The sequence below is a fragment of the Ascaphus truei genome, chromosome 2 (assembly GCF_040206685.1).
Source record: "Ascaphus truei isolate aAscTru1 chromosome 2, aAscTru1.hap1, whole genome shotgun sequence".
NCBI lineage: Eukaryota > Metazoa > Chordata > Amphibia > Anura > Ascaphidae > Ascaphus > Ascaphus truei.
Genome location: NC_134484.1, coordinates 55,709,689 through 55,781,777, shown reverse-complemented (window position 1 = coordinate 55,781,777; position 72,089 = coordinate 55,709,689). Strand labels below are relative to the sequence as shown.

At 43.8% G+C, this 72,089-nt stretch overlaps 2 protein-coding genes across 7 annotated transcripts in view; one reads left to right on the top strand and one right to left on the bottom strand.

Moving 5' to 3' along the window:
* Window positions 1-8,532, top strand: part of EBAG9 (estrogen receptor binding site associated antigen 9) — a 22,973-nt gene extending 14,441 nt beyond the window's left edge. For both annotated transcript variants that reach the window (XM_075582421.1, XM_075582422.1), the window contains exons 4-8: window positions 385-463; window positions 1,420-1,551; window positions 3,242-3,349; window positions 4,211-4,299; window positions 8,057-8,532. In XM_075582421.1, coding sequence (XP_075438536.1) covers window positions 385-463; window positions 1,420-1,551; window positions 3,242-3,349; window positions 4,211-4,299; window positions 8,057-8,177 — 529 coding nt within the window. In that variant the 3' untranslated portion in view covers window positions 8,178-8,532. The remainder of the gene's footprint in view (window positions 1-384; window positions 464-1,419; window positions 1,552-3,241; window positions 3,350-4,210; window positions 4,300-8,056) is intronic.
* A 9,451-nt stretch (window positions 8,533-17,983) lies between these two features.
* On the bottom strand, window positions 17,984-52,108 carry SYBU (syntabulin). Of its 5 annotated transcripts, none has more exons than XM_075582416.1 (9): window positions 51,911-52,108; window positions 51,178-51,246; window positions 48,369-48,549; window positions 40,201-40,398; window positions 27,739-27,844; window positions 25,079-25,132; window positions 23,765-23,968; window positions 20,913-21,062; window positions 17,984-19,834 (listed from the first exon to the last, which is right to left on the bottom strand). In XM_075582416.1, exons 2-9 carry the CDS (start codon window positions 51,199-51,201, stop codon window positions 18,730-18,732), a joined length of 2,022 nt encoding a protein of 673 aa, XP_075438531.1. In that variant the 5' UTR covers window positions 51,202-51,246; window positions 51,911-52,108; the 3' UTR covers window positions 17,984-18,729. The 5 variants fall into 5 exon arrangements, with proteins under 5 accessions (XP_075438531.1, XP_075438533.1, XP_075438534.1 ...); XM_075582418.1 differs by having other exon boundaries at window positions 51,993-52,096; XM_075582419.1 differs by having other exon boundaries at window positions 52,007-52,090.
* Window positions 52,109-72,089: the final 19,981 nt, after the last annotated feature.

Below are 72,089 nucleotides of genomic sequence, written 5' to 3'. Positions count from 1 at the left end.
ATGTCACATGTATTCGTGCTATGTACTTGGATGGTGCTATATCAATAAAGATCTACATACAAACATACAAAAAGGCATTGAGGGTCCTTCTTGTAAGAGCTGTCAATCTAGACTGGAATGGGCAGATTCTTGTAATGTTCAGATGGCAAAACTGTAAAGTGTAGCAACAGCATGAATGTGGGGAAAGGAAATAAAAGCCCATCATTTAAACCCAAGAACATTTTTTCCAGATATTATGAATATATAGTCACCATAAGTAACTTTAGCTTGATGATATGTTCATATTGGTGACAGGTGACTACAAATGCATCTAAAATGGAAATGTGATTCTGCTTAAGTATGGAAAATTAATTGTATTGCTGTCACATGATTTTCTGGTGTTAGGTCCGGGCGAGGGAGAAAGCTAAGTGGAGACCAAATAACGTTGCCAACTGCTGTGGATTACTCCTCTGTTCCTAAACAGGTTAGTTTACATTATATGCACATATCTAATAATTCCCAGAACTCTGGATCTGTCTTCTACTTGGCTGTTGCCTGATTGAAGTATCTCATGCAGCAAAGCTCTCTGCTGTGTGGATAAGGCCTTGTCCATAGTGCAAGATACGGAGCGAGCTACATAGCTCGCGCTACAAACAAACGTGTATATTACAATTCGCATGGCCATAGTGAGCGCGAGCTTGCACGTGAGATACTAGGATACCAAAAGCAGAGGAGACAAACTTGTTTGCTATTGCAGCGAGACAGCCTGGTCATGTGAGCGGCTAACAGCCAATGAAAATTTAGTAAGCTTTTCTGCCTGGATACACTACTCACACTCTCTCACTTTTTGGAGTTGTGCCTGCTGTGAGAATATGGACAACTCAACTATTGAAAATTTGATTTCTGAGGTTTACAAACTTGAACCTTTAATTCATATCATGATAGAAATATCAATGATAATTTATGGAAAGAAATTTCTGATGTATTGTCCATTGTATATAATTGTTTAAAAAAAATATAAATTTTTTTGTAGTGTACAATGCTTATTTCACTGCATCACATTTTATCATTTTTAACAAGGCATGTTTTCATGCATGATATAGTGTGTGTGTTTGTGTTTTGTGTTTGCAGAATACTTCTGTAAATTGCATGGCATTATGTATTTTATTATTTGCTAAAGGCGTGTTCTCATGCATGACACGCCCCCCCATGTCATGACCGCTCCCACCCCCACGCTCGCTTTCCAAAAACCTACAGTCCACACATTGCCGGAAAGGAAAGCTCGCGCGAGGCATGCTGTACAGAGAGTTAAAAAGTGTTTAATATACGATGTTGTTTTTTTCAGTTGATCCATTTCTTTTCTTAGTGTCCTAGTCAAACTTTGCACAAGATTAAGTAATTGAAAGTGAGTTAAATGATGTTCCCTCCACTTCCACCAAGGTGGAGGATTGGAGCTCGTGGGATGAAGACGGCCCAACCAGTGTGAAGATTGAAGGTGGTAATGGTACTGCGGAGCACGATGAGCCAGACTACTTCAAGGATATGACACCAACTATCAGGAAAACGCAAAAAGTGAGTTTCTAAAGTCTTAACTTTTATACTCATTGTATGTTGATTATCTTTCTTTCAATGTGCTGTCAAGCGTCACTGTTCACTAGACCTGCGAGAGTTTGAAACTCTTATTTCCACAAAGAATCTCTGTGATATAACACCTGAGTCTCCCCAAGAGGAGGCTCAGTAATAGGCCTTCACTGGCGCTGTGTCCCAAGCCAACGTGGAAGGGGTTAACACTATAAGAGCCACTTCAGACCCCCACCCCTGGAGTCCATCAGCCCCTTCTCCTGGCATGTCAGACTGTGTTGCCATGCTGCTTTTTTCATTTCTACAAGGAATCTCTGGTACATAACACCTGAGTCGCCCCAAAGGCGTCAACCTTTGGCAGCTACTGAAGAAGAGCCAAAGGGTGTCACCATTTGGTAATGTTACAGCTGCTCTATTGCCTCTTAAATTCACCAACCCTCTCATCCCCTGCACCCAATGTCAACTTCCCCAGCCTGTAGATTGTAAGCTCCTTGAGGCAGGGCGTCTTCTAACACATTTGAAATTCTATCCTACCTCTTCTAACACAATTTTAATCCTGTCTAAATATTACTTATGCACATAATCATATTTGACTGTCCATGAATTATCTGTAAACTGAATGTGTATAACCTTTGTTCATTTAATGCAACCATTTATTATAAATGTGACTCGTTTGTCTCTTATGTAACAAAAATAACTGTATTTAATTGTAGTTCTCAAACTGACACTAAAGTATTGCGATGCCCCCTTATGTGGAGGCCTATATTTACTTAAAAAACAAATGATGATGAACCAGATGAGATCTGCTGGTTCCCTGAAAGGTAGATATCTTGGGAAAATCTTTAGAAAGGTATACAGGAATATGCCGAATAAGTTAAACCTACTGTAGGAAGAATATTGATTCAGAAATCTGCCATTACTGGAATAAGGAAGGAATTCTTTCACGCATGAAACATAATTGGCAAATGTTTTACGGGTGTTTTTGTTTGCCTTACTCTGGATCAATATATCTACATTTTAAGATGAGTATTTGTGCCATCTGGTATCTAACAAAGGAATGTGATGGATATATGTGGGGTATATTTTCAACTTTATCTGCTATGAAAAACCACCCACAATACATCTACACTTCAGGACTAAAGCGACTACTAGAACATTTAACTCTGACCATGTAATAACCGAAAAACACAATGTTTAAATGCTCTAGGTCTAGGATACACAATAACAAAATTAAAAGTGGGCAAAATGACCCACGGTGGTTTTGTCTTTGACACTTGGCAGTCACTCACTATCTTAATGGCTTCCATCATAAGGACATTTTCATTATTGTGTTGTAGAATAAAATGAGTACAAGATATACATTGTGGTAAGGTTACATACCACCTCAAGTCACTGAGCTCAGTGATTCTACTGAGTAAAGTCAGAAAGTCGAAATCTACTGCATATGTGAACCATCCCTGAGTAACATCACTCAACCTCCTCCTGCTTTCTAATTTCCTCACAAAGAAATTGTGTTTACAGAGCTCCTTTCAACTCCAATTCTTCTCTGTTATTCCTGAGAGAACCTGAGTTAGCCTTACTGTTATCTCCAACTACCTTCCATAATCTTAACCTGCAGCAGATGACAGGACTTTAACCTTTACATTTTTTATATGTTAAATTTGCATGCACACTTTTGCAGATCATTATAAAAAAGAGAGAGCCGATCATTTTCAGTGTCCCAGATGGCAACACCGGATATTCCAGTAGGCTGGCAGCTACACAAGATATTCCTTTTGTCCATCAGTCTGTAAGTACATTTGTCTTATCCTTTATTGATTTGTTTAATTGGGAACAGCTGTTGTTCTTGATTTTGTAATCAAGAATATCAGCCCATGGCTTTTACTTTCTTCCAAAGGTGTAGATCCTTCTACCACAGGCCTGCACAACTCCAGTGCTCGAGGGCCGCAAACAGGCCAGGTTTTCAGGATATCCCTACTGCAGCACATCTGGCTCAATTAGGGGCTGTCATACTGATATCCTGATATCATGGGGATATCCTGAAAAACTGGCCTTTTTGCAGCCCTCGAGGACTGGACTTGTGCAGGCCTGTTCTAGCACCTAAATTAAAAATATACTTTCAACAGGGTGTAAGATGTGGGGTGTCTACTGCCTACAGCTGCAAAAAGTTGAGCCTTATCTCCTGAAATTTACATGTAACAAGCATTTTATTTCTGCCCTCGGTATATCAAAATAAGACTAAGATCTACCGTGCAGGAACTTACGTCTGCAAAATGATGTAAACACCGTCAGTTCTATAGATCTCAGTGAGTCTGGGAACGAAGATTGTACCTATTCTTTTACTGTGTAACCAACATAAAAAAATCAAATAGATTTATTACTACAAACCAGGCTTTTGAACCGTGCTGACATTTTCTTGTTGGCTAGCTTCAGTAATGGGGCTGATTCTGTAACATCCAAAGCATTCGTCAAAAGTTTGATCAACTTCAAATTGAATTGGGCCCTAAATCTGCAGCCCAGTTTCCTATTTTAATTGCCTTTCGCGCAACAACAAAAAACAGTGGAAATGCTGTAGAAATGTAGGAGGGTAAATCGTTTTTTCCCCCATGTTCACGATCTTCTGTAAGGAATATATGCTCTATTAATTTAGCCAGAATTGGGGGACTTGGAAACTTGGCAAGAAAACACCAATGCCTGGGAGGAGGAAGATGCTGCTTGGCAGACTGAGGAAGTTCTAAGGTAATATTAAAACAAGTAGCTTTTTGTGGGTCGCACATTTAGGACACCATGCCCTTAATCCTGTAGGAAAATCTCTTCATTTCATTCAAGTTCCTCCCTGTCGCACATCGGGTCACCCAGCTGTTGGCTGCTCACGTTTCCCTTTCCATCTCCGGCATGGTTTCACAAATGACACCCCGCTGTAGAAAATTAAGTACATTGTGTGTTCTAGATTTTGGTCACCTGTACTATTTTAACCCTTTTGCTGCCAGATGGGCAGGCAACACCTTTCACTGTTAGAGGCCTCTCTGGCTGCAAAAAAAATATTGCCTTTAATTATGATTTGCTGGTGGTAATTTCTGTGGTTTTTTTGCAAGTTTTTTTCGTGTGTGTGTGTGTGTGTGTGTGTGTGTGTGTGTGTGTGTGTGTGTGTGTGTGTGTGTCTCTCATTGACCCAATAGAACAAGAAGTTAACAGTTTTTCAGTTTCGCTAAGCACAGTCAAGGCAAAGTTGTATAAACAATAGAAACTCTGTCCTAACCATGTTCAAGAGATTTTTGGCAGCATTCATACAGTACGTACTGAATGCCGACACACAAAATGTTTTTTAGTTGGTGACATTTTTTCCAGGTTTGTTCAGGAACAAATTCCATTAACACCCACCAGAGGGAGCTCTGAATGCATTTAATTTATTTAGAAAATGTTTTAGCAGGAAGTAATATATTGAGAGTTAGGCGGAGTCCATGGTGTGGGAGACCGCGCGATCAGATTGCCTTAAGGTATTGATCGTACCCATAGACCGCGGAGGCAGGAGGGGGCGCGCGTTGCACAAGTAATCAGTTGAACCAGCTCCGTGGCGCCCCTAGGAACGCCCCCACTGCCCATTCACCATGGACAGGGAAAGCACCCGCTTTATGCGGGTGACTTCACAGCCTCCGCAGGGGCGAAGGCACCATGGCTCGGGCCTTAGGCTGTGCTTATAGTGCCGGCGACATCAACGTCGCGTCAAAACAAATGCATTGCCGCCGTCGTGTGGGCTTATAGTAAGCGCGATGCGACGGCTTGCTCGCGATCGCTGGAAGTCATCTCAATTTGATTTTTCCAGCAACCGTAGCCTGACGTCGCCGTCACTATAAGCGTAGCCTTACCTCTCGTTTTTAAGTATGTCCTGGGCACAGAATTATGATGACAAATACAGGGTTACATTAAGTGAACAGGGTTGTGAAACCGTTACAGACCAGATTAAAATGTGAGACAGCTTTAGTTTTGAAAAAACTTAGACTGGTGGTGGATTTGAGAGTCTCTGGTAGATTGTTCCAGGTGTGAGGTGCTCGGCAAGAGAAGGTGCAGCTGGATATTTTGTTGAGCCTTGGGACCGCGAACAATCGTTTGGAGTCAGATCTCAGATAAGTGCTGCATGTGGTAGGGGTTAGGAGCTTGTTCAAATAGGCGGGTAGCTTGCCCAGAAAGTATTTGAAGGCAAGACAGGAAAGATTAACTTTGCGCCTAGACTCCAGTGATGACCAATCTGGTTCTTTGTGTGTTGTAGTTATATTGAAGGACAACGCGGCATATTGAATTGTAGAGGGTGTCTAGTTTGCGAAGTTGAGTTTGTTTGCTGTACCATATACTATGTCCCCATTGTCTATAATTGGCATTAGCATCTATTATGCAATGTGCTTTCTGACCAGCAGACTTAGGGAGGATTTGTTCCTGTAAACCTAAATTGGCATAGGTTTTTGATGTCAGGGAATTGATGTGCACTGAAGTTTGTTTAGCAAGATAACATGAGCAACAGTATCAAAAGCCTTTGCAAAATCTAGGAATATTGCACCATTAAGTTGTCCCAGCTCCATTCCACACTGGATCTCATTGCAAACTTTTTAGCAGGGTAGTTACCGTGGCGTGTTTGGGGCGAAATCCAGATTGGAATTGGCTAGGGAAGTTTGGCTTGGTATCCCAATCGCTTAATTGGGAGTGAACACATTTTCCATGACTTTGGGAGAAGAGAGATTGGCCTCTAGTTTGTGACAGTGTTTTTTTTCCCCCACTTTTGAAGATTGGGACAACTCTGGCAGTTTTCCAGGTCTTAGCGATATGGCCTGCAGACATAATAGAGTTGATTATGGAGGCAAGCGGTTTTGTAATGGCTGGGGCACCAAGTTGTAGGAACTTAGATTGCAGTAGGTCAGGTCCACATTGGCTGCTTATTTTTAATCAAAGAGCGCTTGTGTGATCTGTTAAGATACTGGGACAAATGGAAAATTGTAGGCAGTGTTGGAAGAGGGTGCGGCTGTAGGAGTACTCCCAGATTGAACTTCACATTTGTAGATCAGGTTGTGTTTTGCTAATAAATTAGTAACACACCCCACAAAGTATTAATTGAGTGCATTTAAAATATCAGTGGGATTTGTCAGAGTAATATCATCCTTGGTGATATTACATGGTTTTTGATGGCTAGCAGGCTGGAATATATTGTTGATGACCTTCCAGAAATTTGTAATATTGGTCTTTTGCGTGTGTTTGCCTTGTGCATGTATTCCGCAGGCATCTGTGATTAAGATCCTTGGTAGTGCCAGTTACTTTGTAGCTTTGCCACAAGGCGTCCCTAAAAGGTAGAGTGCTATAAGGTCGGTTGTAACCCACAGAAGGTGCCTGTTCCCCCGTACTCTTATTCTGCGTAGTGGAGCATGGGTATCACAGAGTTTTAAGAACTCCGATTGGAAATAATAGAGCATAGAATCGGGGTCGGGTATTAAGTTGATTCTGTACCAAGGGCAGTTGGTAAGGTCAGCCAGAAACTGTTGTAATGTTTGTAAATGTTCTAATGAGGAGAACTTTAGGGCTTAATTGGGATGGTCTGATTTTCCTTGCAGTACACTATTGCATAGTCACTGATATCAGGTAGGATAGTGATGTATTAGAGGAGAATTTAAGAATACAATGTTAAAATGTAGTTACACACCCGTAGTATCAGAGTGGGTAAAGGACTTCATTCGGCACACTAGATTATTGGTTGAAATTTATGAGTGGTTTGGGCTTTCTGGTAAAAAAATACAAACTATTTGTGGTAAGATGGGAAAAAAATGTTGACCCTTAGAGAGCCCTAATGTACCAGTTATATCACGGGCCACTTGCTTGTTTTTTAGGGGTAGATGGGGCTGTGCACCCCGATAAAGCAGCCAGCCCAATCGAAATGGAGGTGGATCTACCTCCACTTCCGTTTACGGTATCTGGGCCCTGCTTACATTGTGTGACCGCTCCTGGATCACATAATGCACAGATCCGGTGGCATTGGTGCCGCTAGATCCTCGACACTGGAAAGATAGAGTATAACAAGGCCAAAAAAAGAGCTCTTGGACAAGATGTTTATTTGAAATGTCATGTTTCAACCTTTTTGTATTTAAAAACATTATTTTTTTGCTTTTTAAAACTTTCTATTATACATTTTGGGATACACCCACTATATAGCTGCGTTTTATAGCACACATTCAGTTGAGTGGGCTTACCTTGCTTTATCAGTATTTTCGTTTCGCTTTCAATATTCCGGTTTCTTGTCTTATGCACACGTATGGAATTTAGTTTTTACTCTTACAGTGCTGTTTAAACAATATAGTTACTGATATTGCAGTGACATAGCTGCCTGTTTCTTACTAAACCCAAAATAAGAGTTTATACATGATGACAGAAATTGCTTTTACACACACAGTGACCTCTATTTTAGCCGGTGTTGTACTCTGTTAAATTACTTGTTCTTAAATATTTTTCTTCTCAACAGGCAGCAGAAGATGGCTGATAGAGAAAAAAGAACCGCAGAACAACAGAGGAAGAAAATGGAGAAGGAAGTACAACGGAATATGAAAAAAGATCACAACAAAATTGGTGTTAAATTATCCTAATAACTGACCGGCATGCTAGCCAGCAGCGGAAAATGTGATTTCATACCAACCTTCCTACAGGTTTCAGAACATTTTGAGAACTTTGAAGCAATGCTCAACCTTGTGCACCCTTCAGGCAAACCTAGAAGATTCAATCTTTTCAGCAGGTGGTGGCTGAGATTTTTGGGAATTGTTATCCCAATACCTTTTTAAGACACAGAGATCTTACGCCGTTTCTAAGTTGCCTCCTCCGGCTAGCGCATGGGACTTTAAAACGAAAAAATAAAAGGGTGTAAATAATTCCATGATGGAAAATCTACTTCTCCATTATGCTTTCTGAAAATGTGTAATTACTGAATAAAGAATTTTAAAATAATGTTTTCTGTCGTAATTTAACTTAAAAAAAAATATATAATGGGAAGAAAGAGGAAGTATTATGTTACAAACAAAAATCTTAAGTATCATTAGGGTATTATGTTTCATTTAAAGGATCTAATGTGTTAATGTGAAGCAGTACATTGAACATCGGCCTCATAAGTCCCTAAAGGATGCAACAAAAAAATCTTGTTTAAGTAATTTTAAGCACCACAATCTAGGATTCTGTTAAGATTAAGCTTGTCTTATAATATCTATTGTTAGTCCACATTTAAAAGGTATCACCCAATACTGAAGTGCTCGTTAATATTAAGGAACTTTAGATGCTGGTCCAAGAATATTACTTTGCTTAAGATGTGGTATTATTTTCAAATTATTATAAAGTGGAAATCAACACTGCTCTGAGATGAGACTGAACAAAAAGCATTCTTCATTCTCAACATATGGCTGATTAGAACTGGCACTGCACGTGCCTCTAATTAAACCTTAAGGCCTAGGTCCCTCTGCTTCCGATGGCGCGCGCGCGCGGCCGCGTGCGTGTCATTCACCGGACATGAGTTTCTCCCCACTCCCCAGTCCCTCCTCCCTGCAGGGCTCGCTACACGCTGTGATGCGTCAGCCGCTAGGGGATGCAAGAGAATTGTAATCCTGAGCCGCGACGCGTCACGTGGTGTGGCTGTGAGCCAATGAGGGGAGAAGATGGGGAGCGGGGAGGAGAGCAGCAATTTGTCTTCTGCAGCACCAAGGGAGCCCCCCTGCTCCCTCCCACAGACTCCTGTGTGACACACTCCTGACTCTCTACTGAGACACACTCCGGCACAGTGTGATGATCCCCCTCCCCCCCACAGACTCTCTCCTCATAGTCTGTGTCTGCAGATGCACGGGGGGTGGGGAGGGCAGGTGTCGGAGGAAACCCCTGGCATTGAGGAGGGGAGGCTTCGGGGAGCGGGGAAAGCAGCCGCAGCACCAAGGGAGCCCCCCTGGTCCCTCCCACAGACTCCTGTGTGACACACTCTCCTGCTTCCGACGGCACGCGCGGCCGTGTGCGTGTCATTCACCGGACATGAGTTTCTCCCGAGCTAGCCCCAGTCCCTCCTCCCTGCAGGGCTCGCTATAAGAGAATTGTAATCCCGAGCGGCGACGCGTCACGTGGTGTGGCTGTGAGCCAATGAGGGGAGAAGATGGGGAGCGGGGAGGAGAGCAGCAATTTGTCTTCTGCAGCACCAAGGGAGCCCCCCTGCTCCCTCCCACAGACTCCTGTGTGACACAGTCTCCTGACTCTCTACTGAGACACACTCCGGCACAGTGTGATGATCCCCCTCCCCCCACAGACTCTCTCCTCATAGTCTGTGTCTGCAGATGCACGGGGGGTGGGGAGGGCAGGTGTCGGAGGGAACCCCTGGCATTGAGGAGGGGAGGCTTCGGGGAGCGGGGAAAGCAGCTGCAGCACCAAGGGAGGCCCCCTGCTCCCTCCCACAGACTCTCCTCAGGGAGGCGGGGGAGGGAACCCCCTGACACAGTGTGATGGCCCCGCCCCCTGACATCATTGCCACGCCCCTGACCTGTTTTGGCCACGCCCCCCCCCCCGCTCCAGCTCCTGCTCCCTACTGACCGCAGATAGCGGTCAAGTGTCTCTCCACGCGCCGCCTGTCTGCAGTGTGGGTGCGTGGTCTGAGGCAGCGTGGCCTTAGCCTAAAAGGGGTTAATGTGGCCATTCCCACCACGTAGGGTTGCCAGGTGTCCAGTATTAAACAAGACTTTCCTGTATTTGGACATACTGTCCAGTAAAAAATGAGGTAATACTGGACCTGTATGTGTATTACCTCGCTGGACTAGTGACCTGACTGGCTTGTGGGGGCCACGGGATCTCACCGAGCAGGGCTGCTTGCTAGAGGGCTGGGCAGCTTCCTCCATCCTGATTTTGCTTCAGTTGAGTAATACAGCCAATCAGGAGGAGGTGTCAGGAGTCATGGGGTGGGGCCAAGGAAAGGAGGAAACGGCATGGAGCATGCGTGTGTAGCACAGCGCCTCACACCTTTCACTATTGTGTCCAGTATTTTTGGGAAAGCCACCTAGCAACTCTAGTCATTTAAATGTATGGTCGGTAACATGGTGAGTAGTTCTTCCTGTGACTGAAACCATCTACATCCTTGGATTCAGACTTTGAAAATTGCTGACCAATTAACGGCAAGCTGTGTCTGCCATTGTCTTTAGTGCCTCATGAATGGAGCTGGGTTGCCTGCTGTACTGCACCATGCAATTTAGAGGTCTTGTTTTATATAGCAAGTACAGTGGGCAAGTTTCATTTTGAAATATAGCACTGTACCCCTGTAAATACCCTTCATGGAAGGGTATAATTATACGGTGTGTGATCATTTCCTAGGATCCCCGTTTTTAAATAAATGAAATGCTCGTGTCCACAACCCACGTTATCAGATTAAAATAAGTAAAAGTGCAGACTGGAACAATGTCCCGGGCTAATATATTGTTAGTAAAAAAAAACATTGTGAATTAATTTATTATTCCTGCTGATATCAATAAATATTAATGTATTATTCCTGCTGAAACAAAGTACGGGCTACATTGCTTTTAAAATCACTAGCATTGAATCTGGACAACACAGAATGGAAAAAAATCAATGTTCTCCTAAATCAGTATAAATGAATGGGGATTAAGTCCTGCCCAATTGGTGGTAGTATACAACTTTCCAGTTACAGGGGCTAGTGTTGGACTGGGTCCTACAGTTTTTTAAAACCGGATAACGGGTACCCGGAGGATTTGGCGCCTTGTACCCGGTGGGGTACCCGGCTACACGGTTTTTCACTTACTTGGGGGTGGAGGAAACTGACCTGGTTTGGAGGAAGCCCGCGGCGACATCTGAACAGGTAAGCAGAGGTGCGGGTGCGGTGGGGCAGCATCAGCGGTCAGTGTGGAGCCCGCGCGGGAGCTGCAGGACTCCATACTGCACTGTGAGTGGGGACCATGTGACCGGAGCAGCTTTCCTAATGGACAGCCGGCTGTCCAATAGGAAAGCTTCTCCTGCTCCGGTCACATGGTCCCAGCTCCCATGCGGGCTCCACATGACTGTGATGCTGCCCCACCGCCCCCGCACCTCTGCTTACCTGTTCAGATGTCCGCGCGGGCTTCCAGCAGGTAAGTAACAGATACTTTTCAACTACCCTGACATTACCCGGATACCCGGCACCGGGTCCACTTTCCAGCTGCCAGGTCCGGGTAATATCCGGGTAGCTGAAAACTAACAGGGGCACATCTTGGCAGAAGGCACCATCACTATTTTTAAGAAAGGGAGATTTGTCTGAAGTCCCCTAATGCGTACCTGAAGAGGATTTAGCTGTTCTTTAATGCTACACCAGTCTGGAGTGTGAGGATCATGGGTATGTGAAATAACTGGATACAAAATACTTGATGAGATGGTCTAATAAAGCCTCGGAATATATCCTGCAGTGTGTGCGCTCACACCAGCCCTCTTGCATGCGTGTGTACCTACTCGGACTGAAAGTTATTGTACTTTTCCTGACACCCCACACCTAAAGAACAGTCCCAGCCAATCAGGTCAATGTTTTCTTAAGCGACGTAAGCAGGCAAATAAACACCTGTAGACGTCGCTGTTGACCATGAAAATGTAATGTTGCATAAATCTTTTCTTCTGATGACATGCCTTATACAGATCAGCAGGGAGCAGTCTGGTTTCCCTGATCATGAATTTCAATATCCTGTGATATCAGTAAGAGACATATCACGTAGTAGACGTTCCTTCATTCTGTAACATGACTTTGCCATTTCCCTGGACAGACCATGCCAACAGGAAGAGTTCTTAAGCACATTTACTCTGTCTCAACAGGAATTGCAGATGTGTATGTGTATATGTATACGCACCACACACTTCAGTATGGAAATAGGCAGCGCTGGTGCCTCTTGGTATTCCATAGGCCTATAATTTTTTTTTCTCTATTATGGCACAGACAGTATACGCAGTGCTGTACATAGAATATTTGCAGGCATAAGTCCCTGCTCCGTAGAGCTACAATCTATTTTTGGTGTCTGAGGCACAGGAAGATAAAGTAACTTGCCCAAGAAAACTGCCATTGTTTCCAGCGTCAGTGCCGTTACTCACTCAGCCCCCTATGCAGCATTAAGAAAGCTTAGTTCCCACAAACAAACAATACCACAAAGTAAAACCCACTGGGATATTTAATTTATCATCCCATACACTAACATAGGAAAAATTATTGATCAGTATTAGGAAAAGGGTAAACCTACATTATCTCACAATAATATGTCCATTTATTTTGTTTTTTTCATTGTTCTATGCAAAACAGTTTGTAATTTTTCATTTCTACCTTTGGACAAAATGCAATATAAATCAAAATACGCGTGGACCTGCATATTTATTTACTCTTTTCTCTCCTCATATCTTGTAAGTGACGTTTGGCCCAGTTGAAAATGGGAAGAGATTGTTCAAGAAGAACAATCGACTTGTTCCACCTTGCTTTTTTATATAGACCTACTGTATGTATGTGGCTGCTGTTCAATTGTCTGACCGAATCAGCAGACTTGTCACCTTTTTAGATCTTGAGCGAAGAACTAATTACCTGCATTATGGCTTTTATCTCCAAGTTGTTGGCTGGAGCACTATGACACGGTTTGCCATTTTCCTTGAGTTATTTTTATGCCCTGCAGGGCTCCACAACCTGTACCACTTGTGTCGATCGTGATCGTGACCTACTCTTGATTTTGTAACGAACATTCTTGTTTCAGATTGTTGTCTTGTTCCCACCATTGTAGGGAAACCTTTATTTTTTCTGGGATCCATATTAGTTGAAGAGGATCTCTTTGCTGACTTTTACATTGATTGATAAAATCGACTTGGAACATCCTTATGTGCCATCTTGCCCATTTTACGACCTGGATGGCTGAATTTTACTGTAAGCGTCATGCATTGTAGACATTCATTATTTCTGATTGCTCTGATCCTTTCTCTTAGATCTTTTCGCTTGATCTTTGGAGAGAAACAAGGCCTTGCAAATGTTAATATTTGTGACGGTATTAACAGACTTTTGTAAGCATTTACTGCAATGCACCATGCTGTCTGACATACTTCCTGGTGGATACCGTGATGTCATAATCACAAACTTCAAACGTTTTGTTTTCAAGCGTTTTGGAATTTTAAGCACATGCCGAGCGCTTCCCCTCCCATGTAGGTGAGCTTGAGCGGCCAGCTGCAGATCAAATTCATGGTGAGGGGAGACACTGCATGTTATACCTCGTGCGGGACTGGTTTCTTCCTCATTTCACTGCTGCCTGTTTTGGGTTTTGCAGTATAACCTGTTCCAGATTTCCCCCGACTGACACCACCAGCAGATTGCGAAATCAGGTCCTCAGCAGAGCAGAGAGAGACTGAGACCTCCTGTGGGATCGACTGCCAAGGCAGTCAGGTAAGCTCCAAAAACTTTAGGAGAAAGGAAATATACTCTACCTCAGCTAGTAGGACAGAGGAAGAAAAGACTACCTGGAAAGGAGGGTTGTGACCATTTATAGGTCCTCCAACAGGTACTGTAGAAGTCTTTCTGTCCTACAGTATTTCAGCTGAAGGGTGGGACTTCAACCATTGGTGGCCATTGCCATGGGATGACTAGGAAAAAGTCATTTGCCCAAGGGCACAGAGAACAGACAGATGCATCACGTGGTGCGGCAGTCAGCCTATGAGGAGGGGAGGGAGGTAGCTACGGGAGGGAGGTGGCTACGGGAGGGAGGCGGCTACCCTTTCCCTGTGTTTGCTGAGGGGGTGACAGGGCACAGATCCGCTCACTGTCTCTCCCCGGCTATGGTTTATGGGGAGCTGCAGAGACGGAGGGGGGGAGGGGGCTGTGACATCCGCGGGACCGCACAGCCTGGAGAGGGACATTACCCCGTTATGGCTGCGCCCCCCGCGCTGAAAAAGTCAGATGCAGACCGCAGATCGCGGTGCAGTGACTTGCACGCGCCGCCGGCAAGCAAGGCGGCCGTGTGCAGCGGGGCCTCAGCCTTACTCTCAATCTGGACCTGACAGATGAAAAACCTCTCGGATTTCTTGCTGAACCTGTGTTGCTTCTGCAGGGGCTTTGCAGTTCGAAAATAAAATAAAAATATGCATGGTTCTATTCAGTCTTCGAGCAAAGCTCTTGCCTTTTCATCCGACAGCTTATACCCTAATTATTCGTGTTCTGCATCAAATAACTTGCCTGCGAAAGGCATGAAGCAACACTGATTTTTGGAGACATCTGCAAACCAGGTCTCCAAATACAATGCCCGGTGGGCATAAATACCTAGGCGAAACAATGAGTATCTGTTCCCTGAAGATCTTTGTTATGTTATGGATTATACTCTATGTCCCTGAACCTGGATCCATTATGGTATATGCAATTATCAGTATAATAATGAGCTATCTATGGTGATGCACCATAAACACCACTTACCTACCCTGAAGATCTTTGCCATCAAACCTCCCTGGACCTGAGCTAATCAGGCTCTTAAGAATCTAGTAACGCATGCCGATACAATATTGGGCTTAAATAGAGCACCTGCTGTTATAAAAAGACTCCTTAAAGCAGACTCCACTCTTGTCTTTTGGATCCCGAATACTTGAACCATCGTGTAGTAGGATGGTGGAACCTCTGAAGAATCTTGCTACTGATATCCACTTTCGGCAGGCTATCCCAAGCCTCTGACTCCTGGGTCAAAGATATTTTAAATTGAAACGTCTGGACAAAGATACTTTGTCTGGGTGTGGTCATTCCGCATGAATCACCTTTTTGTCTGTGACATGAGCACGTAGGGCCCTTGGTTTTCTGTGGGACTCGATAAAACATACGGTCTTGCTTTCCCAGGGACGCCTTAATATTTTTGATCTCCTTAACAGCTTTCCCCAGATTAGCTATATCTCCTGCTGCAAAGCTCATATCTTTCTTCCCTTAGTTCATCAGAAGAGTTGGGCAATTATGTTCCTACTGAAACATCCCAATCAGACTTTTGTGATTGTAATCAGTGCTTTATTGAGCGAGGAGGAGGGGGGGGGGGCAAGAAACATATACAGGGAATTGTAATACAATAAGTGAAAAAATGTCAGACAATAGGAAAGGAAATTCCTTCCCCAGAGAGCTTACAATCTAAATAGAATGTTGGGAGACTTACAGAGAAAGCAGGTGAGGGAATAAGTGCAGTAGATGAATGACAGTGCTTGGCCACAATGGTTGATGGAGCAATTGTGGGTGTGGGATAGTAGCCAAGAGTCCAGGCCATTGAAATGCCTAATTTAAGAGGTGAGTTCTAATGTTTGTCTTTAAGATAGGGGGGGGAGGGGGAGGCATGTATTAGAGTTTTAGCAGTGTATTGACAGAAAAGGGCGGATCTTGGCTAAAAGTTGTCGCTTCTTCCTCTGTAATATTGCCATATCATGAATAGGAATGGAGAAGGAAAGGACAGAGTCAAATATTACTCCTAGGCAACGTGTTTGTGACAGGATAATGGTAGTACAGTTTACTGTGATGGAGAATGGGATATTAGGGAAATATGAGGACCTCAGGTTTTACTCATTAAGTTTCTGTGCATCATCTGCATAGCGATAATACCAAAGGTCAAAAGAGTTGATGAGGTCACCAAGGGATGGTGTGTAGAGAGAAAAGAAGAGATCCCAGAATAGAGCCCGTAGGTACACCAGACAGATCAACAGAACATGAAGATATGTTGGCAACAAAGAGGAAAAGCGATGGGCACAGTATGACGAGAACCAGGACAGAAGTTTGTTGCAGATACCAAGAGAGTTTAGAATACAAAGTGATTGACAGTATCAAAAGCAGCAGCCATGAAGGCTAGGATTAGTAGGGTACAGGGACCTTGGGATTTTGCTTCATGTAGATCATTGGCTACTTTAGTAAGCACAGTACAAAAGCCAGATTGTAAGGGGTCCAGACAGCCATGGGAATCAAGAAAGTTGATCATACGGGGGAACACGAGATGTTCTAGCAATTAGGTGGGAAACCGAAGGAGGGTTAGTAAGGCACATATGGTCTAGGTTGTTTGAGAATAGGTGTGACCACTGCATGCGTAAAGGAAGAGGGGAAAGTGACAGAAGATAGGGACAGTTTAAGATGTGGGTCAGTGGGGACTAAAACAGGAGTAATAATTCTGATTAGGTGTGAGGGGATAGGATTGAGAGGGCATGTGGTACAGGGAGGCGAGAAGATCAGCATAGAAACTGCCAACTCTAACCAGAGAAAATGAGTCGAGCGAAAGGAGTATTAGCTAGAAGTAGACAGGGACAGCCGGAATCTCCTTGTGGATAGCATCCACCTCGCTTTTGAAAGTTGTTGGCAAAGGCTTGAGACGAAGGAAGGATGGGAAGTGCAAGGTCTGTGGAGGGAGTCAAATACAGACAAAAGACGGCGTGCATTGGATTTGAGAGTGTTGAGTGAGTAGTGTTGTTTTGCCTTAGAGAGAGCAGAGTTAACTGGAATGTATAGCAAAGGGAGAGGGAAAAAAAAAAAAAAAGCCAGCGTGTGAGATTTCTTCCATAGCTGCGAGTACAAGTGCGAAGGGAGCGTGTTTGGGACTCTAGCCAAGGCTGTCGGTTAGAGGGATGTGTGTGCTAGAGCCTAGAATGGGCATATAGATCAAGAGAATAGAATGGTAAGATAACAAGATTGTCAGTTTCACAGAAAGGCAAGAGAGCTTAGTTTAGGGTAGATGTCAGAGCAGAGGTCAATGGAGCAAAGGTACTGAGAGTAGTGAGTACAACAGCTAGGAGGAGGATGGGAGGAATGAGTGGTGGTGGTGGTGAATAATAGGTGGTCAGAGAGCAGAATGGGGGGGAGGTGAGGTAGAGAAATCAGATAGACCATGTCTTTACTAAAAACTGTTCCCTAAGTAATCCCTCTCCTTGTGGTAGTTGGAATTGGTCTATTGGTGGAGGCCAAAGGAGTTTACAGCGAGAAGGCAAGATGCCTAGGAGACTGAGGGATCATCAATGAGACAGTTGAAGTAAATGTTACACTTCTTTTGATAATTTTATTCCATGTGTAAGACTGCTTCAATGCCAGAGCAAAACAAACCCTTTCGTGTTTAGAAATAATAAATATAATAAAACAAGGGTATTGTTGGAATGAAAATAAATAAAATCTGACACACAGTACAGGTCAATGACAGAGCACAGAAGAGTGCAGAATAGCCGCTTTTAGGTTGGCTTTAGCCCAAGTTGCAATGCAAGTTTAAGGGACACTTCTATTTTAAATGAATGCAGATTTCAATGCCCAGAACTGAAAGTTGGCATCCTAACCACTGTGTGATATTTGATTGAAAGATTTGATTCAGGTGCACGGGAACCGGTGTTAAACTTTTTGATTAAATCTGTGGGGGTTTTTTTTTTTAAAAATAAAAATTGAAATCCATACAGTAAATTAACCGCTTAGACTTTTATTTGTTATACGCTTTAAACATTTAGTTTTATAGATACATTTCACCATGCTATTTTATGTTGTAAACAAATTGCAATAACTTATATAAATACAATCGCAATACAAACATGCTCTATCATACAATTGCCAATAAAACATACTTTTAACATATGCAACAACAAACACTTCACATGTAGCCAAGCATACCTGCAGCAGAAACGACCTATTGAAATAGTGAATTGCACAAACATTGTCAGGAGTAGTTTAAGTGTAATACCATGGACATTAAATAATTAATGCACAAGACAAATATAGGCTTCATCTAGCAAGAGCATTTAGGTGTCAATAAATATCCCCAGTGCTATCGAACAAGTGCAAAGACAATCACACGTTAAGCATGGCTAAGCAAAACTAGGCCATCAAGAGCAGGCGTGCTGCATTAGAAACAATTAGTAATGTAGAAGTGCAAGAATTAGAACCTCAATATACACATTAGGATGATAGCATTTGAGATATTATTTTGTAAACTTTAGTGCAATCTTTAGGGGGGGGGTGTGAAACAAGCTATCAATTTGTTTTTATTCTTTTTAAACCTAGAGAGGTTAAAAGTGAGCTGGGTGGAAAAAAAGTGCAAATAAAATATTTAGGTGCAGTAGTGACAAACTTAAATTTACACAAGCCGATAAGTGCTATAAGTAGCTACTTGTGTTAAACATTTGGAAGGGAACTTTGTGCCAGCTATCTTTGGTCTAAATGTTTGGAATGGAGGATGTGCTCCTGAGAGAATGTAAAGCCATCATGCAGCAACCACGCATCATACTGCTAATGGTATAGACCGGGGTAACGTCTCCTCTCTGGGTACTGAACGCCCACATGACTGTAGGAATAACTGGTAAAGCTACAGCCAAAAGATCAGTCAGAAAACTGTTGCTCCAGTGGTTCTTTGTCACACATGCCTGTGAAATCTCTTTACATAACAGTTCCGATGTAGGTTCTCCGAAGTCCAGTTCTTTCATGGCACGATTTGAATTGGCACTGGGAAGAATTTTATTATACAGAGAATCAGGGGATAAAAGAATGGCCGAGTTAGGATCATTTGGTGTTAAATCTATTAATGTTGAACCAGTAAAACATTTAACATGGAGACCACATAGCACAGATGACCCACCAACTGAACTCTCGTAATGGGACTTAAAAATCTTGAGTATGATATTTTCAAAATCAGGACTGTAAGGAACAACATCTGTTTGAATTGCTTGCTCCATCAATACTGAATTTTGAACCTGTTTAGACTTTGCTTTGTTCTCATGAACCTTCTCAAACGTAGTTGTGTCAATACTGGAATGTAATGCCATAGAATGCAGAATAGCTAAACTATTAGGCTCACTTGTGGTTTCCATCATTACGTCATCATACAAGTCATCTCTGTTTGCAAGGTCACCGTGAATGAGATCACAGTCTGCCATTTCCTCTGCTGCTTGGTCCTCCATTAGAAGCCCTTCTGACAATTTCTCATAAATTCCACTTTCAGTTAGTGAAGCACCAGGTGAGCTACAAATATAATCGAGACATGGTTCATCCCCCCCAAAAGACCCATCCTGGGCCAACTCCATGGTGCGTAGCAGTGTCTCCAGTTTCCTGTTTTGCGTATTTATATCTACAAAATATTTCTGAATCCCTTTATCTTTCTCAGCCAAGCTAATTTTCATGGTATCGATAAACTGCTTCAGCTGCTTTATTTCCTTCCTAGCCTCTTTCAGAGCCAGTTGTGCTTCAACGCGGTGACACTCTTCTTCAATCCAGTCTTCCCTCATTCGAGCCAGCTGAGATTTAAGGTCTTGTATTTCCACTTCCCTGCAATCAAAAAACACAGGTACTTTGTTACACCCAAAAATCAACTAGCTTCAATACAAAGTTTTTGATATTAGGGCAGTTGTGAGAGATAAGGAAAGCATAGTCCCATCATTGGTCCCTATTCAGTATATTTTTCCTAATGCTTGAACAGAGTTCTGCTCTGGTCAATTGAACCAAAATATTAGTTAGCCTGGGAACCTGCTTCACAGAATATTGAATAGAGGAAATGGAGTGAAATTATTCAGTCAATGTGCACCACTCATATGGTATTTATTGGTTTGAAGTAGAAGTCTAATTTTTGCCAATGACCACAACTTCCTTAACTCCGAGGGTCCAATAAAAGCTACCACGTCATGAAGTCTGGCACTCCAGGGGACCCCCCTGATGTAGTAGCTACATAAAGGGATTTTTGAAACTTTCCTGTGGAGCGCCAAATGCGATCTGAACAGATGAGGCACAGAAGAGGAAACACCTATTTGCATCAGTGGCAAGGAGAGATTACATGACTGCCATGTGCTGGAGCTGTTGTGGTACTCGTGTCATGGCCCTCAAAGGGCTAAACATATGGAATCAAATATAAACAAGTGGCTTCCTAGAAAATGCGTAACTATTTGATTTCACCCTGTCAGACAATTAAGGCCGCGCTCATAGTCCAGGTGACGTCATGCTGCGGGCGCTGAAAATAATCAAATTGACTTCCAGCGACCGCCGCTCCTACTATAAGCGCACGCGACGGCGTCAATACATTTGTTTTGATGCGACGTCGCCGAAACTATAAGCACGGCCTACAAGGGTTGGAGTAAATATGTCAAGGCGTCACCTTGCCCGTTAAAAAGGAAACATATCGGGCTGCTCAAAAGTACATGAGTACTACAGAAAAGTCTATGTACAATCTCCCAACCTTCTACCGAAAGGCACAAAATGTGCTCCAATGCAAGAGGTTGAAAGCCCCAATCGGTGTTAAAAAAAAAAAAGTAGAGTAATTATGGACATAATTGTCTGTAGCAGTTGTTGATTAAGATTTAGGATATTTTAAAGTGAAGTAAAAATATATATGGACATATTAAAATAAACATACCTATCTTCAAGAGTGTGCTGGGATTCCTTCAATTTTGACTTCAAGTGCCGTATAGAGACTTCCTTCTGCTGCAGTGGAGTCAAATACTGTTCAGGGGATGGTGGCTTTATACCATGGTTATCACCACAAGATGTGTATCGCAGGGTGCGTCTATGGAAAAGGAATGCAAACCGTTCAGAACGAATATACAGATTTGGCAGACTATATTGAACGCACGCGCTAGTGTGTGAAATAAAGAGTTGTCCCATCCCTTTTTCACACGCGGCTAATGGAGACACAATGGTGTCTGCTCCCGCTAGCACGTTGTGGAACATGATACAACGCACCAGTGGGACCAATAACATCTGCTACATCTGTAGTAAGTAGCTCTCTAACAAGATAAACGTTCTACAAATATTACAAGATGGTGGCTCTTTTGGAGGCCCAAACCTATAACAGTTTTTACTTTTAATTACGGCGTATTTTAGAATCTGATTGCAGCACTGCTGGGAGCAACAAACCAACAACTCTGGGGTCCCACATTTAAATATATTGTGAAGCAGTGTTCTCAAACTAAGTACTGAACTCCAGTATATTAAATAGGGCCAACTTAATGGGCCCATTTCTTGAGGACTGGTGTAATATTTTAAAGAAAAACAGCTACTCCTGTCGCACTTCAGATGAAATCCTCCATACACAGCTTGGCTCAATCATACATAGATTTATTTGATGCAGAGTGATGGTTATAGGGACAATGCTTTGGGAAACCCCTGTCGGCAACTTTGCACAGGACTTTCTGCTTTGAGTATTTTGATGTGGCCACGAATCCTCAGCTCGCCTGTGCCTGCACCAGAGCCTTTATCTTTGAATCACAAAGTTGAGTGCCAGTTGCAGCCATTTTGTACTGCCGTAATATGTTGAAGCACAATTCAACAGCTTCCACCAAGTAATACAAGTTTAGTTCGTTTTTAAACGTGTGTACAGTATTTAAACATTTTTTAACAGGATAAACAATTGAAACAAAACATTTTCTGAACATTTACATTAAAAGCCAGTTATAGACATATACAGCACATGGATGTGCCGGGTTTAATTGTTCCCTTTTGGTGATACTCTGCACCAAAACGAACATGTAATCCTATGGAAGCACTGCTATTCTGCGTTATCGTGGAGTATGTTTTGTTTTCAGGGCGAACAATGAAGTCTGCTACATCCAAGTATGACTGTCAAAATCGAAAAAACGAAAAAAAGTCTGGACATTGGTACGTGGAGACAAGCACTTAATATGAAGTCATCATATTATTAGAGGCCACTAAGCCATTGATTAAAGTTTACTACTGATTAGAAACAGATCTCCCATAATGGCTATGAATGGGACCCCTGTTTTGTTGGGGCTGGGAGAGTTTAATGATTAATTTTCAATGCACTCAAAGTAATATCTAAATGCACCCTCAACCCATAACATCTAGGTGTTATACAGATGGATAGTACCGTGTTCACCTACAGAATAGACAAAACAAAAGTATGGGAGAAGTTAAAGCTTTTTTTTTTTTAATCTAACTAGTGGTTAAGAAAAAAATGCAAGTTTTCAGGACTACTAAATTCTTTTTCAGGCTTACAGTATTATCGTGAGGGACTGAATTTGAGGACTGAAGGAGAGCAGAGTCACAGATGACCCACCTAGACAGCGGGCTTGAGGAGATTGTGGTGTTGACAGTGAGAGAGCGTGTTGGTGTAGCAGTGGAAGGGGGGGGGGGGGGAAGAATATTAATTCTGTTTTGGACAGGTTTAGCTTCAGGTAGTGGGGAGGCATCCAGGAAGAGGTTGCAGAGACACAGTTGGGTACAGGAGAGCGGTGGAGAGATCGATTTGGGTGTCATCAGCATAACACAGAAAGCCAAAAGATTGTATTTTTTCACCAAGAAAAGAAGGTGTAGAGTGAGAAGAGGGCCAAGAACAGAAACTTGTGGGACGCAAACAGAAAGAGGGTGTTAAGAGGAGGAAACAAGAGAAGAAAACACTGAGAGCAGTTGGAAAGGAAGGAAGTGAGCTAGGAGAAGGCTTACAGTGGTCCTGAAAGCTTGAAATCTTTTTAAACCAAGAGTTCACCATTATCACTTATACCTTACTTTTATGGTATGTGTTTCAGTAAATGTAGACAGGCACTCCAATACAATTACCCATTTTTTTTATTGTCACAAAAAGGTTTCATTCTCACTACCTTCAATTATAGAAAACATGTTTGCCCCTTTCTGGTATCTTTATCAAATGTGGATGTTAATGGAAGGTTCGTCTTTAAAATAATATTACAGATAAAGATTTGATGAGCAAACAACTTTAAATTGAAGCCGGTAAAATAATTAATGCAAATTCAAGCTTCTTGCGCCAAAGCTTTAGTCGCCACATGTGCTGAAGGAAAAGCATCAAGGTAAAAAACACAGCCTTTAAAGTAGGTGAATGTGATTAAAATCAGAGTCCACTTTCCAAGTCACCTACAGATATAGCACGACTTCCTGTCCTCTGCACCGCAGACAAAAAAAGTCTGTGGCACCGGGGGCAGCGCTGCAGTGATGGAGCTCAGAGTCCATGCGTCCGAATGGGACTCCACCACAGCGTTAATCCTGCGATACTGCGGCACGGAAGACTAATGGATGTGGCAAGTCTCTCAATGTGCCTCGGTAACAAAAAAAAACACAACATTTGATTACATAGTGTACATTCTCAGTGCTACATTAAACATTCAACAGTGTTTGTTCCCCATGCTTCCCAATCACCCCCTCCCAAAACCACAGGTTAAATAATGGTTACAAGATCTAGCAAAAATGTAGGCTGGGGTAAGTGTTAACTGCAAAATAAAACAGTGAATCATTTACCTTAATGTTGGACTTGTATCACTTCCCTTGTAGGAGCTGGAGTTACTACTACTGGCAGAAGAAACTCCATAGGCATCATGGACATCAATAGGGCTTAGCTGATTTCTACACATCACGGAAAAAATTTCCTTTTCACGTGAAACCGGAGGACTGTTTCCAGGCTTGCTGGATGAACAAGCATTACTCCTTCCGTGAGAGGCACGACTGTCAGGAAAGCGCCAAACAAAAACAAAGAAAGGCAAATTTCTTACTAATGCAATTGGATTCCAGGCAAACCTACATTTATTTCAAAATAAGCGATTGGCTTTAAGTACATCAGGAATCCATGGACCAATCGTGTTAAACTGCTGTGATATCAATTTTAATGCCTACTGTCACATACAGTATGAATGAAAACCAATAAAGATGCCACAGTGGAAGACAGACAATCCCAAACAAAGCTGGTAGTCACAGTAGAGTGGGAGGGGAAAAAAAAAAGTTAATGTTGCATGCATATAAACAGACACGCTTTCCTAAGTGGTACTCAGATAGTCGCCGTAAGGTGTCTTCAAGTGAAGGTGCACTACGGGTCTTAAAGTGTCTTATGACTTGGCGCCACTAGGTAAATATAGCCCTGAATGCCAGACAAGTGCCTCTTATATCTCCTCAGGATACCAAGATGCTTGATCCAATTTTTATTGTCCGGATTTTTTTTTTTTTAAACGTAAACAGCATTACATCTATTTGTGATGTTCACTTCCAAGTAATGTGAATACAGGAAGAATAATGAAGGGTCTTCATGATCAGTGAGAAAATCCTTATTAGAAATCCCAACAACCGCGTTACTCATGGTAAAATATACTACTGTGCCAAAGAGCTTGAAAATGATGATTAATATAACATTTTCAAGCTACATATATAGGTTATGACTTGCAGGTTAAAAATTGGCTTGGCTCACCTAAAAGTAAGTTTACAAAATGTGCAGTGAACATACAAATGTTCACATTGTATTCCTTTCTGGAGTAATGCCATTATACAAACGAGCTAGGGGACAAATATATCAGCTCATTCTACAGCGCCAGACAGAATAAAATCACTGGCTTAACATCCAATCTTCAATTAAGTGTTAAATGTATATAAAAAGATGATTTGAACCTGAACAGGTACAGCTGTGAATGAATACAAATGCAAAATGTTGACTTATCCAGGAGCTCTTGAACCACTTTATTCATTCACCTGAATGTGAATATACACTAAGAACTTCACAACACCTTAAAAAATAAAATAAAAAGGGATTCACAATGAATTACACTCCAGAGGTATACATGCATTCACCTCTCAGATGAAATCCTGGCTGCCCGTTTCTGAGGCTCTGGTCTGTAGAGAAGCCTTCCAAAACAGGAGGAGAGAAATAAATACTTATTATACCTCTGAAGAGTGGGCCTCTGGTGCTCTTGGGATCTCATGTAACAACTTAGAAATGTATTATTGTCCAATAAAAGTTAATAGGCCTAAAAAGAATCAAATAATATTTCCAAGCAGCAATTTGAATGATGAGCCTGTATTTATACTAGTAGTGCAAAGGCAAATCTGCTTTTGGATCGATGAGAAAGAAGGCTTGTTAACCCTTTCAATGCTGCAGAGTAAAAGCACTGCCTGCTTCTCCATCAGTACAGAATTTCAGTCTGGGCGCAGTGCGGCTTGTATTCCTTCCACGCAGCCTTGAATATGGCTACATGTGTTTTATGTAAACCTGCTGAAAGATGCAGGTTGATACATTAGAAAATGCAGCACTTGCACAGTCTTGTCAGAAGTTGACATTTTTATTTTATAGGATCAACATGTCTGTCATCTACAAGATCCATGTAGGCAGGGCCGGCTTCATGACGGAGCCATCGGTGCCACTGCACCGGGCCCTGCGCTCTTCCCCAGGACTACACCTGTGGAGCAGGTGCAGTGGCAATGATGGGATGCCCACCCAGGCGGCGATCACACAGACTGTGCCCAACGTACGGTGGGGCCCAGTTTTCATATCAGTACACCCTTAGGTAGGCTCCCTCCAGCGCTGCAACTGCTGGTCCTGGAAGCGCAAGAGGCCCCGCACTCAGTTTGCACTAGGCCCCGTGGTTTTCCAATCCGGTCCTGCATGTTGATCAAAATGTTGATCCTATAAAATAAAAAAAGGTCTACTTCTAACAAGACCATGGGAGTGCAGTATTTCTTCATGCATCAAGCAACCTCTGGTGAGCACCCAACACGTTTTATTCTGCCTTTATCGCGAGTGCCCTTTTTGCTGCTTAAGAACCTGCCGATAGAGCAGGTTCTTAATTCATTAAAAAAGTGCAATTTGTGATGATTAATATTGATCTTAAACAGATGACGAGTGTATCTAGAGAGGTACACAAAAAGAATCCCTTTGTAGGCGCCTACAAAGGGATTCTTTTTGTGTACCTCTCTAGATACACTCGTCATCTGTTCATGATCCACTCCCTAGGCAGCACGCCCTAACCAACAAGGGGTTTTGAGCGAGGTTCCTATCTATAGCTATTAATATTGATCTTATCAAGACTATTTGTATTTTGTTTTACCAGTGCAAAGATACCTGCTGATAGTTTATTTTTATATAATGCTGCCATTTCCTCTCTGGGAAGTCATGATTTTGGCCTCTTGATCAAATACCACAGAGATTTAAAAAAAAAAATATATATATATATTGTTTACCTTTTTTGGGGGTTTGCACTGTTAAGGAACAGGAAAATGGTTGTGCATGAGTTTTACAGGCCTCAGAAGTCCCTATTTCAGATGTGAAAGCAATGTTTGAGGAAGCAAGCATATGTATACCCGAAATGCACACTACAGGGGAAATCATAGGTGCTATTGTGAAAGAGTAGGATTAGCGTCTACATTTTAAACATTTGGGATGTGACGCCTAGTGAAGAGAAGTGGGAAAACAACAATGTTAAAATAGAATCCAATATCTGAACTATATAGGGTCTTGATCCACCTGCAAACAAAGGTTATGTCCTATAAAGCATTTATTTAGTAGGATTAGAGACTTTCATCCACCACAAATAATATATATTTAGAAAATAAAGGAACACTATTGAGACCCTCTAAAAATAGCCGCCGATTCCACTGACCCTAAATGAAAGTATTACTCAATGTTAAGCGTCATTTTGAGAGCCCCATGTCAATAACCATTTTTATTCTTTAATGTAAATTTTAGAAGCCGTCTTTAATCCTCATCACTGCTAGTGCAAATATTGCGGACCGCGAAATCTCAGAACTTGTGTAAGGATTTGCTCCATGAAGTATTCATTCTTGGCTTGCCCCTTTCTAAAACAATGACCAAGTGAAGAGACCGAGTGCGGTCTACATTATTCACAAGGAAACCTTGTACGATTGATTTGTTGGTCCATTAAAACAATGTTCCACAACCTACAAAGTATCCTACTCTTTATGGGACCAATATGTCCAAATGTTCCATTACAAGAGTCATTAACATGAATGAATCAGTGTACCTTTAGTGAAAGATGATATGCAGTTTGTGTGACCACCATATCGAAATAATTACTAAGGAAATAAACCAGGTCTGGATTTGCAGATCTTAAATATAAACATAAAGGGAAAATAGAAGCAGAGCCCTTTTCTCCTCTGAGGAAGGGTCGGTTTGCAACACGTCAGGGGTAGCTAGTATAAGGCATCAAGATACCTAGATTTTACTAGGTTATAATAAAAGATTAAAGTGTTATGTATATGTCAAACCTATTGCATGAGCCCTACTTCTTTTTTTAATGTTTTTGTTGGGTAGCCATCTATAAGCTTGACCTGTGTGCGAACTTCTCTTTGGTTGATGTGGACTCAGATAGAAGTTTGCTAACTTTTCTTCCAAGATAATCCATTTCAACGGCAGGTACATTGCATTAGGCCAGTACTGGCTGCACTTGTCCCTGGCAACCAGTACCACATATTCACAGGATCACCAATGTACATACTTGCGTGAAAATGAAGCCTTTTTGCCTCCAGATGCAGCAGACATATGGACTTCTGGAGCGGAAATACTGCCCGTACTGCTTGATGAACTGAAATCAGCTTCACTTCCTAAAACACGCAAAGAGAAAAATGGATTGCCAGGTTCGGTTTAACACCACCCCTAAAACCAGAATTGTTATTAATAGAGACCCAATTGCTTGTCTTCGAACCTAAAGACTATTATAGTGCCAACATGCGGTTCCAAGTTCTTAAAATACATACAAAATATGCTCCTCAAATGTTTAACACTTTATAACCTGTGTATAGAGTAGTGACACTGGAGTGAAACGGGGGCCCCTATTTCAATTCCTGGTGTCGGCTCCTTGTGACCTTGGGCAAGTCACTTTATCTCCCTGTGCCTCAGGCACCAAAAACAGATGGTAAACTCCACAGGGCAGGGACCTGTGCCTGCAAAAGGTCTCTGTAAAGCACTACGTAAAACTAGCAGCGCTATATAAGAACATGCTATTATATGGCTGCAGATGTCTAGATCAAATGTCTGGCCCAATCCAGCATGGGGAGGATGACTATATAATTCTTCGCCTTTTAACTTTGTAAAAACACAATTCTGTATATTGTATTGCTGATCCAATTTTTAAAACCAAAAACACTCAATGGCACAGGCCATATCAAATTACACAAACACAACTGTGCTACCTGAGGGACTACAATATATAGCAGAGATTTATCCATGAAACAGCGATTACTAGTCAGGTTAACCAAGAGTCAGATATAAGGACTTTAAAAGTAAGAGCACATTGTTCGGATTATACAGTAGTCACTTACTCATGTTCAGATTATCCCGTTTGCAGATAACAATCCTGTGATAAACACTGCAATTATATGCAACTCAATAGCCACCAGCCAAAAGCAGATGTACCTCTATGTTACTTTAAACAGCGAGTCAGAAGGTAGCAGGTTCAGTATCGGAAAAGGAGAAAGTGAGAACGTCAACAGCCGAGACTATAAGAAGCGCTTTGCAGTGTGAAAATTTATACAAAAAAAAAAATGCAAAAAAATGCAGGTATGCAATCTTAAAATTCGTGCAATTATTAAGATGGGTTTTGCTGATATTTTGTTGCAGTTAGCATTTTATTCCCATGTAAAAGACTGAAAAGGTAATAGCTGCCAACAGACGTTTGGGAGATAATTTTTCCTACAGCCACATACATTATAGACTGGTGTTCAAAAACAGACTTTGGCACATTAAAAAACACACAACCAATTCAGATATACAAACCTAATATAACTGCAATACTACTCATTTTTACATTCTTGATTTACCCAACATACAGAATGTTCTCATACTAGTATGGGTGCTCCTAAGGCTGAGTCAATGCTGGCGCTGAGTGCGCTTACCTATTAAAATCTTTACCCTTCCGTCCACGCTCACTGTGCGCCCATGTACGCTCTCCCAAGCTTGGTGCGACAAGTGGATTTGTCTTTGGAGCAGGGTCACATGACCCTGCTCTGACCAATGGGGGAGAGAGAGTGTGTGTGTTAATATGTGCTGTCACTTTCGGCTCCGTGGACTTGTCTGGGAGGAGCAAACAGAACATGGAACTCAGAATAAACACTGAGCTAATTACAGCGAGAGACAATCATGGGGGCGCCCCCCAGATCGCCACCACATTTAGCGGAGAGGTGGAAGGGGGGGGAGGGGAGAAGAGAAGCAGAGAGAGGTGGCGAGGGGACACACACACACACACGATCCAACCAATGACACGTCCCCTCTCAATAGTCAGGCAGCTGGTTTGCCCTCATTGGGCAAACCGCTCACGTGACTGTCCTGTCGCGCCAAGAAATCAGTTTGAACTGATTTCTTGTGCAACCCGCGCCCCCTCCCGCACGCCGCATGGATGCGAACACTGCCTATAGGCAGTCGGTTCACTGAGCGTGCGGACGCACGGTCTCCGGCACCATGTCCGAGGCCTTACTCTGACCAGAACGTTCAATAGTAACAGCACAATAACAGTACACAGCCTGCATTTTCCGGCTCTTCATTCACCATAAGGGGTGGTTGCTAAATACTGCATATCGCTTGCTTAATAAGATTAAAAACAACCCACGATGCACAATATAACGCAGCAATGCAGTTACTCGCTTGTATGTCTATCTTGTGTGCCGTTTCCTTATATACATTTTTTTTGCAGACATGATTAAAAGGTGTTATGGTTTATAAATGACTGTTTAAAATAAAAAAAATGTTTTAGATTTAAGAGATACGCCCTCTCGACCTCGGCTCTTTTTCCAGGATTTACGCAGTTTAAACGAAGTATGCTGCAGGCAGCAAGACCTTGATTGCAGAGATGCTCTGAATATCTATTGTTCCCTCTACGGAGTGATGCGTTTTTTATGCTGGTGTAGCCATGGAGACAGGGACTTTAATAACTCCTTGTGCTCGCAGGTCAAGTAAGCAAATCTACACAGCTCCATGACAACAGAAAGGAAAGAAAAGCTGAGCCTATCAGCAAAGTATGCAGCAGCAGCTGCTCTGCAGAAAGGTAATGGTTTATCTTAGGCACAGCATTCAGAGGCTGGAAGACTAGTTGCGTTTCCAACTCCGTGTCTAATCCAGTGTTTAACCTTTTTTGGATAAGGAACCCTACAATTATATTGTGAAATTCTGAAGAACCCCAACCGTCTCCAATAGCGCATCTGAGATCACATGCATTGTAAGGAACCCCAACCCTCTCTAATAGCGCGTCCGAGATCACATGCATTGTAAGGAACCCCAACCCTCTCTAATAGCGCTTCTGAGATCAGATGCATTGCAAGGAACCCCAGCCCTCTCTAATAGTGTCTGAGATCAGATGCATTTTGAATTCTTCTATATTTGGTACAATTTAAGGGACCTGAAAATTGCAGGAAACCTTTTAAAGGATGCTTGGGTAACCCAAGGGTTCCTAGGAACCCCTGTTGAAAAACACTGGTCTAGTCAAAGTGCTGTTAAGGCCCAAAGTGCATGTCAACAAGAAAAAGCTAAACAAATACACCAAGTTCATTATACTACACATTTATCCTATTCACTTGCAATTGTATGACAATACATCTAAACATTTACCTCAAGACATCAAAAGGCCTATGGTTTCTTAACACCCTAGCAGCTCCCCCCCCCCAATTGAGCATTTAACCCCCTCCCCAAAATGTGTGTTTTAAAGGCATCCGCCTCGTATCTGCACCTGAATCAAAATATCAGACTTTAATTCAGGCATTGAAAAACAAGGCATTTGCAAACCGAAGCAAACAAAATATTACACATGCTAGTGGTGAATGGAGGGTGTTTGTTACAGCAAGCATCTTTCATTGTGCGACTAGCTTAAAACAAGATTCTGTAACATCGTCAAGTGTCTGAAATAGGCTATATAAACTGATCCTTATCTAAATCTTGATTTATCGCAATCCTAATTAACAAAGCATGTCACAAAGTAAGGGTGTGTTGTAAGGGTTAAAGATACTTGGGCAAAAAGGTCTTTCTATTCCATTACCAGTGCCTGAAGCAAAGAGAGAAGCATATAAATGAATGCAGGACATGATAGCAGCATACAGACATTATAGGGGGACAGCAGGCATTAACTAGGAGAGGAACACATCTCATCCTTTGTTTAGAACAGTTTTTTTTTTCTGGGCTGACACCTCATTAGGGGACACAGATCAATAAGGATAGCCTGGTTAGTAAAACAGAGAACAGGATAATCCTGTAAATGAATTATACAGCCAATAAGAACTATTGATTTTCCAGCCCTTGCCATACCTGAAGCCAGAAGAATCTGGGAAATTGTTCATGAACAAGGTATGATGAGAAAAAGGTTAACACTTCCAACCACACATGGATTTCATTTTCCTTTTTTAAAAGTGCTACAATATCTGCAACAGGGCAGGATTTATAATCACATGAGTCAGACTTCCTCCAGGTGTATCCACTACTCTGATTATGTAAAGACCAGCAGGTCTATTCAAGACCCCACCCGAACAAAGACTCAGTTCTTTTGGAGGTCTGTAATGTGAACAAGTTGTTTTTTCCTGCTCTGCTGGTGCTTGTTGCTATGGCTGCCTCTTTGATACTGAAAATATATGGATGAGGTGTAGTGGTTAGGTTGTTGGTCTTGGATAACCAATTCATTGCTAAAATGTTCCCTGGGCCTCCAATTAGGTGTGTAAATAGCAAGTAGTAGGCTCAACCAGCTGCCATGCTGATCTAAGAACAGGGCACAAGGGCAGCGTATGCTGCTGCTGGTCATTCCTATGTTATAAGGGCACTGAACACTGCCAACAAGCCTGCCCTTGCACCTAAGCATCTACTTTTGTGGGAAACACCAGAATATACATGGAACACAGAGTACTGTATATCTTAAAATATCCCTGTAAAATTAAGTCCAGTTTCTGCTGTTCAGAATGTCTTGGCCTACCTTCAGAAGATACAAAGCTCTTTGTAAAGCCCCACATATTACACCACTGTGTTCTATTTCCTGGCATTACCAAAGGCAGCCTCTGAATTGTTTGAACATTCCCAGTGAAAGAACGATGCCATTATTAGTGAGTGGGGTTAAGGTTGTTTTTAATGTGCGATAGATACAGTAACTGTTTCTGTTAGGAGGGTTGTTTTGAAGATGTATTGTGTGCCACTAGTCAGGGCATACATAGCTGTCTTACATGGGTTTCTCTAGTTCATCCATGCAAGCACCATCAGTAGTTGAAGAATAATAATAATAATAAAAAAAGCCCTAATGCATAAAGTAAACACTCTGACTCACACACTGTATAATAAAAATGTAACATCGAGTCCAAAAAGCATTGTAGCACCTCGTGCAAATAAGGTAAAAGTTCAGACTTAATCCATACAGTTTATTCAAAATGACTATTTTGGAACGTAATGTTTGGTTATCAAAGTAAGTGAGTTAATTTTCATTGCGCTGTACTGACAGTGACACAATTGTTTAGAGAATGTTTTTGTATGTAATGTACATAGGTATTCTGACATGAGCACTGACCGTGAATGGAAATAGATTTGTTGCCAGGCCTGACTGACCTTGTAACCCCTCTCAACTAATGACTAAAAAAACTAACCGAAAAAAGCTGAAAGGAAAAAATATTATGCTGTTTTACTAGTCATTCATGTACTCTTAATCTTCAATATTCAGTATATGCAATAGGCGTTAGATTAATCTAAGCAACAAGTCTACATTTGACTTGGTCACTGTATGTGCACATTTTCTATTGCAGCTTATACAGTACAACGGTTACAATCTGTATACAATTCAAGAAGAAGGGGAAAAAAACTATTGATTTAATATAGAACAAGAAATGGGGGGGGGCGCACTCAAATTCAAAAAATCAAGTAAATGACAAATGTTATAGCCCCTTCTTCTGGCATGTTTCCCAAGATCACAGTGATCAAGGGTAGTTCCCTTAAGTCCTATATGGACGGTAACGCCCAACACACTGAACTGCAGGTGACCTGCAGCGTATTGAGTGCTGCGTCCCGAGACGTTTCTCCTACTGGGTGCACGAACGCCCTTTTGAGCCTCTCAGTGCTGGTTATACCTTATGCCTATCTGACTCAAGGCTGCGGCCCCACTGGCGCTGACCGCGCTCATGCTTGAGAGCGGTGACGTCACCAGCTCTCCAAGCATGAGCGCCGGGTGTCCTGGCTATTTTGCAAGCGCACGAAGGAGCTTGTTGAGCGCGCTTCAAACTCACTTTTTTTTGGTCTCCCCAACCGCCAAGCTTGGGAGAGCGTGCGTGCCCGCGTGAGCAGGGACGGGACAATTTAAATTGCACAAACTAAACTCTGCAAGCGCCGCACACTCAGCGCTAGCGTGGCTGCAGCATAATTCTACGATATTGCCTGTAGCAGTTTTGTTATTAACCCCTGCATTACTTATATAGCATTGGTGCTTGAGATTGTCTCTGCTAATTATCGGTTATCCTTGAGATATACACTACAGTTGGTTGGTCTAATTGCCGCTAGCCTCGTTTGGGCATACATTTACTAGTGACCACTCTTGGATCACTAGATTATCTTATAGGTTGCCATAGTGTGTATTTTTCTTTTTAGTTCAGTGTGTTGGGCGTTACCGTCCATATAAGACTTAAGGGAAGTACCCTTGATCACTGTGATCTTGGGGAACGGGCCAAAAGAAGGGACATCCCGCCCCGAAATGTTGCCCCCCTTATTTGTCTTGATCCCTCCCTCTTTTCTTTTCCTAATTCCCTTCCCTCACCCGGTGTTCTCCCACTCCATTTGCTGTTACTCACAGTTGTACGTATATTTCTGACCTTTGCGATTATCTATACATATTGTGGCAATATCACAGTAACATTTCTTTATAACATTTGTACTTTATTTTTTTCATTTGAGTGCTGGGTAAAATCACTTCAAATCGTTTCAATTCGCATTTTTTTACTGACAGCATATTACATTTACAAAAGAAAAATGCTTTCTTTTTGTTGTTTCTACATGGCCATTTGTGGCCTCAACGGTCTAATCTATTTATTGGTTTCCTATCAAAATGCTTTATATACTACTGTATGTCAAAACCTTGCTAATTTGTTAGAAATAAAAGCAAAAGCTGAAAAAAAAGCATATAATTCATTATGTTCTCTTTTTTTGTTTTCTTAAATTACATTGCTATTACAGCCATAAAATACTTAATAGAAATGTATATATTCTGTGTGTAATAGGAAGGTGACATTTCCTTTTCTTTATGTAGGTACTGTACATAGTTCTACCTCACTAAAGAGGTCATAGTGCAAAATGTTAGTTCCTGCAACACTGTCAATCTGTCTTGTGTAACTGAGCAGGAGTCCTACAAAGGCATATGCTTTTCAGCTATTATTTTACATAAATGGGGACATTTGTATAAAGGCTGTATATAGAAGTATTTTGCCAGAAAAACAATTAGACAATAACCTTATTGTAAATCTCTTGGTATACACACGCAACGAAAATATTATTCAATCTAAAATATAAGCGTGAAGCTAGGTGTGGGAAATAAATATCTGCAGATTAATTTTTAGGAGCTTACTTGAACCATAATATACCATTAACGCAGTGTCCAAATTCTAACCCTACCCCAGGACCCCTCATAATGCCTCCCCTGGCCTTCCCCTATGTGACACTTGGTTATATGCCTGAGGACACCCCAGTTACATAGCCAGGGATAAGCAGGTCAACCCGGGCACAGTGTGCTATCTATGATCTCCCCTAAACCAGAAGGTTCCCTGGATCTGATCCTTTTTGTCCTCCCAGCGTATACTTGCAGTGGACACAAAATAGTTGCAGGGTCAGGGCTCGATCACACTCGATCCGTATGTTGAAAAAAAAAAAAAACGACATACACTTGCTGCTCTGGAAGAGATGGTCAGCTAATAGGGACCGAGAGAGTCAGGTAAGATAGAAAAAAATGCTGCTTTAAGGTTATGCATTTGTTTTTTCAGTGATTTAAAGGAAAGCTGCTCCCAGGACCAAAGTAAAATAAAAACAATCATTAGTCTTACTGTACAACTATACATACAGTATTTAAAACTATATTTCTATGGCAACCAAATTAATTGGAAGGTTTTTACAATCTACCTCTAATCTCTTGATTAGAGAAGTTTTCGAATCTACAGGTAAATGTTCGACATGCCAGGTACATCATGCTATAAATGCTCGTTTTCTAGGGGGAGAGCGGGTTCATCTTGCCACAGAAGCGGTGAACGTGGTTGTAGCATGTATGTGGATCCCCCTCCACTTCTGTTCAGGTCACTGAGATAGGTTGTCCACGTGTTTGCTACTCCCAAGCAATCACAATCCTGGAAGACCCCAAACGGTTAAAAACACCGATTCCTGTGGGTAGTGTGATAGCTTTAACCCATGTTGATCAGACAGATGTGGATTCAGGGGATAGTCCGTGATGGTTTTGCAAATCTACATCTTCCTATATCACTAAGCAATGCCATTTCGGATAGGAGATGGAGAAATAAGAACAGATCAGATTCTGCCTCATAATGTGCACGTGTAAAGTCCTTGTTTAAACTACAGTGGCATGGAAAATGGCTTCCATTTCTATGTTTTAAAATGGAAGGTGGCAAAACATGAAATGTGTACAGCACTTCACCAAGCCATTGGTTGAAGGGATGTTAAAAAGTAATAGACATACTGCATGCATCGAGAAGTGATCAGTATTGTTAAGGAAGAGGAATAGTTAATATATTTGGAACCAATTTTCTGAAGAAATGTAGAAATTGTCAGCAGAGAACCACTGTTCTCACTTAGTCTGCCTTCTTTCCTACCTCTTGTGGCACCTCACATTTAAAAAGGCCTGACCTCTTTCATATTTATATTGGCCTTCTGTCTATCCCAAACACGGCTTTGAATTCCTTTACAATTGTGAGGATTGGACCTCGGTCCTGCCCCAGTGACTCGTTGGGTGACACCCCTCGTGCGTGCGCGGTGCACAAGCGCCACAGTACTCCTACCAGGACTGGATCTAGGCTCCGCGTGACGCAACTGTGTACGTCACTGTTCCCCTTCACGTCGGTGCCACAATACCAGGGTCACTCGAGGGGTTAATGCTGCCAATTATTCCACAGCTGTGATACACTCAGCCCCTGCCTATCCGTACACAGCCTACCTATAATTATGCATGACTCGCAGCTTGGAGGAGCCTTCCCATTGGCTCCCTGCTCCTTATATGCACAGCCAGCCCTAAGCCAAATTGGCTGAGCATCAACTTGTGTTTATGTACTAGTGCTTGCCTCAAGCATCCTGCTGCCCTGCTGTTGCTCTGTGCATTCTGCTTTGATCTCTTGTACCTTTTTTGACCTCAGCTCGTACCCGGACCTCTACCTTCTCTGACCCCTGGACCTCGGCTACGCACAACAACCATTCTGACCTCTCTACTCCTGGACAACCCCAACTACGCACTACGACCATCCAACATCTCGAATCCCAGACCACGGCGAGTATTATGACTATTCTGACGTCTCCTACCCTGACCCAGCTACACTACTACAACTCTGCAATCCGGACGCGCTTGCGCGGTTGTTGGTCGGAATATTGTAACATCCCCACCTCAGCCCTGCGGTCCGGTCCTGTTTGTGGTGAGCACTCGTTACAACAATATTGGACTCCACAACGTCTGCTAGGTGGCTATTCCATGAATTTACCCCACTTTCAAGAAGTAATTACAGCATATTTACCCCGAGCCTCCAGCTTCAGACCATGACCTCTTGTTCTAGCACTAATCTTTCTTTGAACAATGTTTCACTTTTGTACTTTGATAATACCCTTGATGTATTATCATTGATTCCTTCCTATCATATGCCCCTTCTCTCTCTAGCGCCATACATGCAAAGGTCATTTTCTGATTAGATTCTTTTTAACAAGGGCGCACCTGTAGGATTTAAATTTCAAGCACCCCTGCTCTTCAGAGCTCACTCACTCACCCCCCCCCCCTCTTCATTTACACGCATACACACTTGCCTTCCTTTTCACAAGCACACTCTTCCTACACACACCACCTTCACCCTCGCACATAACTTAGCCTTTTACTCAACACAGAAGAGAGAAGAGCAGGGGAAAACCAGTGACAAAAAAAAAAAAGGTTTGAGAGGTGACTGCAATAAAAAAAACTAATTTATTGACTGTACGGAAAAACAGGTAAGTAAAAACACCTGTTTTTCCATTCATTCAATACATTTGTTTTTTATTGGAGTCACCTCTCGGTCAACGTTTTTGAAGTGAAACTTCTTTGCAGGCACCAAATCCGTTTTCCAGGAGACGGAAGTAGGTTATGGAAGTGATATCAGTGCTGGCAGATGAGGACAACACTTACCTCCATGCCCACAGTCGTCTGCAGCCATCAGTAGAAGCGCTGAGACATCCAGCTGTGACCGAGGCCAATAGTAGAAGCGCTGAGGCGTCTATCTCTGCTCATACATCATCAGCACCGTCTGCCATCACATACACATTCACTCCGGCAGCCGTCCACCTCAACACATGCACAGAGGCTCGGACCACAGCCACTGATAGTTGTCCCCCTCCACACATGCACAGAGGCTCTGATTTGCGCATGCACAGAAGAATACTAAGACCGGTCTCCGGCGCCTATGCACAGAGGCCTCTGGAGCTCGGCAGCAGTCAGTGCCACACAGACACACACACTGGCCTCACACAAAGTCACACTCACACACACTGTCACACTCACAAGGAATTCACACTTAGTGCAAATAGCTAATCCTGTATGCAACACACCTATGAGCCCCCAAGATTACTTCAAGGACGGACAACAGGAATTTTTGGAGCATGCGAGTCGCCTACTTTTGTGGATTTATTCCATTTGGACGGTTCTAAGTTTATGGATTTTTATATATAGTGTGGAACAGTTTATTGCGCTCTTTTTTTGTTTGGTTACCAATTTGGTCTACATAAGCCAGTATTCTTCACCCAGAAGCTTTATGACCGTTTATTGTAATTCTATAATAAGGGAGCTCCGACATTTGCTCAATAAGCTTACCGTGACTTTCCCATGCCCCCACACATACTCTGAGCACCATACCCTTCTGGACATTGCATTATTTTACTCAACACACTCCACTTATCAGGCATTTCTCCCACAACACTCTCCCTTTCTTTCTTTTAAACTTGTATTTTATTGTTTTTTTTTACACAAGTTATTTTGGGGTGGGAGGACACTCCCTTTCTTAATCAAACACCTCATTCATCTCCCTCCCCTTCTCTTCCATACACCACACCTTCCCCAACACAAACAAGCACTAGCCTTCCTCACACAAAGCCATCACACTTTTCTCCCCAACACAAAGTCCTCAATCCTTCCCTCTTTCCTCCCACACACCTCAAACATGCCAGTTGCTTAGCAGGCGTGTTCTGCACTGTCTGTAAATGGAGGGGGTCCTCTGCCGCCTATGTGCAGGGCAGTGAGTGGAGAGGCAGATCGCAGCCTATACATCTCCAGGGAGTGCGGGAGGCGCCCACTAATCAACCAGCTTCAACCCTGGGGCCGCAGCACCCTTGGCAGAGGGTCGCTATACACCAGGGTGCTCCAGCACCCTGGCTGAGAAACACTGGTGTAGACCATGTGCAGTTTTAGTAGCTCTTCTTTTGCACAACCCCTCATTTTGTACTTCTGGATAAAATATAAATCTCTGTAAAGATTCTCCTGCATGTGACCTTGATCTACTCTGGGAAAGAGATTTTATGAGATGAGATCTACTCTGGGAAAAAGATTTTATGAGATGAGATCTACTCTGGAAAGAGATTTTGTGAGATGAGATCTACTCTGGGAAATAGATTTTATGAGATGAGATCTACTCTGGGAAAGAGATTTTATGAGATGAGATCTACTCTGGGAAAGAGATTTTATGAGATGAGATCTACTCTGGGAAAGAGATTTTATGAGATGAGATCTACTCTGGGAAAGAGATTTTATGAGATGAATACAGACACAATAATAAGTTAAATAGAACATGCCAAATATTTTAAACTCTCTTCTTTGGTGGGCAGGACAGAGCGCAGTAGGTCAACACTAATGGTATTTATTGGACTACGATACTGCCGATCACGGTGTTATCACACGGAAACTCACATTGACTGTAATGGGAGTTTCTGTGTGATGGTTAAATCGATTGGTACTATGGCAGTTTAATGAATAACCCCCATAGTGACTACCTTGTAATACACATTATATTAAATTGCATCCACCATAAACCAGGGTGCTTGGCAATATTTAAAATGATGGACAGTGATGACCAAACTAATCATGGTTTAGATGTGGCTCAAATCTTGTATTTTTCTAGCAGAATGTTATTCAAAACGCTGCACGTGCAAGCAATGTGTATTCATTGCCATAGAGCAGGGTTGGATGATAACACTATTTATTTTTAATGGTTTTGTTATCGCAACAAATGATCCCAAATACCCAACAGAAAACACACAAAAAAATTGACTTTACAATCTCTCTAAAACCCCTTCTTCCCCAAGATGTTGAGACAGAGATGGGGGAATGAAAGGATTGACTGGTGGGGGGGGGGGGGGAAGGGAGGAAGGAGTTGAGAAAGTAGCAAGGGGGGGACGGGAGGAAGGAAGAGGTTGAAAGGGAGGGAGAATATCAGCAGAATTCCTCTGATAGCATTTACATGCTGCTTTACGTCACTGAGCTGACGGCTCCACCCACACTCCGTGCCAGCTCCGCCTCCTCTACAGAAGCTGCCGGAAGGGAGGGGCGAGGAAGTGTGACTGCTAGCTCTGCAACACGCTGCAATCTCACACACCAACCCAAGCAGCCAATAATACTGCAGGAATTAACAATGGTAAGTACCAAGTTACCAATCATTTTTATTTCCGCGGTATTGCCTTCATACTGGTATATTGCCCAACCGTACCACAGAGTGTTACACAACTCAACATTCAATGCAAGTACCTGTCTTAAGAAGACCCATCTTCAGTTCTTTTTTGTATCTTGCTGGCTGGAGAGTACCATCTGCAAAAGTTCCAACACTGACTCTCTTCCGGCTACAATCATCTTCACTTCCTGTGCAGAATCCCATTGGGCTGATGCCAGCATCTGATGGAGTCTTAACTGGAGAGACAGACTGACTGCTGGGACACCCTGTATCATCTAGAACAGGAGAAATGCATAAACTCAGTAATGTAAACCAACGAGCACCCTACTCAACGTAAATAACCAAGATAAAAGGTCCCAGATGCAGGACCAAAACACTAGATTTTATTAGTAACAATGTTGCTTTTTGCGAGAAATTCCCTTAAATGCAGACCTACTTTGAGGTTATGTTACCCTCCTGTTTCTGAGCCCCGGGTTTATCGCCACAGTTATCGGAGTGGCTACCAGGTTGGATTTACATATAAATACATAACGGAGATGAGCGAGTTCAAATATCCGAAAATCTATCCCAACCCGAGCATCCCCAGTTTGAATCTCCATGTCTAGGCCCGAACCAAATACGAGATAAAACCTTGTATTTTATTCGTGATCTGAACAAAACCATTACTAAAGGGAAGTGTGTATGTGTGTATATATATATATCTATATATCTATATATATATATATATATATATATATCTCTATATATATATATATATATATATATATAGCTATATACAGGTAAACCCCATTATAACGCGCCTCGTTATACCGCGATTCGGTTATATCGCGGTTTTCCCGTGGCTCCCGTTTAAAAAAAAAAAAAAAATTTAAATTAAAAAAAAAAAATTCTGCACACTGCACACACTGCAGACACTGCAGACACTATACACACACTGCTCACTGCACACACACTGCTCATTGCTCACACTGCTCACACTGCACACACTGACACACTGCTCATTGCTCACACTGCACACACTGACACACTGCTCATTGCTCACAATGCACACTGCACACACACTGCTCACACTGCCACACACTGCCACACACACTGCTCATTGCTCACACTGCACACACTGACACACTGCTCATTGCTCACACTGCACACACTTACACTCACACACACTCTCACACACACTTACACACACCAGCACCAACACCCGCTCCCGCCCCCATCTCCTGCGGGGACAACAGTGGGGAGAAGGTGAAGCGGGGACCGGCGGGGCATCCCCCCTCCCATCTCCTGTCACGCGGTGACAGGGTGAAGCCGGGACCGGAGGGGCATCCCCGCTCCCATCTCCAGTCCCGCGGGGTGAATATGCGCTAATGCGGCGGCCATTTTTTTCCCCGCGACCCCGTTACTAACGCGGTGGTCTCGGGGTGGACCCCGAGGACCGTGTTATAACGGGGTTTACCTGTGTATATATATATATACACACACTTCCTTTTAGTAATGGTTTTGTTCAGATCGCAAATAAAATTCAAGGTTTTATCTCGTATTTGGTTCGGGCCTAGACATGGAGATTCAAACTGGGGATGCTCGGGTTGGGATAGATTTTCGAATATTTGAACTCGAATATGTGTGTGTATATATATATGTGTATATGTGTCTGTATATGTGTATATGTGTATATGTATAAACTTTCAGTACTGCTTACGTGGCTCCGAGACCGGCCCTACCTCCATGGTGATGTCACAAAACCCGCTGTGGCGGTATGGTAATATGCGGGGCTTATTGGTATCAGCACAGAAGCGTGGCCAGTATCGGAGCCGTGAAAGACTGTAGTGAGCATCTTTCTCCCGGCAAACTGAGAGGGTCTTTAGTTTTGTTCCCCGCCACAGACCGTTTCTTGTGCAACCGTAGGAGCTAATCTTGTTCAGCAAGTGCATTATTTTGGTGCTTCCATTCAAAGAAGTGAAACCTTACTACTACACTTATATTGGGCTTTTTGTACGTTTCCATCATGCATAGCAGCATTTCTAAGACTTAATCTGGATTAAACACCCAGGGACCCTTATACTGTATTCAGTGGTCCTTGAGAAATATCATATGAATTATGATGAATATTAATGAAGAGTATATCCATTCCGTGGCTTTTTTTGTTTATATTATCATATTCAGCGATTTTGTTTGTTTTCTTAAACGACCCTGTATTTTTTATTCAAAGATAGGGAATTGATATAAAACACATCAATACTTTTGATTTGATGGATATACAGCTCACCCCTTTATAGCGCGATCCGCTAATAACGCGGTTTGAGCGTGGACCCCGAATATAATTTTTTTTTTTTTTGCACACTGCACCAGCACACTCAGACCAGCACACACACAGCAGGCACACAGCCCCCCCCCCACCTTACCTCTGGTGTCATGCCAGCTGGGGGCATCGTGGGGCTGCTGGGTGGGATCGGTGTGGAGCTTTGGGGGGGGGGGATCGGTGTGGGGTTGCAGGCGGGGCTGGGAATCGGTGCAGAGCTGCTAGGGGGGGATTGGTGCGTAGCTGCTGGGGGATCGTGCAGGGCTGCCAGCGGCTCCCTCCCCCTCCTCCCTCCCCCGAGCTGTACATACATATATACATTTCCTAACCTGTTTTAGCCATAGATTCCTTTGTAAATCAGTATGGCCGACCTGAGGTAGAGAGGCGAACTCATGAAAGCTTGTCCTATGACATAAATTGTTGGTCCAAATAAAAAAGGTATCGCCTAATACTGAAGTACTCATTTACTCTGCACTATCGCAACTGGACTAACATGGCTATTTCCGTTTGCGTGTGTGTGTGTGTGTGTGTGTGTGTGTGTGTATATCTACTACATCTCTACTACATCTTTTTCTTGCACACATTTTTCCAAACCTAAGTTACTCAGTGTTTGTTTTTATATAATACAATTTGCTAATAGTTTATTTTTGATAAGCCACCACATTCTTATTATTTTTGCTAAATAGATTATAAATTACATGCTTAAATAGGAAGCACATTTCCCCTGTAATCCAAATCCATAGGACTTCTGGCAAAACTCAGGATCAAAGTACCCATCAGTAACACTTAAATGTGATTATTTTGTACATCTGCAAATATACTGCACAGCTATCTTTAACACACACATTACACATGATTTAATTGAATAAATTGGGTTACCATAAGACAGGCAATATGATTGAGATGCTACAGTATATTTTTTTTTTGCGCCAGAGCGTTTTGTAACATGCCAATTCCTTTGTGATAATGTACTGTATTTACATTTCTATGTAATTTCCCTAGTTAAATCATTTAAATAAAAACAAAACTCTTCACAATAAAATGTGATTTTATGGATTTTTGTTTAGAAAGAAAGTTAAAATATCAATTTTTGATCAACGATATAGAAGAGCTTTTTGTAGGAGCACTAAAACTGTAGCGAACCTTTTCAAAACGGTCATTATGAAGAAAATGTATCTTGGGAGTTTCCATGAGAGAGACATCTATTTAGCTGACTGCGCAGCCAGCTGCGGCTCCCAGAATGTTTCCACAGCTTGACATCTGAGCCTAGTGGCTGCCATCCAAAGTGAGTGATGAAGGGAAGGAGGAGGACATAGTGTCAAATGGTCAATAGTATCCTGTGCTACCAGCAGCATGTTGTTGGGCTTGCAAAATACACACTGAAATGTAGCGGCCTTGTTCAAATGGGTCTTATTATTATTATAAAACAAGAAGATATCCAGGCACTCCTTTGGTCTTCCTGAAATGCGTGAATTAAATAAGGACCAACCTTTCTGAAGATTCGGGTGGGATTGAAATGTCGATCGTTAGTTAAATGTAAAATGTGTTTTATTACATAAGATCACTGGCGTGCCTGGATATCTTTGCAATTACTGTACAGGAGTTATCTCTGGGTCGCTGGATTCATGCGCAGCACCCATAGCAGATCAGCAATACGCCAGTGCTCCTTTTCTAGTACAAATGATCATTATTTACATTTCGCAGCGAGTCCTGCTGAGCACTTGTGCCATCCTGTCTTGTTTCACCATCATGACCCATTTTATGCTAAAAATATCCAGTTGCTTTGTACTATGGTAAAATATATATATTTTTATAGAAATCATGAGGGGAGGCTCAAAGCTACAGTACTATACTGAAATATATATAATTTAAGAGCTAAGTCCAATAGTCTGTCTGTGTGTTTATATATATATCCCCTTTGAATGAGCGGCACCAGCAATGTATTTTGTTTTATAAGCTGGCACTGATTTGATATCCATATTTAATTCTCACTGTGTGTTTGATATATTTATATATATTTTTTTTCCCATTAATTGAAGTGTTTATTTGAGCTAAAATCCACTTTTCCCCATATATTTGGGCTTTACTTAAATTAGTCCTTTTTTCCCCCAAGATGTCCCAAACATAGTTTTATTCCTAGGTATTTGTTAGTGTTTTTTCTTCTTTACATTAAAGCTTCTGGGATTACATCTGTAAATTTACAAAACATCTTAAGCTATTCAATGACCACTTAAAATGATAGATAAGGTGTGCGCCCTCTTTAGTTCAACTTCAAATAACTGATAAGTGCAACTTTTAACAAAATATTCACTTTGTAATAATAAAAACAATTCTGTATGAACTTTGAGGAGAGGATGAAGGGAGGAGGAGGATGAGAGAGCATAAATGGAGGAGGGGGATGAGAGAGGATGGAGGTGGAGGGGGATGAGAGAGGATGAAGGGAGGAGGGGGATGAGAGAGCATGAAGGGAGGAGGGGGGTGAGAGAGGATGAAGGGAGGAGGGGGATGAGAGAGGATGAAGGGAGGAGGGGGATGAGAGAGGATGAAGGGGATGAGAGAGGATGAAGGGAGGAGGGGGATGAGAGAGGATGAAGGGAGGAGGGGGATGAGAGAGGATGAAGGGAGGAGGGGGATGAGAGAGGATGAAGGGAGGAGGGGGATGAGAGAGCATGAAGGGAGGAGGGGGAGGAGAGAGCATGAAGGGAGGAGGGGGAGGAGAGAGGATCAAGGGAGGAGGGGGGTGAGAGGATGAAGGGAGGGGGGGTGAGAGGATGAAGGGAGGAGGGGGGATGAGAGAGGATGAAGGGAGGAGGGGGGATGAGAGAGGATGAAGGGAGGAGGGGGATGAACGGAGGAGGGGGATGAGAGAGGATGAAGGGAGGAGGGGGATGAGAGAGGATGAAGGGAGGAGGGGGATGAGAGAGGAAGGGAGGAGGGGGATGAGAGAGGATGAAGGGAGGGGGATGAGAGAGCATGAAGGGAGGAGGGGGATGAGAGAGGATGAAGGGAGGAGGGGGATGAGAGCATGAAGGGAGGAGGGGGATGAGAGAGGATGAAGGGAGGAGGGGGATGAGAGCATGAAGGGAGGAGGGGGGTGAGAGGATGAAGGGAGGGGGGATGAGAGAGGATGAAGGGAGGGGGGATGAGAGAGGATGAAGGGAGGGGGGATGAGAGAGGATTAAAGGAGGAGGGGGGATGAGAGAGGATGAAGGGAGGAGGGGGATGAGAGAAGATGAAGGGAGGAGGGGGATGAAGGGAGGAGGGGGATGAGAGAGGATGAAGGGAGGAGGGGGATGAGAGAGGATGAGGATGAGAGAGGATGAAGGGAGGGGGGATGAGAGAGGATGAAGGGAGGAGGGGGATGAGAGAGGATGAAGGGAGGAGGGGGATGAAGGGAGGAGGGGGATGAGAGAGGATGAAGGGAGGAGGGGGATGAGAGAGGATGAAGGGAGGAGGGGGATGAGAGAGGATGAAGGGTGGGGGGGGTGAGAGTGGATGAAGGCAGGAGGGGGGTGAGAGAGGATTAAGGGAGGAGGGAGATGAAGGGAGGAGGGGGATGAGAGAGGATGAAGGGAGGGGGGATGAGAGAGGATGAAGGGAGGAGGGGGATGAGAGAGGATGAAGGGAGGATGGGGATGAGAGAGGATGAAGGGAGGGGGGGTGAGAGAGGATGAAGGGAGGGGGGGTGAGAGAGGATGAAGGGAGAGGGGGATGAGAGAGGATGAAGGGAGGGGGTGAGAGAGGATGAAGGGAGGAGGGGTTGAGAGAGGATGAAGGGAGGAGGGGGATGAGAGAGGATGAGGATGAGGATGAAGGGAGGAGTGGGATGAGAGAGGATGAAGGGTGGAGGGGGATGAGAGAGGATGAAGGGAGGAGGGGGATGAGAGTGGATGAAGGGAGGAGGGGGGTGAGAGAGGATGAAGGGAGGAGGGGGATGAGAGAGGATGAGGATGAGAGAGGATGAAGGGAGGAGTGGGATGAGAGGATGAAGGGTGGAGGGGGATGAGAGAGGATGAAGGGAGGAGGGGGATGAGAGTGGATGAAGGGAGGAGGGGGGTGAGAGAGGATGAAGGGAGGAGGGGGGTGAGAGAGGATGAAGGAGGAGGGGGTGAGAGGATGAAGGGAGGAGGGGGATGAGAGAGGATGAAGGGAGGGGGGGTGAGAGAGGATGAAGGGAGAGGGGGATGAGAGTGGATGAAGGGAGGAGGGGGGTGAGAGAGGATGAAGGGAGGAGGGGGTGAGAGAGGATGAAGGGAGGAGGGGGTCAGAGAGGATGAAGGGAGGAGGGGGTGAGAGAGGATGAAGGGAGGAGGGGGATGAGAGAGGATGAAGGGTGGAGGGGGATGAGAGAGGATGAAGGGAGGAGGGGGGTGAGAGAGGATGAAGGGAGGAGGGGGACGAGAGAGGATGAAGGGAGGAGGGGGACGAGAGAGGATGAAGGGAGGAGGGGGATGAGAGAGGATGAAGGGAGGAGGGGGATGAGAGGATGAAGGGAGGAGGGGGATGAGAGGATGAAGGGAGGAGAGGGATGAGAGAGGATGAAGGGAGGAGGGGGATGAGAGAGGATGAAGGGAGGAGGGGGATGAGAGAGGATGAAGGGGGGGATGAGAGAGGATAAGGGGGGGATGAGAGGAAGAAGGGAGGGGGGATGAGAGGAAGAAGGGAGAGGGGGATGAGAGGAAGAAGGGAGAGGGGGATGAGAGGAAGAAGGGAGAGGGGGATGAGAGGAAGAAGGGAGGGGGGATGAGAGGAAGAAGGGAGGGGGGATGAGAGGATGAAGGGAGGGGGTGGGGGAGGATGTAGAGAGGGGGGTGGGGGAGGATGAAGGGAGGGGGGATGAGAGGATGAAGGGAGGGGGGTGGGGGAGGATGAAGGGAGGGGGGTGGGGGAGGATGAAGGGAGGGGGGATGAGAGGATGAAGGGAGGGGGGTGGGGGAGGATGAAGGGAGGGGGGTGGGGGAGGATGAAGGGAGGGGGGTGGGGGAGGATGAAGGGAGGGGGGTGGGGGAGGATGAAGGGAGGGGGGTGGGGGAGGATGAAGGGAGGGGGGTGGGGGAGGATGAAGGTAGGGGGTGGGGGAGGATGAAGGTAGGGGGTGGGGGAGGATGAAGGTAGGGGGTGGGGGAGGATGAAGGGAGGGGGTGAGAGAATGAGGGGGTTGAGAGGATAAGGGGAGACAGAGAGAGGATGAGGAGGGGGCAACAATCTTGAAATTTGTGGGAGGAGCAGTAGGATCAGTATTGCTCGCCATGTACAATATGACTGCAGGTAAGTTATTTATAAATGATCTGACCCTTACGTCATTTGTTCTTAATTTCACTCCAAGCATGCACCAATTTGCACTATTTCATATTCTATTTCCTAAAAAAAATCCTCGAAAGGGCGCTCCCTCCCAAGAATCCCCCCCAGATTTTTTACGAAACAGAATATAAATTGGTGAGTACTTGGGAGTGAAATTTAGATCAAATTACGTAACAGTCAGGTCATTTATAAATAACATTCTTCCTCACCAACGATTCTCGCGCGCGTCGCTCCTTTGCCTCAACGTAACGGAACACACTTGCGTTATGAATCCGCAAAGTCCGATAGCACTAACCGTTTTTGCTCAGCGGCAAAACTAAGAAGCTCAAATAACACGCCTCAAACATACGGTGCAGGAGCAAACTGACGCAGATGTAATTTTTTTGCTCCATCAAGATAAAGCAAATTGCTCCACTTCATCCATTATCTCTGCATCTTTCTTCTATCCCGGCCTATCACATGTATTAGGGGCCTGAACTAAATTTAGCATAGGTTGAACGTATCTCTTTTTTCAACCTCATCTACTATGTAACTAAAAACTCCAGATCCTACCTGACCAGTTTGGAATTTAAGTAGCACACCAAAATTGGCGAGTTGTCTGCCTTTTGAGTAGCCGAGCAATAGAGCTCGCTGAGAGATCTGTACCTGAGCAAAAGCTGTTGCTACTTATAGTCCTGGCAGATCGACTTGAAGTCAAATTGAAGTCTTTGCTTTCCTCTTCTGAAAATGGAGACTCGGAAGATGGAGACACTTTCTGTTTAGGCAGATAAGGGCGCAGAACCAAGCGCGGGATGCGGCTGCGAGCAAGCTCCTTCTCTTGCATTTTCTAATTATACAACAAACAAAAAAACATGTTTTATTATCTTCAGTGCTAGTGATGAGTACAAGCATTTGTTTACAAAAATAAAGGCAATAATAAAAATATTAAAGTGAATACACTTTGTGACATTATTATTGTTGTTTATATCAAGACATTTTGGTAAAAGGTTTTGAGAATATGCAAAATAATTCCCCAGCTTAGTCAATTTTGCAGAAAAGTTATGTCTGCATCAAATTAGTTTAATAATCAAAATAAACCAAATGAACCCTGGAATTATTTTTTGCATTCAGCTATGAGAGCTGACACATAAAATATGCTTTCTGACCTCCTTTCCCTCTATGCCTCGGAAAAGTCAATAAGCCGTCATTGACTAAACAGCTTTTTAAAAGATGCCTCTGATTAGTTTCTCTCGGTACAGATGAATTACCATTGGTCAAAATCCCCGTACCTGGCCTGTTGTGGCTCACAATTATAACCAGGGTTGCCACCACTCCGGGTCTGACCCGGAGACTATGGGTTTTGGCAGCGTATCTCCGGTATTACCTGAAAAATCTCCGGGTGGTGGCGGGATCTCTCCCTGCAAATCCCGTCAACATGGCTGAGCGCCGTCAAATGGCGCCGCGTTGCCATGAGAACGTGACGCCCGTTGCCGTGACAGAATGCTACCTGTTGCCATGACAACGGGGCATCATGTGACGCCTTGGTGCCATACGGCATCTCGTCATGGCAACGGGCGCCATTTATCATGGCGCTGACTGCAATTTGCAGGGGGAGATGGAGATGCCGCCGAAGGTAAGAGAAGTAAATATATAAATAAGATAAATGTAAGAAAAATCTTATTGCAAAAAGTCTCTGGGTACGCCTTTAATAGAAGCTGGCAGCTCTGATTATAACCAATGCTGGACACATATGGTCTTAGACTCTGTCGTACAAAAGCCTGTTCATTTATCTGCACTCTGGTCCCCACAATGAATATTCTCACAAATGTGATCTACAAATACAGTACCTACTATACTGGCTATAGAGTATGTGCGATGCAGAGTGTTGATTAGTGTTAAAATTCACAGGGATTGTTTGTCTCTTTGCAGTTCTAAAAAGAGACAAGGATTTGAAATCATTAAATTCAATTATTTTAAACTATTCAATGCTTATAGTTTTGGGCAGCTTGTGATATATATATATATATATATATAAAAAAAAAATATATATATATATATATATATATATATATATATATATATATATATTTCCTTCTCACAGATAACATTTAAAATATTTATCACATTATGAGGATTGTCTGCACACGGTTAAGAGACACTGGCCAATAATTATTCAGATAAACAGCTATACATATTGATTAACCATGAAATCAAAAGATGTAATTCTGTGGGCATCTTACCAGAAATGAATGGGTTAAATTGAAGCCTGGCACACTATACTACATAAAGAAGATGCCAGGAAATGGTGAGGCACCACCATTACAAACCTGTTTCAGGGAGAGCATGACTGATGTACTAAATATATGTGCAGTAATCACCAACCACAACCCAATGAAGACATAGAATAAAAAATAGGCACAGGTTATACAACAAATTTACACATACTGTATATAAGAGATCAAAACATATAGTTACACAAATGAATAAGGTGTGTGTGTGTGTGTGTGTGTGTGTGTGTGTGTGTGTGTGTGTGTGTGTGTGTGTGTGTGTGTGTGTGTGTATGTATATATATATATATATATATATATATATAATATATAAAAATATAAATATATATACTGTATGTATATACACACACACACCTTATTCATTTATGTGTGTGTATACACACACACACACACTGTAAGTGTTTGCTCATAATTATATATTCTACACACAAACAAGAAAAATACAGGTATGGACTTGGAATAAAATGAAAATGTGGGAACATTTAGACCCAAGAAAATACTACTCCACTCTTATTTTCCCATTCTGGATTGCCACAAATCTCAGTCTGTTTCCATAATTAAATTGCCCCTTTGCTTTTTCCAAAGAACACTGTGTATGTTGTCACACAGATGGTTGCTTCTCGGAAACAGATGATGAAATTATAAGCAGTAACATAACAAACCATTATGCAGATAGACTTATTTCAGATGTTTTTCCGAGTAGGACATTTTGAATACATATATTTTTTTAACAAATACAGTCTGCACCATAATCACAGCACCCCTCCCCCCCCCCCCCCCCCGTATCCCCAAATCCAGGTGAGTAAAGTGGAGATAAAAGGCGTCTGCACTAAAACACTCCTATAACAGCAGCTTCGGAAAGCACGAATATAGCTTCATTATTAGATCGGTGAATACAATGCAATTTACAATAGATCCTAACCATTTTTGCAAAGGAGAAAAACAAAACTGACAATTAACCCTTCCACCGCTTGGTGTGATTTGAATGTAACCCATTGGCAGCCAGTGAGGACAATTTGCTCTGCATAGAAAAGGATTCAATATCAAATGACAATCTTGCCTGTTTCTAAAGGATCATGCAACAACACACACCAAAATATCCTATAAAAATAAGGATGCACAGAAACACCCGCGTGCAGACAGATGGACACCCTCCCACACCCTCCATGTGCCCCAGCCAGCCTCACCTTGCTGTCCTGCAACGGTCCCATGGTCCCCTCCTCAGATCAGGGTGTGTGCCCCTCACAGGAGCCTACCTACAGTATACAAAGGGAAGAGGGCAGTGAAACCCGCAGGGACAGGCAGCTGCAGATACCATATAATCACATGTATTACCGAGAAGCACTGCCTGTCCCCCCGCTCCCCTCCCGAGCTTTCACTCTGCACTGTCCCCCTGAGCCGCCTGACAACCCCTGGCCCTGCCCCCTTGTTTATTTGGGCTGTCACCCTTTCCCATACCCCCCCTCCTTTTCTTCCCTTTCTCCCGTGCTGCTGACACGTGGCTACATTACATTTGCTGGCTCCTACATGTCCCAGCCCCATTTTATGTACCTACTGTATGCGGATTTATTTATTTCATGCACCCCTTCCTTTTTTTAATGAGCAATTAATCTCCATGTTATCTTTTTACTCCCTGTCTGTTCCATCCCTCCAACATATTATTCTATCTGGTTTCTCTATTCCTTATTTTCCTCCCCCCTATAACCTAATATTCTCTCTCAGTGATGCAGGCACTATGTTTTGGGTGGGGATGCTGTACATACAAAATCAGTAACATGCATACATTACCATCATGTAAAAATGTATCCCAGGGAGGGGGACCCATCCCCATCTTCCCTCTCCATCCCCATCTTCCCTCTCCATCCCTTCACCCCTCTGGCATCTAACATTGGTTTTATTCCCCCCTGTCTCCTGCCTTACCTCCCCTCAGATGCTGGCTTCACTCCAGTAGACACTGCACTGCAGCTACACCTCCTTATAGCCCCTTTCCTCCCACACACACCCTGGCCGCAGGACCTGTGTGTTGCTATCTCCTCTCTGCCCAGATACAAGGCTCTGTCGGTTTGAGGTGTTGTGCGCTGTCACTGTGCTGTACTGTAGCTCTGCCTCCCCTCAGCCTGCAGACAGATCACGTTGCCTGCACTGTGCACATGATGTTCCCTGTCACAGGAGGGTGACAGAGCAATGCTGGAGTGTTGCACAAAGCAATCGCAAGCAGGTGCAAAAATCTACATTGTTCCAGAACAAGGTAGCAATCCCCGCTAGCCAGGAGCCTATACGAGTTTCTCATGTACTGTTGTTATCTTGTCCTGCTCTTAAAAAAAGTCCACACCCTAAGGCCGAGTCCATGGTACCTCAGCCCGTGCGGAGGCGCGCTGAGGCTGAGGGAAAGCAGGTGCTTTCCCTGGCCTTAGTTAGCGCTCTGTAGGGGGGCGGGCCAGTGACGTCACGGAGCTTGCCGAGTTTAGTTTCGGCATTTCAAATTGTCCCGGCCCCGCGCGCGCTCAACTTGCCCGCAACGCCCCCTCCCCCCCGCGTGCGCTTGCGAAATAGTCAGGACACCAGGCGCTCTTGCTTGGAGAGCTGGTGACGTCACCACTCTCAAGCATGAGTGCGGTCAGCGCCAGCGGGGCCGCGGCCTTCACTAGCTCCAATGGCTACAATTGTAACCTTTAGATTGCACTGGTCTGTGGCGAGAGCTCCATTTTAATCTGCCAGAAAAGTCGTTTTTAAATACGTATATTTCCTGAATGGAAAATGAAATTATTATTTTTTTTAAACCCAGCTTTGGAAAGCGCAAGAAGAGATCTCTTAAGGCAGACTTCTTTAATGCTCTTGTGTTATCCTCTATTGCAGTGGTTCCCAACCCGAACTGTGGTACTAGTAACAATAAAGGACTTACTCTGTAGCTGCCTTTTTTAGGCCGAAATTCCCCTTTGAAGCCGTATCAGCCACATCTGCGAATATAGAATAAGTATTATGACTATGGAACCTCTGCCACAACTCATCCTTTGTAGGTAAAAATACTATTGCTGTGGTGGGGCTTACAATTTCTAAATAAACATATAGATTTCTATCATTGTAATAATTTATAATACAGTAATTACATTTATCTTTTTAAATTAATTAATTTAAAAAATCTGGGGGGAAAAAAATCATTGGTTCTTGAAGGATAAAGGGTCAGATATGATCAAATTTGACATGGGCTCCTAGGGCTGCAACGTGCCATATTCAGTTATAGGGACACCCTGGATCCTGAGATACTTTCCGCTGAAGGTAGCACCATACCATCCCCTCCAGTGGAAACAAAATGGAGGTTTACATTTCCCACGTCACATGCGCCAATAGGATGCCGAAACGTCATCATCAGTAGCAGCTTCATATTGTCTATAAAGTAAGGGGAGTAAACCCCATAGTGTTCGGTGCTCTTAGGGGTGTGTATAACTGGATATGGGTCAATTGGTACACTTGGATGCTGTCATGAAAAGGAATGAAAAAGCGATCCCACTGCAATTGAAGTATAAAGCGTTCATTAGTATATAAATGAGGGAACGATAAGGCAGACTTCAAATATCTAGGGGGGGGGGGCCCGTTGTGCAGGGGCTGGTATAAATCCTTACAGGCATCATATAGCGTTTTACAAGCGCTATATTGATGACCTGCTTTTGATCTGGAGTGGCGGGGAAGACGACCTATTGGGGTTTTTTGAGTACATGGCAAAAAACACTCTTAATATCAGATTTACTCATGTGTATAATGCACATTCAATTTTTGGATCTCAGCCTATACATTGATATTGATAATCAAATTCAATCTGATATTTATAGGAAAGAAAATGCCAGGAATTCTTTACTCCATGCCAGAAGCTGCCACTCCCGCCCTCTGGTTAGGGGCATCCCGAGGGGGCAGTTCCTTCGGTTACGTCGGAACTGCTCCTCTCCTGAGGCCTTTTTCCACAGAGCGGGTGAAATGAGGGAGAGATTTGTGGCGAGAGGGTACACCGAGAAGGACCTCGATTCAGCCTTTGATTCAGTCCTTGGTACAGACAGAGACACCCTTATCAAAGTTGATTTGGAACAGTCTGACCAGGGTACACCAATTGAGGACCCAGAGGTGCCCTACTTTATCACCAACTACAGCGAGCAAGCCAATGCCATAAAATCAATTATTAAAAAACACTGGGTCACATTATCTTTGGACCCTTTGTTGAAAAAATTGGTATGCAATGGCCCTCGTGTGGTTTTTCGTAAAGCGGCTACACTGGGTAATCTCTTGGCACCAAGCATGCTACCTTCCAAAGTCTATCAAACGAATAGATTATCTCTGTTTCCAAAGCTGCAGGGTTCATTTAAATGTGGTCATTGTAAAATCTGCCCAAATATGAACAAAGTAACACACTTCTCCAACCAGGACGAATCACGCAGATTCAAGATCAGATCCTTTATTAATTGTCGGACGACATATGTAGTGTATGTACTGAAATGTCAATGTAAGAAACAATATGTGGGTCTGACTACCAGAATGCTCAAGATTCGTATCCTGGAGCACCTTAGGTTAATTCGCAACAAAGATATGTTGCACCCCGTTTCTGCTCACTTCAACACCTGTCCATTGGGTTCAATTAGTTCCTTGCAATGCACAGCCATTGAGCATATTCCTTTACCCCCTCGTGGGGGAGATAGGAAGAAGATCTTGCACCAGCGAGAAGCTCATTGGATCTTTGCACTGAACACTTTGCAACCCAATGGGCTCAACATTGAGTGGGATCTGCGTTGCTTCTTGTAAAATATCCTGTATAATAATTTTGTAAATATACGCAAGCTTTACACATTATTGATTATTTTTTCATTGTTCCTAGATATCCTCTGCAATAACTTTCCCTTCTCTGTATCCATCCTCCCCTTCCCCTTCCCCCCCTTCCCTCTTCCTTCCCTTGCCCCTCCCTCCCCTTTTTTTCCCCCCCTCCTCCTCCCCTCTTCCTTCCCCCCCCCTTTCTTCACTTGCCCACTTTCTTCAGTCATGTTCTTTGTCACTTAGTTATCTCTTATTATCAAGTCCTATACTGAGATATAGAGATACGAATCAACAGTGAATTTGTAGGATTTAGACATAATGTCTTAACACAGTTTTACATAGAGAACAGAAACAAAACATGCAATCTTAATGGTGTTGCAGACAGTCTTTTTAATGTGTTTATTTACCCTTCATGTTATGAGTTCACCATATGGCTGTCATGTGGTATATAGATAAGGTAGTAACCTGGCTTTGATTTGGCCACTATCCATGTGTATCAGGTAATATATAATTACAGGTGGCATAATACATGAAGGGGTTAACATTTTTTAGCGATTTTCGTGGGCTTTTAGCTTTAAATCTGCAGGCTCACACCACATCTCCCCACTCCGAGACGAAGCCCTAGCAAGAGGGTGAAACGCGTAGAGGGGGAGATCGTGGTGTAGCCCCAGTGTGATGCTGTCGTGCAAATAAAGTTTTTTCTATCCATCCGGGATCCTGTGAAATCTGTCATGCGCAGTTGCGCCACTACTCTTCTACACAGCTGGTAAGGAGACTGGATGAGAAGCCCTTTGGGAACTCCCCTCCTGTACTCATGGATAAACCAACCGGTGTCTGCTGCCCTTGCCCGACTGGTGTCTTCACTGCTCCCTCGGTGAACTCCCGGTGTTTGCTCCACATGTGCTGCGCTTCAGAATGATGTCATCGCCATCGCCATCGCCATCGCCGACCTGGTTGCTCCGGGAGGGTTTCCCACGACGCGTCACGTATCCCGGCAAGCCCCGCGACTGCAGAGGGAGGAGGTATCGTGACGTACGTCCTGTAGAGCAGGGGATCCTTGGCGTGCCCCAGCCATAGACGTAGAGTAGCAAAGTAAATGGAATGTTGGCGGTCACTGCGCAAATAGGAACTCAGCCGTAGATGAAGATAAAATCAACTTTTATTCAAACGTGGTGCTGGACATCACAAAGATTCACATCCTCTGATGCGTTTCGTTCCGTTAGGAACTTTATCAAAGAGTACATTGAATCTGTTCACAAGGACCTTAAGTAGGCAGGTCCCCCTCCATCATTGGCTGAATACTAAATTGACTCAGTTGAGAACAATTAATGAATCACTGATTATAATTAAAGCCTTATGTGGAGAAGAACCCTGTTTGCAAAAGGTATATTGTGAATGCACAAAGACACACAAACAAAAAAACGAGTGATAACAGAAGACAATTAACAAATACTTAATAACATATTAAAAACAAATTCAAGTAATGTGCAGCATCCAAGATATAAAAAAAAATTCATAATCAATTGCACCTAGAATGCATGGTAAGAGTTAATGAGGGAAAAATATATATTACATATTGAGACATAATAAATGTTAGTTATACATTAAGAAAATATAAACAAATGTAATATCAAAATTATTATAAAGAATCAATAAAATGATATACACAACATTAATGATTATTGAAATATGCATCATATTGAAATATGAATCACATTGAGACAATATCAAGGCCATTTGTATTTATAGCAACTATGCACTGAATATAGTGATCTTACAGAAACTGAAATTAATAAATGAAAAAGTATATTGAGATGCATAGAGACACACTCTCAAGACTCCCCTGGCATTCAACCATGCAAGAAGTGTTTAAGCTCCCACTCATGGTTAATGCCATGTGGATGGAGAGTGTTGAGAGTGTATATCCAATACATCTCTTGTTTGTTTAAAGTATTTTCCCTATTACCACCTCTAGGATGGCAGGGTATATGTTCTATTGCGGAAAAAGAAAAGTTTTGGATGCCCCCATGAGAACATTGTGTAAAGGGTCTGGGAACTGGGTGGTTTTAAGTTTTAAGTCCCTTTTCTTGATTAAACGTACATGTTCTGATATTCTTATTCTGAGTGGTCTTATAGTGCGGCCTACATACTTGTGTCCGCAGCCACAGAAGAGAATATAGATGACAAATGAGATGTTACAATTGAGAAAGGTCTTTATGTAGTATTTCTTAAGGTTGGTATTATAGGAAATGTATTTACTTTAGGAAGCATACTGGCACATGGAGCAACTCCCGCATTTATAAAAGCCTTTAGGAATGCTTGTAATCTGAGTTAAGTTGGGCTTAGAATTGAACATGCTAGGTGACAGGTGTGATGCCAAAGTCTTGGCTTTCCTGTATGAAAATCTTGGTCCTTGTTCCAGTATTGGGCGGATGTCTTTGTCTAATAATAATGTATGCCAATGTTTAGATATTATTTTGCAAATATCTTGAGACTGTGAACTGTATGTACTGATAAAGAAAGGACTTTTTTTATTGTCCGATCTTGACAATGTTTCTCTATCTCTTTTGGGTATATAATTTCTAGTTTTTTTACTCACAAGTTCACTCCTCTCAGTATGATCTGCTTTGGCGAAAGCTGTTGCTATATCCTTAGCTGAGTATCCTCGTTCTAAAAACCTATCAGACATCTCCCTTGCACGGGATAGAAACACCTCATTATCTGAGCATAGTTTTTTTAGTCTAATAAATTGGGCCCCTGGTATATTCCTGATCAACGACCGTGGGTGGGAGCTTTGAGCACATAACAATGTGTTTCTAGAATTCTGCTTCCTGTAGATATCAGATTGTATAGTTTTATTTCCGGCAATATACAGGAGTAAGTCCAAAAAGTGAATATGATTAATGTGGTGCTCAAAAGTGAATTTAATATTGTACGTGTTATTATTAAGATAATTGAAGAAAGAAAGAAGTGACTTTTCGTCTCCCCTCCAAATAAAAATCAAATCGTCAATATATCGCCGGTAAAAGACGATATATGACGATATGAATTGTTGCTGTGATAAATAAAACGTGACTCCCATAAACCCATAAATAAATTAGCATACGATGGTGCGAAGCTTGTGCCCATTGCGGTACCCAAATTTTGTAAATAAAAAAGTGAATCAAATAAAAAATAATTGTGTGTTAATAAAAAAGATATTGATTGTAATAGAAAAGTGCAATGTGAAATAGATAAAGTGGATTGATCAAGAAAGTGCTCAATGGCTTCTAAGCCGTGTTTGTGTTCGATAATAGAATACAGGGAGGTCACATCCATGGTGACCCACCTGTATTCGTGTGACCATGGTAACTCCTGTATACTGACGAGGAAGTCTGTGGTATCCCTGATAAAGGATGGTAGTTTGAACACCAGGGGTTGTAAGAACCTGTCCACATACCGCGATAACCCATCTCCCAAAGATCCAATACTCGCAATAATGGGTCGACCAGTTCCCAGACACTTTACACAATGTTCTCATGGGGGCATCCAAAACTTTTCTTTTTCCGCAATAGAACATATACCCTGCCATCCTAAAGGTGGTAATAGGGAAAATACTTTAAACAAACAAGAGATGTATTGGATATACACTCTCAACACTCTCCATCCACATGGCATTAACCATGAGTGGGAGCTTAAACACTTCTTGCATGGTTGAATGCCAGGGGAGTCTTGAGAGTGTGTCTCTATGCATCTCAATATACTTTTTCATTTATTAATTTCAGTTTCTGTAAGATCACTATATTCAGTGCATAGTTGCTATAAATACAAATGGCCTTGATATTGTCTCAATGTGATTCATATTTCAATATGATGCATATTTCAATAATCATTAATGTTGTGTATATCATTTTATTGATTCTTTATAATTATTTTGACATTACATTTGTTTATATTTTCTTAATGTATAACTAACATTTATTATGTCTCAATATGTAATATATATTTTTCCCTCATTAACTCTTACCATGCATTCTAGGTGCAATTGATTATGAATTTTTTTTTATATCTAGGATGCTGCACATTACTTGAATTTGTTTTTAATATGTTATTAAGTATTTGTTAATTGTCTTCTGTTATCACTCATTTTTTTGTTTGTGTGTCTTTGTGCATTCACAATATACCTTTTGCAAACAGGGTTCTTCTCCACATAAGGCTTTAATTATAATCAGTGATTCATTAATTGTTCTCAACTGAGTCAATTTAGTATTCAGCCAATGATGGAGGGGGACCTGCCTACTTAAGGTCCTTGTGAACAGATTCAATGTACTCTTTGATAAAGTTCCTAACGGAACGAAACGCGTCAGAGGATGTGAATCTTTGTGATGTCCAGCACCACGTTTGAATAAAAGTTGATTTTATCTTCATCTACGGCTGAGTTCCTATTTGCGCAGTGACCGCCAACATTCCATTTACTTTGCAGCTTCATATTGGCCCGCATGACGTGTGGCTTTAAATGCAAGGTAGTACTGGCCTTTCCTCTATGGAACCAGGGCGTCTCTATAACTAAAATGAACGTGGTTCAGTTTTGGGGACCCATTCTTGTAAGGGGGAGAAAGGGGGGCCTTTTGCTTTAAGTAGTGTTTATGTACTTTGCAGTGCTGCACATTGGCACTTGTTGAGTGATGTTGACATGATTCTGAATCAGATTTTAGAGCCAGTGTCTGAAAGGCATTGTTGGAGCCAGTGTCTGAAAGGCAGTCACCAAGGTCACGGACTGACGGAGAGGCAGTGTACACCACAATGGAGGTGTATTTTGGTCTTAGGGTTATTTACCCTTTATTTATGATACCTGGGTGCTGGGATTTGGTTCTTTATTTTTTTCCTTTCTAGGGGGGGTATTTCTGCCTCTTTTATGTCATTGTCATATGCTGTTGCAGCTAGCTCTTTATCCCTTTCTTTCTAGGGCTTGTTTATCTTCATGGAAGACTATTTGTGCCTCTCCAGGGGAGTTATTGCCCTTCAGTGACAGTTTAGTGGGATCTCACGCATGCGCGGGACTCTCATTCTTGTGGTCGGCTCGGGGCATGCGCGGACCTCCGCTGTAGTTCTGGCATCTCCCCGTGTTGACAGACAAGGGGATCTGCACGCAGGTGAAAGCTGCAGTATTTACTCTGCTCAAGCAAAGGGAGGGAAATTGATCCAAACAATTACTGAAAGGGTGGTGCTCACAGGGAAAGAAAGAATCCCTTTAGTGTGGCACTAAGGAAAGTGCACCCTAATTAAAACTTACATTTTATTATAAACTGATTAAAATTAATTGTTTGGAGAAACCACATACAAAAAACAAACAAACAAATAATAATTGAAAGACGGAGAGGCGTGGTAGGGTATTTAATGGAGGTGTAATTATATATAAATACCTCTTTAGTAAATCTTAATAGACCCTAGAATGTGGGTGATCTCTATACCAAGGTAAGTATGAGTATATCTCTGAACCCCTGTGACCATTGCAGTAAAATGGGGTGAAGGCAGTTGAATGTACTTGTCTGCTAGATGAAAAGTGAGGCTGTATACATTGATGGCTGAGTTGGGGCAGCCACTACATACCTCACTCAGTATATATCAATATACACTACTATAAACTCTGATATAATTTCGACCAGTCTATTGTGAGACCAGCCACACTCACTGCAGATATAGGAGAGATCAACCCTGAAGTCTGAGTGCGCTTGCTGCCCACGGACGCAGTCTACGAAGCACTCAGTGTATGGCCCACACCTCACCGATGAGCCGACGTCACGTGATGGTGAGAGGGGTTCAGAGATATACTCATACTTACCTTGGTATAGAGATCACCCACATTCTAGGGTCTATTAAGATTTACTAAAGAGGTATTTATAGATGTAGCTAGGTTATCCTTCTTACCTGCATATGGCCAGGATCGAGGGCGGGTGCTGCCGGGAACAAGCGGCAGACCCGACGGCCAATTCGGAAGGTGGGGGCCGGAGCAGGGAGCAGCGCGTCTCCTCCGGTATGCGGCCGGTTGCCGGGGACGCGATCGGGCCGTTGCTAAGGCCGCGGTCGCGTTGTTAGGGTCCCGGCGGCTAGCGAAGCAGGGCGTCGCCATTGTTAGTGCGGTTTGCGCATGCACAGTGCAGGGTTGCCAGCCCCCAGGGTGCATAGGGGCAGAACCACCTGACACCAGGGAGCCAATAGGGCTGGACATCACTGGGCAGACGGAAAAGGATACATTTCGCGGGCTTGAGCACGTTGTCAGTTGGTGAACGGAGCAGCTAGGGGAAGGAGGTAGGGTGCAGGAGTCAGTGACTCCCTGCACTAGGCCAGCAATCCCCTAGGCCCCAGATAGCCCTGAGTCACCCTAGCTAAGTGTTGTAGGGACAGGCCCTAGCTTAGGGACTCTGCCCCATTATCTATTTGTTAGTAGGGAACACAGAACATTGCTTGTTTGCTGGGAGAGAGCTGGACTATTTCCAGAGGGGGATCGCCCCTGAGGGATCATCCTGTGGTGGATCACGGATATCGTGTAGGAGCCCGCCGTGATCCTTTGTGAAGTCCGTTGCAGGTCCGAGCACTGGAGTGCTCGGCAGGTAATCCAAAACATCAAGTGCACCAACAAGGCCTATCACCAGACATAGTGACTGCGCAATCACACACGCACATGTATATGACTTGGTAGTGTGAGACATTGGAGGTACTGGACACGGGGTGGGATCCTTCCGTGGGAGGGGGCGCATAAAGTGTTGGCGTCCGCCGTGGCGTATAAAGTGTGGGCGTCCGCCGTGGAGCAAGATAGCGTTAGCGTCTTACGAGACGCCGTGGTTAGTGACTCCTCTAGGGAGGGACACAGGGTAATGTGGTATGCACGTATGTTTCTTTGTTCATAAGTAAACGGTATTGGTTATTATACATACAGTCTATGTGTTTATTGTGTGATGTCCTGCGAGGAACAATTCCTGCTCTGCTAGGAACCATCGCAGGTGGAGGCGCTGCACCAAGTACGAGAGTACTGTTATTCTTAATATATTGCCCCAGGTTCCCCGTGGCGGAAGCTCAGCCCTCCTGTGAGCCACCAGGTAAAGCACCACACCCTGGTAACACTGTATGTCCTTCGCACCCACACTATAATCTGCGATTGGGTGGGGGAATACCCGTTACATATATAATTACACCTCCATTAAACACCCTACCACCCCTCTCCGTCTTTTAATTATTATTTGTTTGTTTTTTGTATGTGGTTTCTCCAAACAATTTATTTTAATCAGTTTATAATAAAATTTCAGTTTTAATTAGGGTGCACTTTCCTTAGTGCCACACTAAAGGGATTCTTTCTTTCCCCTCACCTATCTCCCGTGTTGGCTTCATCTGCCAGTGTTGTTAGACAGTCACTGACATCGGGGATTGGAAGCCTGCTTTCACAGCATAGGAGTAGTGGCTAGTAGGACCGCAGTGTTGTGACGCGTTGCCCTCACTGAAGCAGCCTTTACACTGATGTCGGTCCCACAGTACATGTGGGTTACACCGCACATGCACAGTTGTCTGTCGCGGATGTGACGTCACATATACTCCGACTTTCGCGCCAGTCCTCACCTGCAGTGACTTACAAGTGTGAGTGTGGGGGTATATTAGGTGATCATTGTATATTTGTTGTCAGCTCTCACCTTGATAAAGACTGCATTTGCAGTCAAAATGTTGGATTTTTTGCTGTATTAAATTACCTTTTTGGAAGACCGAGTGCCTGGATTTTTGCTCTTTACCTGTTCACACAACTGAACAGGTTAAGGCATTAACGTGGGAATGACAATTAGGATGATGGGATTAGGACACAGTGTCCAGAGGGAAAACCACTTCCACCACCCATAAGGTGATGAGGCCCCCATCTTCCTGGTTTTGGACATTTTTTTATTTGAAACCCCAAGGAACTGTGCACAGTTCAGCAGTGGTCTACTGAATTATATGTGGTGCAAGCGTACCCACTTGGGACCACTGCACTGTACAGCCATGTGCACCTGGATCAAAGGGAGACCTAGAAACACTACCGTCAACAGTCTTCCTCTAGACAGGCCAGAGGGTAGTCATTATTATCAGCCCCACCACACCACCATCCTGCTCACCACCTATGAAGAGAGCCAGCAGAACTAGGAGGAGCTGTAGGCCTAGGTTCGCTAAGTGAGGCAATTGACCTCAGCCTGTGCCCTCTCTACTTTCTCCATCATCATCATCACGACCAAGAGTACCACCATCACAGCAGGGACTGGGAGTGAAACCCTGTAGAGGTAGGGACTGAGAGTACAAGACCACAGAAGCCTTACCTCTGGGCATCATGTAACATAGATTGCCTTTTCTGTGGAAAAACAGTTTGTGAGGGTGAAAGCATGAGTGAGGCCCACATGTTTGAGTGGCAGAAGCAAATGTGGAAGAGGGACATGCAGTGGCAGTGTTCTCCATACTCATCATCATCATCATCATAATACACCTGTACTACCTCTCCCCCTTCCCTTAGAGTAGTCTACTACACCACCCTGCAGCTATGAAAAGTACAAATATGTATTCTTTTATGTATTTAAACCATTTATTGTCCAACTTCTCCATTACTTTCCATGCATGGCTGCAGCTGCTAGTGTGCTACTGACACTGCTGCTGCTGAGATGACATTATTCTTGCTATTTAGGTAATAGAAATTGGCAACATGGTGGTACTTGAGTGTGGTACAGTACAATACTCAGTTGATGCTACTCAGCTGTAGCTCTAAGTTTCATTCTCTCAATCAGTCACAGTCATGTCATGTGTGTATACAGTATATTCTATCATTCTTGTTATTTATAGGATGATGAATGACATGACACAGTATTGTAGCATTATATGACATATGTCTGACATACATTCTGCTCTTTGACATTGGTAAATTGGTGGCCTTATTTGGTATACGTTGACCGGCAAGTCTGAGATGGCACTACTGGGGTTGGCAGTTAGGGCCCAGTTGGTGGACACCGGTGTTGGTGGTGGGTACTATTACAGGTGGCACTGGTTAGCTAAGAGTAGCCAGACTCTTACTAGAAGAAGACATGTCAAGGACTGACAGTATCAGTTCTCTTTCTGGCAAGTCGAGTTGTCACTAGGTGGTGCTCATTTGCATGCCATTACCCAGAATCCCTGGCTGCAGTGGGAGCACTGTTTGCTAAGCGATAATGGGGAAAGACAGGGTTGCAGACACGTCTGAGACATGCAAATGCACTTCAAGTGCTCCAATGGAAACCAGGTGAAGAAACAACCCCCAACCTCAGATACCCTATTTTCTAAAATATTGTGTTAATAAACTATATACTGTATAAGCTCCAATTAAATAAATTAAAAAAAAAGATCTAAACTGAATTTATATATCTGAGAACAGAATTTAGGAATGAAAATGATAGAAAACGGTTTAATTAGGGCACAGATTAGCAGTACTGGATAAACAGGATAGCAGGCAAGGTAATATAAACAGGACTGGGAAACTGGGACAGGAACTGGCAAACAGGAACAGGGACATAGAAATAGGGACAGGACTGGGGCATGGGCAGGTAACAGGGACGTGGACTGGCGAGCAAACAAAGTTGAAACGCATGGAAGAGGCAACTTCCTGGACTTTAAATAAGGGTCAGAGGAGGAAGTGGGTGAGTTCTGGACTGCAATACCTCCTGGGAGTTGTAGTTCTTTGGGGATACACCTGGTGGACAACTTCAACTTTGCAGCCAGAATAAACTTCACAAGGGCAGGTTTTCAGAACACTTCAAATCCTGGCTAATTGCCGATGCACAGGTCGTACAATATACATCGAGATTCAATTTAGGAAATGAAATAGCCAGATAAGGTTAATACTGTAAAAATCAAGAGGTGGTAGGCATTGAAGGCATTGGGAAGCCTCCAACCCGTTTGTGAGTTGTGCTTGTTACATCAAACATGATATCACACAGAAGCCGCCGCATGTTTCACTCCTAACTGGAGCTTCTTCAGGGGTCCAAATAATGAAAATGAAATGCTGATTTAAGATACCAGTTACACGGAGCAGTTTCTGTTATTAAACAGAATTAAGACACCGTCGCACATCACTGTTGGTCGCATCACACCCAAAAATATATCTTTTGGCAAAACATTAGGGCAAACCAAACTAGACTTACAGTACATCTTTATCACACACCTAGAAAGCAAACGGCAATTGTGTTTCATTGTCTACAATAAAGAAGCCATGAGTTTTCAAATAGTACAGAATCTTTTTTGAAATAACTATTTCTGATTAAATTATATATCTTCAATGGAAGCAGCCAATTTGACTACTTAAACCCACTCCTGATTGACTCCATTTTCCGGAAATGTTTGACTGTGTTCCTCACAGCACAATAATAGGTGATGTCTGTGGCAGCCAAGGAATATGAATCCCATACCTCATAGCAGTTCTCAATCTAATAACTGGCACACCACTATGACTTTTCTTGTGTGTGGTGCAATGTTCTACATCCCAGCGCGTTTCGAGAAATTGTATTTCCCTTAGTCGAAGGAATGTCCATTTCAGGTAGCAATGGTAGCACTATCTACTTCTACACCTTCCTGAATATACTGTATCAAAGATAGATTATATATATATATAATCTATCTTTGATACAGTATGTAACGGGTTTCCCCCCCCCAATCTCACATTGGCCCGGGTACTCTAACAACCAACCCCCATTACGTGTTTGTGTTTGGTGGTGCACCTGTAGGCTACAGGACTCCTGAGTCTCCCGCTTGATGTTATTAGGGGATTTCCAGCAGGACAGGTAGCTGAGGTAGTGGGTGCGAGTTCAACTTACATCATGTGCAGCGCCTCCACCTCATCAGGATCTGTGCTTCCGCAGGGAGATGGTCCTGGTGAGGAACTCCTTCTTGGTGGTGCCATCCACTGCTGAGTAATTTCACACTCACACAGTGGGGATATCGTTAACAAGGTCATCTTTATTGTAGACGGTGATGTAGCAGACTGCCCCATGCAGCTGCCGGCTCTAGCCGCACATCTCTCCGTGCTGTCCCTTTGCCAGGTACGCCCTCCCGAATTGAAGTGGGATTCCCTCTTCTCCTAGGGAGATCCTCTCTGTGCCAGGTCCCTGGACACAGAGTGGCTTAGACAGGCTGATTGGTCAACCTGGACCGCTAGTTACTTCACTAGGGTCACAAAGTGTTCCTACAATCCCTTATGCAGGCAATACAACTTCCCAACAACTTCCCACAGCTGCTCGAACACACTCTAACTAACTGTGTTGTGCCGTATATACTTCAGGAGGCAGGCGCATCCCTGATGTCACTATCCAGGGACTCAGAGCATACAGCCACTCCCCTCCATACATAGGGCACCTCACCATGGTGTGAGGGAAAACCTCCATAACTACTGCTGGCATACCTGTACTTACCAGGACTTACTGCCAACAGAGAGGAAAGTAATATACCATTATTATGCATGGCTATATACTCCCCCTGGTGAATCCCCACCGTCCCGGCTGGGGCCTAAATTTGGTGTACCTTGCTCCAGGAAACACTGAAAAAGAACACACAAATTAAGCGTTAAACATTATCACCTTCACATAATAATGACAGAACAGCCGCTCACTGACCAGCAGAGAGCGCCAAAGGAAAAGGCAGACCACTCTTTGACGGGACCTAATAGTAGTGTCGAGGGTCTGGTTTCTTCAACTCCCGCCCCGCTGCATTGGTGACTGTCAAGCTAAACTCTCGGGGCAAGCCTCGCTCATTACAATACACCACCTTGTGCATATAAATGCTGCGCCCGATTTTCCAGACCCGCATCAGTTGGGAGACCCTCTGCTCAGCCTCAACTCCCTTAATGGCTCCTCCCTTATTAACGATATAGTATTCTATATCATTACGAAGCCACCTCTCTCGATTGTCCTCTATTTCCCTCATCAGAGGTTCAGGGACATATGGGTATTCAAGCCCATGGGACCTTTTATATTTGGCTGCAATAGCCCGTTCAGCTCGGCAGGCCCGGGTTAACTAAGTTTGCCCAGCCTTTCCCGGTAACACCCATGACAGGGGCTCATCTGACTCCACCGGATCATCTAACCCTTCAGATCCCTTTGGGGTAATAAGACCTCCTTGTATTCGGTCCCACCTTACTCGTAGCTCCTTGAGATAGGCCTCATCGTCAAAATCCCCAGGAGCCCACCAATGGTCAACCACCCCATCCCTTTCTAGAATGAAACGGGTGCGGTCTATCCAGGCGACATAACCCTCATATAATGGTGCCCACCACCTAGTTTCCCGTACCTCCCCTGAGTTGGGTTCTAGTGGCTCTTCCTCCTCAGGCCCACCCGATGATACCCCTGAAGTACCCTCAGATGGCGCAACCCTTTCCTTATGCTGTGACCAGTGTCCACGTCGGGAAATCCTTCCTCCACCCTCCGACCCATCATCCGAAGTTCCCCAGTCCAGGCTTCCAGTCCGTTCTTCGGTAGGACCCCGGGAATCCCCTGACATCCCCAAGCTAGAGGTTGACCCGAAGGAGCAGGTGACAGGGACAGGGGATTGAACTAGGGCCTTGGGGCAAACTTTGGGTATGGACGATGTTGGGGGACGGGGCCGGACGGTAGGTACCGGCAGGGTCACGGCCTGCTCCTCCGCTATACCTGACTCACGTCCGCCACAAAGTCCATTCTTTCCTTCGGCAGCTGAGCCTCTCGCTCTCCGGTTCGAGCGCCCACTCCGTCTGTCCGTAGGGGATCGACTCCCACTGCTCGACCGTAGAGGCGCAATCGCCTCCCACTCGACACCGCTCAGGTCATCCGGAACTGCCTCTGGACACGCACGTGCTGCGACGCCATCTTGGGTTGGGTCCCCAATCGAGACCTCTTCCTCCACGAGGACATCCGGCAACGCCCTTCTGCTGGGCGGTCCAGCCTGACCCTGGATCCGCTCTTCGTTCACCTCCACCCCCGGAATCTGCGGTGAGCACGGAGTTAACCTACTGCTCCGCAGGGTCGGGGTGGATCGACCTCCTTCCGACCCGCTAGTCACCACGGCAGTGGGACTCCGGCGCTTGGGTTGGTGCGGTACTGGAGACACTCGACTCCGTGTCTCCACACCACGAGGGATAGCATCTCGCCACGGAATACCACTAGTATGGTACTCCGCCAACAAGTCCTGTGCCTCTGCCAGCCTGGCACACTCCTCGTCCAAGGACTCTAATTTACAGTTCGGACGGGGTATCCCAGTAGGGGACCGTCGATGGGCTCCTTTCCGGTCACCTCTCCGATGGCTGGTTTTCTCGGCCTTAAGAACTCGGCTTGATTCCGGCTCCGCGAGACCTGCACTCACACTCCACAGTGCACCCGGAAGCTCTGCCGCCGACATCGGGGTAGGATCTTTCATCCCCACGGCTTGTACAGGCACAAATGTCGTCATAGGCCACATATATTGCAGTCCACAATGAGGGCATCGAACCTCACTGCCCACGGCTCCGCCAGGCAGTCTGCACTGCAGGCAGAGACAGACCACTGTCTCCACACCCTCTACGTGGATAATCAGGAAGCCTCCTGGAGCCGAATAGGGGTGGGTGGATATCAAGGGACTCTGTTCCACTTTCTCCGCTTGCTCAGCCATGGTCACCAACGGAAGCACTCGTCCTAGCGGTCTGTATTGATCAATGGCTCTTCGCAACTGAAGTGCAGGGGATGGTAGAGCAATCCTTCCCCCCACTTCCTCCATCGGCATCCGGTGGAACTGCAGACCACTCCCCCTGGTTGAAACTAGGGGGATGTCTCGCCGCTTTGTAGGCTGACCCAGCACTGGGGCGGAGTGAGTCATAGTCCATGAGGGCGCGGCTCCAGCTTTCGCGCCAAACTCCCCAACTGGGTGGAGTTTCCTCGTTGCCGCCAATCCTGGCCAACAATTAGCAAACTGCAAAGTTGCAAGACTTTCTGCAGCTGGCTCACGCGGTGTCCCAGGAACGCGGGAACCGCCATTTTGGTAAGTACTGTCCTTCTTCATATTTGAGGTAGCATCTGGCTGTTTGTTTATTGGTGTGTAACAAAGTCCATTTCGTTCCTCCCATCTCGCAAGGCTGTCGTCCTCACTATTCTCGGGGGTATCTTCCCGAGAACATAGGCATGACAAACACGGCGCAGCCACGGCTTTCATGCCATTCCATAACAAACACACAAGAGTCTCTCCTGTAGCTTGTTCTCCTTCCTCATCCCGGCATCCTGGACCTTCTGCTCTTTGCAGATCCTCCATTCTGAAGGTCGCTTCTTGCTCACTGTATACTGGATTATTGTACATGGAGCTCCGCTCTGCGGGGCAGCTACCACATCCGTACAATAAACATGCCTTGTGCACCACCTTGTGTACCTAACATAGGTCTAACTCGTGTTTGCACTACCTCAGGCTAGGCTCACTCTCTCAGTGTCTACTGTATCTCCTTCCTCCCAGTCTGTGCTCCCTTCGGTAAGTGATCTGGAATGGCTAGAGTACTCTGGGATCCATGCAGTACTTGGGCGTCTACCTCTCTTGGTCAGCCTAGTGCAGACCGTCTCCAGGAGTCCTGACCTAGTTAACAGGCTATCCCTTCAGGCGTCCTACCCCTAGCGCGACCTCAAGGTGACTCGGACAGCTATAGCCCCTCTCCAGACCCACTAACTCCTCTCAGGTTTCCAGGGTATCCCTGCGGTTCCATCCCAACGCAGCACAAAGTGGCAGCATACACTTTCCCTGTTTCCTAGCGTGTGCCTAGCAAAAGCCTGTCCTGTTTAATAGATATATATATCAGCAGCGCCTCCAATTGTAACGGGTTTCCCCCCTCCCCCCCAATCTCACATTGGCCCGGGTACTCTAACAACCAACCCACATTACGTGTTTGTGTTTGGTGGTGCACCTGTAGGCAACAGGACTCCTGAGTCTCCCGCTTGATGTTATTAGGGGATTTCCAGCAGGACAGGTAGCTGAGGTAGTGGGTGCGAGTTCAACTTACATCATGTGCAGCGCCTCCACCTCATCAGGATCTGTGCTTCCGCAGGGAGATGGTCCTGGTGAGGAACTCCTTCTTGGTGGTGCCATCCACTGCTGAGTAATTTCACACTCACACAGTGGGGATATCGTTAACAAGGTCAGCTTTATTGTAGACTGTGATGTAGCAGACTGCCCCATGCAGCTGCCGGCTCTAGCCGCACATCTCTCCGTGCTGTCCCTTTGCCAGGTACGCCCTCCCGAATTGAAGTGGGATTCCCTCTTCTCCTAGGGAGATCCTCTCTGTGCCAGGTCCCTGGACACAGAGTGGCTTAGACAGGCTGATTGGTCAACCTGGACCGCTAGTTACTTCACTAGGGTCACAAAGTGTTCCTACAATCCCTTATGCAGGCAATACAACTTCCCAACAACTTCCCACAGCTGCTCAAACACACTCTAACTAACTGTGTTGTGCCTTATATACTTCAGGAGGCAGGCGCATCCCTGATGTCACTATCCAGGGACTCAGAGCATACAGCCACTCCCCTCCATACATAGGGCACCTCACCATGGTGTGAGGGAAAACCTCCATAACTACTGCTGGCATACCTGTACTTACCAGGACTTACTGCCAACAGAGAGGAAAGTAATATACCATTATTATGCATGGGTATAGTATATTCAGGAAGGTGTAGAAGTAGATAGTGCTACCATTGCTACCTGAAATGGACATTCCTTCGACTAAGGGAAATACAATTTCTTATATATCTTAGTCAAGTGGGAGGAATATATTAATAAAGAACTAGACAAATCTAAGTGACTTGCTATCTGGAAAAATATCAAAACACAAAACCCCAGTAAGTTCTTTTTGGGAACCCCTGAGCCCCCACAAAATATATATGTATATAAGTGTCAAAAAGGAGAGCTATTGAGCGTGGCATATGCATACAACAGACGACAGAGAAGTGTTAGGACTTGCGAACAGGGTCTACCTTGTCGTGGCTCACAATGCTTTGGCCAAAAGGTTAAACTAAATGACCCTTTTTCAAGAGAATATATAAGTATTTTACTGTGTGTTTCTGTCATGTTGGATGTAGCATTGGGCTTCTCTGTCGTCTGTTGTATCTGGAAAAATACCCGTAAAGATTCCAGGTCATCTTCTATCTACATAAATAGTAATAGCATCTTGTTTAGGTGGTATTCACTGTCAGATCGCCCACACTCCCTGATGTACTGGGGAGACTGCGGTGCACGAGGTTCCGTTTGCCAAAATAGTGGCAATGCCCTCAAATTGTGAGTATCACAGATCATTTTATTTCACTCAATCCCTGCACATTCCTTTTTAGTTTTAGGATCCCGATGGTCTATTTAAGTAGGCTACTATGATTAATAATATATTAGCTACTATTTTCATTTCTGCTACTCGTTATTCGCAGATGCTTGGAAGAAGCCATAGCCTCCATGGCCTTGTGAGCTCCAACCACCCCAATGTGAAAGCTTTCAATGCACATCTTTCAGATTTATATTTCTCTGACTCATCCCTCTCTCAGTCCGTAGCTCCTCTTACTTCTCTTGTTTTTTGGCTGTATAAACCCAATTAAGATCAAGTAACACACACACACAAAAAAAGAATAAACCCTACAGCTCTAGTAATGTAATTTTAATATTGGCGGGACAAAGAACTAAGATTACTGCCTATGGGGGGAAAAAAACCTTTCTTAAAAGGAATTAATGGACCCAGCTGAGAGATCATAAAACAATATCTAAGCATACACTCTCTGAATAGTTTGGGCTCCCAGAGAGGCCTATTTCTTCTCAGCATCTAATGTTTTTGTATTACATATTCATCAGTTTTGTCCTAGTGCAATTAAATATGCATGATCAGTGATAGGTTAAAATCAATACAAGCCTATAGGATGCACTGCTTGTGGTGGCAACATGAAAGCCCACTGTGAATCACTGCTGAATGATCTTGTGATTGCAGATTGTGATGTAGTGACAGGGGGCATCAAACTGAATCATTATAAAATGCCTTAAAATAAAATGTTTTAGAAACATCTTATCGTGTATCTGGATCATCCGTAATGTAAATTTCTTAAGAGTTGTATATTTCTATTTATTGTTGATATTAATGTTCTAGAAAAAAAGATTGATTCAAAAAAAGGCTGTAGAAAAAGCTATATATTGTCCCTAACTGTCCATGAAATGTCTGTAAATATAATATATATATATATACACACACACACACTTTTTTGTCTTTACCCAGGAAATACTTGAAAACGAGAGCCATCTCTCAATGTATTATTTCCTGGTAAAATATTTGAGAAATAAATATAGT

Coding starts and splice junctions, on each gene's coding strand:
- SYBU (XM_075582416.1), bottom strand. CDS start 51,201: ATGGGACCGTTGCAGGACAGCAAG. Junction 40,399..48,368: donor TAGCAACAGCTTTTGCTCAG/GTACAGATCTCT, acceptor CTCCTGTTCTAG/ATGATACAGGGTGTCCCAGC. Junction 27,845..40,200: donor GATGGGTCTTCTTAAGACAG/GTACTTGCATTG, acceptor TGCGTGTTTTAG/GAAGTGAAGCTGATTTCAGT.